At 30.5% G+C, this 71,213-nt stretch overlaps 7 protein-coding genes and 1 non-coding gene across 14 annotated transcripts; 7 read left to right on the top strand and 1 right to left on the bottom strand.

Moving 5' to 3' along the window:
• Nucleotides 1-4,724: 4,724 nt before the first annotated feature.
• On the top strand, nucleotides 4,725-7,937 carry LOC109807529 (thioredoxin domain-containing protein PLP3B). Of its 2 annotated transcripts, none has more exons than XM_020370071.3 (9): nucleotides 4,725-4,870; nucleotides 5,024-5,109; nucleotides 6,097-6,171; nucleotides 6,264-6,311; nucleotides 6,420-6,562; nucleotides 6,669-6,741; nucleotides 6,890-6,951; nucleotides 7,263-7,360; nucleotides 7,537-7,937. In XM_020370071.3, exons 2-9 carry the CDS (start codon nucleotides 5,026-5,028, stop codon nucleotides 7,644-7,646), a joined length of 693 nt encoding a protein of 230 aa, XP_020225660.1. In that variant the 5' UTR covers nucleotides 4,725-4,870; nucleotides 5,024-5,025; the 3' UTR covers nucleotides 7,647-7,937. The 2 variants fall into 2 exon arrangements, with proteins under 2 accessions (XP_020225660.1, XP_020225659.1); XM_020370070.3 differs by having other exon boundaries at nucleotides 4,750-4,943.
• An 8,663-nt stretch (nucleotides 7,938-16,600) lies between these two features.
• On the top strand, nucleotides 16,601-22,236 carry SFH12 (SEC14-like 12). Its single transcript, XM_020372158.3, has 15 exons — nucleotides 16,601-16,710; nucleotides 16,901-17,022; nucleotides 17,549-17,762; nucleotides 18,162-18,261; nucleotides 18,406-18,672; nucleotides 18,771-18,848; nucleotides 18,955-19,056; nucleotides 19,176-19,225; nucleotides 19,412-19,505; nucleotides 19,618-19,692; nucleotides 19,840-19,899; nucleotides 20,156-20,261; nucleotides 20,750-21,144; nucleotides 21,783-21,857; nucleotides 21,987-22,236. Exons 2-15 carry the CDS (start codon nucleotides 16,995-16,997, stop codon nucleotides 21,996-21,998), a joined length of 1,656 nt encoding a protein of 551 aa, XP_020227747.1. The 5' UTR covers nucleotides 16,601-16,710; nucleotides 16,901-16,994; the 3' UTR covers nucleotides 21,999-22,236.
• Nucleotides 22,237-23,010: 774 nt separating this feature from the next.
• LOC109809287 (uncharacterized) lies at nucleotides 23,011-27,570 on the bottom strand. Of its 5 annotated transcripts, none has more exons than XM_020372547.3 (8): nucleotides 27,330-27,570; nucleotides 27,064-27,227; nucleotides 25,955-26,531; nucleotides 25,226-25,339; nucleotides 25,062-25,130; nucleotides 24,863-24,928; nucleotides 23,652-23,711; nucleotides 23,011-23,190 (listed from the first exon to the last, which is right to left on the bottom strand). In XM_020372547.3, exons 2-8 carry the CDS (start codon nucleotides 27,201-27,203, stop codon nucleotides 23,095-23,097), a joined length of 1,122 nt encoding a protein of 373 aa, XP_020228136.1. In that variant the 5' UTR covers nucleotides 27,204-27,227; nucleotides 27,330-27,570; the 3' UTR covers nucleotides 23,011-23,094. The 5 variants fall into 5 exon arrangements, with proteins under 5 accessions (XP_020228136.1, XP_020228133.1, XP_029129115.1 ...); XM_020372544.3 differs by having other exon boundaries at nucleotides 27,337-27,569; XM_029273282.2 differs by having other exon boundaries at nucleotides 27,064-27,189; nucleotides 27,337-27,567.
• Nucleotides 27,571-37,493: 9,923 nt separating this feature from the next.
• On the top strand, nucleotides 37,494-37,565 carry TRNAH-GUG (transfer RNA histidin (anticodon GUG)). The gene has a single exon. It is a non-coding gene; the product is annotated as a tRNA-His (tRNA).
• On the top strand, nucleotides 37,519-43,719 carry LOC109809281 (HECT-like ubiquitin-conjugating enzyme (E2)-binding protein). Of its 2 annotated transcripts, XM_020372537.3 has the most exons (5): nucleotides 37,525-38,066; nucleotides 38,162-38,243; nucleotides 39,014-40,111; nucleotides 42,604-42,861; nucleotides 43,243-43,719. In XM_020372537.3, exons 1-5 carry the CDS (start codon nucleotides 37,709-37,711, stop codon nucleotides 43,400-43,402), a joined length of 1,956 nt encoding a protein of 651 aa, XP_020228126.1. In that variant the 5' UTR covers nucleotides 37,525-37,708; the 3' UTR covers nucleotides 43,403-43,719. The 2 variants fall into 2 exon arrangements, with proteins under 2 accessions (XP_082931271.1, XP_020228126.1); XM_083075145.1 differs by lacking the exon at nucleotides 43,243-43,719 and having other exon boundaries at nucleotides 37,519-38,066; nucleotides 42,577-42,714.
• A 2,276-nt stretch (nucleotides 43,720-45,995) lies between these two features.
• Nucleotides 45,996-56,185, top strand: LOC109808165 (G-protein coupled receptor). The gene is made up of 17 exons (XM_020371037.3): nucleotides 45,996-46,355; nucleotides 46,449-46,540; nucleotides 46,846-46,884; nucleotides 46,994-47,050; nucleotides 47,931-48,005; nucleotides 48,682-48,747; nucleotides 49,299-49,341; nucleotides 49,693-49,738; nucleotides 50,393-50,486; nucleotides 53,386-53,438; nucleotides 53,572-53,656; nucleotides 53,753-53,855; nucleotides 53,936-54,028; nucleotides 54,218-54,284; nucleotides 54,485-54,551; nucleotides 54,660-54,713; nucleotides 55,798-56,185. The coding sequence occupies exons 1-17, from the start codon at nucleotides 46,328-46,330 to the stop codon at nucleotides 55,933-55,935; spliced, it is 1,200 nt and encodes a 399-aa protein (XP_020226626.1). The 5' UTR covers nucleotides 45,996-46,327; the 3' UTR covers nucleotides 55,936-56,185.
• A 6,562-nt stretch (nucleotides 56,186-62,747) lies between these two features.
• On the top strand, nucleotides 62,748-64,981 carry LOC109809434 (peroxidase 72). The gene is made up of 4 exons (XM_020372748.3): nucleotides 62,748-63,066; nucleotides 63,263-63,454; nucleotides 63,789-63,954; nucleotides 64,359-64,981. The coding sequence occupies exons 1-4, from the start codon at nucleotides 62,842-62,844 to the stop codon at nucleotides 64,769-64,771; spliced, it is 996 nt and encodes a 331-aa protein (XP_020228337.1). The 5' UTR covers nucleotides 62,748-62,841; the 3' UTR covers nucleotides 64,772-64,981.
• A 1,303-nt stretch (nucleotides 64,982-66,284) lies between these two features.
• On the top strand, nucleotides 66,285-69,208 carry LOC109808366 (Ribosomal protein L12 family protein). The gene is made up of 2 exons (XM_020371349.3): nucleotides 66,285-67,103; nucleotides 68,907-69,208. Exon 1 carries the CDS (start codon nucleotides 66,500-66,502, stop codon nucleotides 67,097-67,099), a length of 600 nt encoding a protein of 199 aa, XP_020226938.1. The 5' UTR covers nucleotides 66,285-66,499; the 3' UTR covers nucleotides 67,100-67,103; nucleotides 68,907-69,208.
• Nucleotides 69,209-71,213: the final 2,005 nt, after the last annotated feature.

Raw genomic sequence — 71,213 nt, forward strand, 5'->3', positions numbered from 1 at the left:
TGGATTATGGATCCTAAGAGGAGTCCTTTTATCTAGCCTAAGAAAGAAAAATAAATTATCAAAATTAGACTCCCTAAAAGTAGAAATAGGATCCTCTTCTAAGCATAACCTAGAATGAAATCCTAAAAATGTAATGCCACTATGGTTAATACAATGAAAAGAGTGATTCTTAAAAACTACAACATCTTGCCTAAAGTACCCTAAATGGTAACCTAGGCTTGTCCTATAATATAAAGAAAAGATTACTAGAAAATGCCCTAAACAATTTTGGATTTGATTGCTTTTTAGATACTCATAATCATATAAACTACATTTGTCTTGTAGGGAAGGAATCAAATCAAGTTCAAAAGGGTAAGAACTTCCCATAAAAGTAAACATAGAATATAGATTATTACAAGTTGTATCCACCAAATAATGTAAACAAAAAATTGGGTGTTTTATTAAAACCACATACATACTTTCTCCCTTGTGCACCTCCAAGGAAGTAGTATAAGGAGTAAAACTAGAAATAGTCCACTCCTTCTTGACTATATCTTGAAGTTGAGATTCATTTTTCTTTAAAATATTTTGTTCTAGAATCTCTACTTCATGACTAGTGATAGCATAAGGATAAGAGTTAAGGTCTTTATGTAAAAAGAGAGTATTGTGCAAATGGTTTTCAGTGATATAACAACTTTCTTCACTCACAAGTCCTTTAGAGGAGATATTTTCCTCCTTACTCTTCCCTAAGATACATGCCTTTTTTATTTCTTTTTCCCTTGTTTTTCTCAATTTTATTTTTGCTAAAAAAATTTCTTCCTTTTGTTTAAGAATGTGAATTTCTTCTTCTAAATTTGCAAGTCATGCTTTTCTTTCAAGTTTTTCTTTTTCTCTTGTTAACACTTTTTGCTTTGTCCAAAGTGTTAGTGATTTAAACTCTTGAGTAGGGTGTAAAAAACTTTTTGGAGAGCTTGAGTCATTACCACTTGAGGAATGTTTTCTCATGATTAAACAAAAAGAATTTTATATGCTATGCAAAAGAAACAAAATACTTTTTGGTCTTTTCTAGGAAAAAAAATAACACTTGGAAGTCTAAGTGTACAAGTTGCACTATCAAGGGAGATGAGCTACTAAGAGCCACTTAATAACCCTTTTCAAGTGGAAATCACTAAACTCCCTTGTGGTATTTTCAATTCCCACAAAAATTTTCACAAAGATTTTTATGTTGTATGCTTTTCACAATTATTTTTGAAGCTATCTAAACGTGAACAAGTAAATCTACACAATACTAGTTGAATCAAGACAGCAAAGTAAACAAATTAAAGATCAAACAACTTAAAGGAATCAAGTTTAAGCAACTAGTCGTTTTGCCCTACGTGGAAGCTTGAAACATATGAAATTTCCAAGCCACTTCCACTAGTACTACACGTGAGTGAGCTACCAAGGGTTAGATATACCTGACCATCTTCTTAATACTCCCTCCAAGCTTTACAAATTGATTAAAAATACAAGAGAAATTGCAAAAATTTAAACTACACTAGGAAACAAATTGTGGCGGCTTTAGTGACCAATTAGTGACGGATTTGCTGTCCAATTTTTCTAACACTTGTTTAAGTGTTTCAATTCGCCACTAACCCTTGATTTGAGTTGCTCCTGGACCCTGCACAATGAACAAAACAAAATGATGAATGTAGGCTGCTCACAAGGTTAAAGAAGAGATCACTCTTGTGAAGGTAGTTTAGGAAAGTTTTGGTCACTAAATTAGGTCAAATTTGAAAGTCAATTGTGTCCAAATCTTTCCTACTTTTTGTTGAGTCAATGTTTGATCCTTAAGCAAGGATTTGAGGCCACTTCCAGCACAGAATTTTTAAGCAAAGAAAACAAGACAAGCAACAAAAGCACAATTTATAAAGCTTATACCAAAAATTGAAGAGTAAGGTGTTTATGACAAGACTCAAAGATAGCCAAAATAAAAGCTGAAAAAATAAGACTCCAAAGAAAGCTAGCACTCAGTTAGGAAGGCTCCTAGATAGGCACTAGAGTAGATTAACAAAACAAAAAAAAATTGAAGGAATTTGAACAAGTACAAACAAAATAGTAGTCCAAAGAAATTGGTGGAATCAAGTGTATTTTCTTGTTTTGTTCTTCTTGGCTTTTGCTCTTATAAATGCTTTATATATATATATATATATATATATATATATATATATATATTATTCTTTTCTTTTTCTGAATTCAAATTTATATTCCAGAGAAGACACTTGCCTTTTGTTTTCAAATTTTTCACAATTCCAATGTATAGAAATCGAGACTACTAGATTGACAAATTTCAACTGAAAATGGATGAACTAGTGCACTAGTTTTTAGATTTTTGATTGGATTCTTTTGTTCCTTTTTTTTATAACTATTTTGAAACATAATGCTCTGTATTTTTCTCTGTTTTCCAGCCACTAAACTTTTAAAATTTGAATCCAAAAGAAATAGTGCACTAGAAGTAGGATGATTCACTTAAAATTTCAAGTAACACATAGTTGTTTCAAGAATTTTTTATAGAAAGTGATTTGAAAACTTAAGTACACAATAGAAACCTAACACTAAGAAATTTGCTAGAACTAATAGCAAATTATGAACTCAATTAGGTAAAACAAAAAGCACATATAGGTAGGCACAAAGATTATAACAAAACCGAGACCAAATAGACAAACAACACAAAAGAAAAACTAGGTTAAACAATGCTATTCAAAGAATTTGCAACATATACGAACTACACAAAACTTGCTAAGACAAAACAAGAATTCAAAAACAAAATCTAATGCAATGGATGAAGTCCAATCACGGACACATGCTAGGAAATGAGAGACTCAAACAAATACAAAAATAAGCACAAGCAAATAGGTCCTAAACATATTGATTGTGAAAGAAAATCAAAATACAATCAATCAATGGATATATGGATAGAAATTTTTTTCAAAAACAAATAGATCCGAAAAGAAACTCAAACAAGACACACAAGAACACAAAGACAAACAGACCAAAAATTAAGGACACTTATCTCCTTGAAGAACCTTGCTCTTGATACAAAAAATGATGGCAAAAAATAGGAGAGGTGATAGGTGTTCTTCTCCTCGGATTCACCAAAGCTTGGACCTCTTCAAAGGAGCTTGAAACCAATGGATGAACACTTGAAATGGAGGAGATTCTCGGATTAGAATATCCTAGACTAAGGAAGGAAGTACCCTAGCTTAAGGCTCAAAGGATTGCTCACTTCAAAAGGTAGGAACTAGGTAAGTTTCCTAGGGTTCTTGAAGGCAATATCTCGGTGACTTTTGGAAGAAACTTGGCAAAGAAATGCTCTCAAATTTCTGAAGTTCAAAAGTGAGTATAATGAGGGAAAGAATTACTTAAGTAAGCACTTCGGATATGCACACTTTGGGCGCCTAAATCAAAGCCTACATGTGGCGCCCAAAATTTGAATTCAAACTTGAAATTTGAATTCAAATTTTGGCTCCCATGTGCTTGGCCAAAATTTTAGGTACTAAGGTGCATCTAGGTTGAATTTGGAGTGTCATTTAGGGTTAATTTGAGTGGCACATGTTCATCCACCCATGGTGTTAAACATGTGACTCAAATGTAACTTAAATGACTTCCAAATTAAACCTAGTTTAGTTTAATTTGCCTATTTAAGTAATCCTTGTATAATCCTATTCTAATGACCTAAATACAATGGTCATTCAAATACAATGGAAAGGTAAAATTACAAGAATGAAAATGAGCCCAATATTGGGTACCAAAAGCCCAAAGGCCCATGAAGCCCAAAACTAGGCCTAACAAGCCTAAAGCCCAGAATGTTATTCTATGTGGTCCAAAATACAAGACCAAAATATATGGAAACTATACTAATAAAAACATAAGAAGAATGGACATAAAAAGATAGGCCCATGAGAAGTTCAACTTGGCCTTCCAAGCCCATCGGGCCTATTGGGTCTTCACTGACCCAAACCTCCATGCCTAGCCCACTTCTCTTGGATCTTTTAGGTTGTCACGTCTTGCCTTCCTAAGCATGATTTCATCACTTGTCGAGCCAAAAAAATAATAATATTATCTTTTTTATATAATAATTCTAATTTTTATAAAATAAATGTAGTAGTTAAATAAAATTCATTTGATTGTTATAGTTAATTTTAATTAATATAGGGTGAGATAAATATTTTATTAACTATAAATAATTTGTTTAATAAATTAAAAATAATTGTCTTATGACGAACGTTGTAAAGTGCTAATACCTTCCTTACACGTAATCAATTTCGGAACTCAAAAATCTTATTTTTATAGACTATTTTCTATTTTGTAATTTTTTCTAATATTTTTTTCCTTAAAAATAAACATTAGTGATGACTTTATTATTTTAAATTTTATTTTCATCGTCCGATTACGATTTCAATTGCGACAAAGGTGATAAATACTTCTCGCATAGTCGCATATATATTTTAATTTCAATTTTGTTCTTAAACTATTTCTTTATAAATTATAAATCACTCACAACTTTGAAATAATTATCCAACTGTACTTTTTTGTTTTAATGTTTTTTTTTTAAATTGAGAGAGACACGCCTTTCAGATAACTACTGTTTTTTATTTTACTTTTTCTTTTAATTCCGCTAGTAGAAAATAAAATTTATTATTTATATTAGAAAATAATTTTCCTTTGATTTTTTTTTTCTTTATGATTTTGTTCTTAAAGGGTCTAATTAGAAAATTAGGGCCACGAATCCATGACTATGAATCGTTGCTAACGGGCCCAACCCACACCCGTCTCCTTTCTCCTTCCTTCGTGGACGACGCAGATAGCTTTGTAGCTTCCATCAACAAAAGAAACAAACACATACATAGCAGTAAAGCTTCAATTTTTGAAAAACTTTCTCTCTTCCCATTTTTAGCACCCACAACTGCACACAGATCTTAACGGTGCGGCCATCATTTAGTTTGCGTCTTAATCGTTATTACTTTAAATTTCTGATCTTGGTTTTGATTTTTGTTGACAATAGAGATGGATCCAAACGCGGTGAAGTCCACTCTGTCCAATCTCGCGTTTGGAAACGTAATGGCTGCAGCTGCTCGCGATTACCAGAAGGTAATTTAACGATTCTTCACTTCTCAATGCAATTTTCTTTGCGGTTTATTCGGTGGTTTCGCTTTGCACCAACGTTTGTGTGAGATCCTAGGTCCAAAGATAAAGATGTCATTTTTTTAGGTCTTAGCACAATCTATTCTCACTATTGTTGTTTTATGATATCATGAATGGAGTAAAGCTTTTCATTTGGTTCTGTTGTTCAATCTTTTCCTTTGCGATTCACCTTTTTCATGATTTGATAGTTACAAAGATGGTTGTAACTATTACGGTATTACCCTAGTTTGCTTACTGTTACCAGAAGGTTATGACATTGTAATGTTCTTTTATACTTGAATATGGGTATGCACTTGCACTTGTTTTCATTTGGAGCAAATAAAATGGGGTGTTTTTGGTGCCTTCGAATGTGGTAGATGCTTCAGGTAGGCAAGAAGGCTCGGACAAGCAACAACAACATCCGGTGAGAAGCAAAATTTGTTAATACATGCAAAGACACTCTGACCCCAAGTCAGTGAGTGTAAGAGGTGTGCAAAAAATGAGCCTAGTTAGTTAGCTACTTGTAGGCATGAAATGCATTATATAACAATAGTTAAACATTTATCATTGGCCAAAGGCCATAGGCCACGTGGCAAGCCCAAAATGCATTATATAACAATAGTTAAACCTTTTTACTGCTCTCTTTTTTTCTTCTATGAACTCCTTCCCTTAATTATCTTTTTTTTTCTTTTCTTATCAAATGTTCTTAATATAGCACTCTGTTTAAGAAGCTTAAAATAGATTATGAATAGTTGAATTTTGTATGTCCTGGGTGATAGGTTTTGAAGTGCTACTTTCTCAAAAGTATTATGTGGTATGTTTTTAAACTAATTTTCTGTTTTCTCAAATGCTAACATTATGCTATAATTTTCTCTGAAGAGTGTTGTTATGTATAATTCTTATGCCAGAAGCTGCATATTGATTGTAATGTAACACATGCTATGATCCCTTCAGGAATTGCTTGCTCAAGAGAAGGCACAACCATCAAGTTCAGTAAATGAGGAGGTTGACCTTGATGAGTTGATGGATGTATGGTTTGCAAACTTTTCAACCTCATCATATAAAAATATGTGTTGATCCCTTCATTCTAATTTAACTACTCTACACGATGTTGATGTCAGGATCCTGAGTTGGAAAAATTGCATGCAGATAGAATTGCAGCTCTTAAGGTGACAATCTCCATAAGTACCGAGATGCAAAGGAAATACAAATTTTTGTTTTTACTTTTTTTATTTATAAATTGCCTTGCCATTCACAACCAGATTTGTCTTTAATAGAAAGAAGCTGAGAAACGGGAGACATGGAAGAAGAAAGGTCATGGAGAATACAGGGAGATAAGCGAGGGGGATTTCTTAGGTGAAGTCACTGGAAGTGAAAAAGTGATTTGTCACTTCTACCATAAGGAGTTCTATAGATGCAAGTATGTTATTGCCTTAAATATTATTCCTCGTGACTTGTAATCTTTCTGTCTCTTAATTTTGACATGCACATTGTTGCATTGCCTGTTGTATAACAAATGTTTCCAGGATAATGGATAAGCATTTAAAGTCTCTCACACCAAAGCATATTGATACAAAGTTCATCAAGCTTGATGCAGAGGTCAGCATAAACCATTCTATAGAGATGATTTTGGAGTTTGCTTTGGGATTGAGTTAATGTAACTGTAACATTGGACATATTATCTTAATGCAACTGTTAGTCTTGGTAAAGAAATTGAATGAAGTTCGCTATTGAAAATGGAATGCAGAATGCACCATTCTTTGTTACAAAACTGGCTATCAAGACTTTGCCTTGTGTCATACTGTTCAGGTGAGGCTTAAATCTGTACCTTTTGGAACTTTGTCAATTTAGTGCATTCATTACTGAATAGTGTTGATCTTTCTGTTAGGTCTCAAAAAAATGAGAATGAAGTTTAGAATCCTTAAACAATCTTGATCCTCAATACCCCACCCACAAAAAATAAATAAAGGACACAGGTGCTAATATATATTTGGTGGCAGAAGCTATCCTGGAAGAAATAAAATAATGTTACTGAATCAAACTGATAGAGTATATATAATAAATGCAGATAAAATTGATTTGTTATAGCTGTATATTGGCTAAGGTGTTTCTTTCTTCAGACAAGGAGTTGCAGTAGATAGATTGGTAGGATTTCAAGATCTGGGAGGGAAAGATGATTTTAGCACAAGAATACTGGAGGCTCTACTGATAAAGAAAGGTAATGCGATATATATATATATATATATATGTATAAATAAATATATATATATATATATATGTATAAATAAATATATATATATATATATGTATAAATAAATATATATATATATATATGTATAAATAAATATTTTTTTTACTTAGTGACTGGAAGGTTTTTTAACTGTCATTTGACAGGCATAATTGCGGAGAAGAAAGATGAGGATGAAGATAATGAATATCCTGACAGTACACGTAAAGTCGTTAGATCCTCCACAATTGCTGGTTCTGATTCTGATTCTGATTAGAATAAATCAGCTGGTGGCATCATAAAAGAAGAGTTCGCAGTTTATCTTCATATCCTTTTGGATTTCGGGCTTGTATAATTATTGTTACACTTTTGGTTTGTTTGCTTTTGGGAAGGGGTTGAATCCATAGCAATCATACGGATACTGTACCGCTCTACCACCATTGTATGAACCTGTTCAAGTAGGAAGTTGCCAACGTTTCTCCCATCCAAGAGTGACAAAAGTTTGTAACTCAATTTGTAACAGAAGAAATTGATATAGGTTTTCTAAAATGTATTCAATTATTTTCCATTGCGAGTGCATTAGAAGCCACTGGGATTGGGCCAGGACTTGAAGTATGCATGAAATCATAGTTCCAAACATCATTACTACCATTATACCAAAAACAAAAATGTGAATGCATTATCATTATGACAAGTTCTACTATGGTGCATCATTGTTTCATGTGATCTATTTGTGCACCATAAATAATGATCCTTAGATTTATCTAGCTTTTATTATTATGATGCACCCTCCCACTTAGTAACAACACTGTCTTCCTTTTTCTAGTAGCCTTTTTCACTAACCACCATGTATTGTACTCAAAGGTGATTTTCGGTAACTGTTTCATTTTGGGACTGATAAGAATAAGCCTCCCTCATCTAGTGCTCCTCCACCGTCCCTTCTGCCATCAACAATCTTCTATTGGGTCTTATAATCTACCCCACCATCACTCTCTCAAATGACTCCTCCTTTTTTTGTTGTCGCCACCTCTCTCTCTCTCCTTGTCACTGTTGTGAAGCTCTCTTACAATATCTTTCCACTTGCGCACCAAAACTCCTATTACATGATCTTAACAAATTGAAAATCATCAATGATAAAGAATTGAGTGATGATCAAATTTTAACAAATGAGAATTGATGACCTGGTTCCCAATCTTCCTCCAAGATTGTGAATACTCAAATATTGCAAGGGTGAAGTGAAATAGGGGGAGAGATGGATAGTGTCAAGTATGGTGGAGTGAATGCCACGCTTCTCCAAGAAGAGGGTGCAAGATGTTGCTATCGACGACAACGAGAGGGGTGTTGGAGAAAGGAGCAATGAAAGTGACTTGCTCATGGCTAAAGGATTTCTTCATAATGGGTCTTGTATGATGACTTACGGCTGTGGGTTTTGAAGGAACATCGTTACGACTCAAATTGTTTCGAGCAATCATAGGTAATGGTTGGTGAAGGTTGCTAAGAAAGTGGAGTGACAATGTTATGGTGAGAGAGGGTGCATAATAAGAGTTATAGGTTGGATCAATCTACCAGTCACTATTTGTAGTACACATGACCACATGATGAAGTGGTGCACCTTAGAACTCATTTATCATTATATCACTTGTTACTTCAAAATATATGTTTACATCGATGTTTTTAAAATTAGATTCTTAATCAAATCAGTGACAACATTGGTTTAAAGTTTAATGGTTAAATCAATATTAATTAATAATATATTTTTTAACATTCCAATATCATATATTAATTAATTAATAATACAATATTATAATATCATTGAATCACAACTAAAATTATTGAATAAGAAAAATAATTTGAGCCAATGTTTTAAATAGAAATTAAAAAAGTAAATCATAATAATCATAAAAACTATACTATTTTATTCAAACATAATAATTAAGTTGAAAGAAACATCACCAATTCTCATTTTGGAAGATTTTATCATGGAGCATTACTAATTTGTCATGTGGAAGCAATGTTTTAAAAATTGGATTAGTTACCAAATTAGTTAGAATACTAGATCAATTGATTAGATGTTGGATCGATAAATTACTAATCGAATTGCATGACTCGATCTCTATTAAATTTTTAAAAAAAGAATATTCATGTCAAATATATTTTATACTTATAAAATTCAATAAAATTTATATCATGTCTTAAAAATCTGCTAAAAAATTACACAACACATTTTATATATATAATATAATTAAATTATGATTTTAAATTAAAAATATACTATAAAAATAATTTAAGTGAATTATATATCAAAAAACAAGTTAGTTCGTTGGTTACTAGGCCTCAAACATGCAAATCCATATGAATCGGTAAATTGACGTGTGATTAATATGTTTGATAAGCATGTACATAAAATCTTGTTAGGTGTGGTGATCTTGCATGTTGTCCACTTGTCCTTAACATTAATATTTATTTTTGAACTCTTGTGAATTTTTGTCTAGGATCCAATATTTTATTAAAACAAAATATAGTGAAATAATTAAATTAAATAATCAAATATTGAAGGAAACAATGTATAGAAATATTATTTAAGTAATGAGGATAAAAAAGTTTCTTTAGATAGCATTTGAAAAAGAAAATGTCATAATCTAATAAAATTAATTCACTTACAAAATATCTCATTTAATTAACTAAACAAACAAACTTCATATTGAAATTAATTTCAGTCTTAGATATTAAATAGATTATGTTAGAAAAAGAATATTCACTTTGTGAGTGTTTAATTTTCTTCACAAAGATTAATTATTTTTGACACCGAATATCTCATACTAATTAAAAAAAATTGCTTATTTCAACAAATTAAACTATAATTTTTGTAAGACCAATGCCAAATGCGTGATATCACATGATGTTTTGAGCGTTCAAATAAGGAGATTTTCAATACTTGCTCACGCTAAAAGTTCTACTAATTAAGCAAATTAATCCCGATCGAAATGTTTTCATGGCTTTGGTTTGTTATTATTACAATGACTCACTTGTATTTAAATTTTATAAGTAGAGAATAAGTCTTGATAACTAATATCTTAATAACACTTTAGATACTAATTAAGTAATCAAAAATAATTTGTTTTATCATTAGAAATATGCATAGAAAATCATAAAAGTTGTGATATTACGCTTCTCAATAAAAAATATTAAAAATAAGGAGAATGATTTTAATTAAAAAAAAATATTAATGTCAATAATGAAGTTTGAGAGTGGATACATTGTTGAAGTTGTTTTTGTTGAAAGCAAACTTAAAATTAATTCAAATACAATTAAATTATTATTCAATTAATAGAGAGCTTTCCATTCAAGATTCAATTAATAGTAATATTTATAATATTTCACCCTAACGTTGTTTATTCTTTGGTGTACGCTTATCAATTTAATGTATAATTTACTTTATTACATGACAAATATGACAATTTACCGATATATATTTATGATGAATAAAATATTTAATAATGTGATTATATATTTATTAAATATTAATAACTTTTAGAAATCACATAGAAGATAATTTTTTTAATAAAAACTGTCAATTTATATACATGTATTTTTTAATCATAAATTATATAGACGAATTTATATATATCAACTTACTAATATATTTACAAGCAATTTTTATATATGCATAACTAACTTATTACTATATTACTATAGTATAAACTATGTATTAGTAACAATAAAAATATTTCACTTTTAATATATAGTTCAAACATTTCTATAAAATTAAAGCTTAAATATGTCCTATTATTTATTATAGATTTTTTTATAAACTTAATCTAATATTTTTAAAATTATAATTTGACCTATTAACTTATTTAAAAAAATTATTTCATATTAATCACGTTGAATAGGTCAATAAACTTAATAAATAAGTCAATAAATCTATTTTAAATTACGCATGCAAATATTTTTTGCATGATAAAAAATAATTTAATATATTACCATTAAAATTTAAATTTTAAAATAAAAATAAAAAAAATAAATAATCTAAGAAGGACAACTCATGTATACCCTATATATACTAATGTACACTCAGCCACATGTTATGACGAAAGAAGATAATCTTATAAAAATAATATTTTAAATATTTATATGTTATTTGAAATATTTTAAATAATCAATTATGAAGATGAAGGAAATGAGCAAGTGAAGATGTGATTACTAGAATTTCTACTTTAGATTTATGAGATTTTATACAAAAAGAGTATGTAAAATATCTAAGTGTAAAATGTCAAAAATATTGATAATTTAATTTTATGTATCACAAATTTATTTATTTAATTATATTGTTAAAAATAAAATATATATTATATTTTATTATTATATATCATATATATATAAATAGGTTGCTTATGTCTAACATACTTTTTTCTTTTATAAGCCTAAGTCCGGTTGTTTTAAATAAATAAACTTTATTAAAAATATGATTTTTTTATTATTAAAAAGGTTAGTAAAATATAGACTTTAAATAGGTTTTAGGCCATAAACTTTTGTTTAAGACTTAACATATTATCATTCTTAGGTGTTAACTAACCTTAGTTATTGTGATTCTTATAAATAACTAATAAATAGAGTAAATATAAATTAGTCCCTAAAATTCTATGTTGCTCGCAATTTAGACACCAATTCTAATGAAACTAAAAAAAATCCTGAAAATGTAATACGCCGCTCATTTAAGTCCTTCCATTGAATAAGTTCCATTTTTTTAAAACAAAAATGTTTATGTGATACAATAATGTGATGTAACATATATATGGTACATATATAGAATGACACATGTGACGTGTCACGTGGTGTGCCATGTGACATATATGTTCCACGTAGCATATGATTATATAACACAATATCATTTTAATCTCTAAAACTGTAACACTGTTTAACTTTAATACCTGAAAGTATAACTTAATGTCTGTCGTAACTCGAAAAATTATGATATTACGATTAATGGTTTGAACTACCTTTTTAAAAAAATCTCATCAATTAGGGAATGTTCGAAAATCAGACTAATTCTTAATTAATGATTTTAAAAAATAGTTCATGGAGTCGCCACCAATATTTTGCTCAAAAGATTGAAAAAAGAAGATTTTCGAAAGTCCAATAATGACCTTAATAACCAAAATTGGGTTTAGGGGCCGGTTATGTGTAGGGAAGGTACTAAGCACCTCTACAGCTCCCTAAATCGGTACCCTATGATGAAGCTAGGATGTCTACATGGTTATTTCTTTTTATTTGAAACAATACTTGTGAAAATAAAGAAGTATAGAAAAAAGAAGAGTATTGAATGAAATAACTCTTGATTGAGCTTTATTGGATCTTCAAATAAGGAGATCTATTAGATACTTTTTGGCTACTTTTCACACTACAATATGCCTCACAAAATCTCAAGAAATATAGGAGGGAGGAGAGAGAAATTTCGAGCTAATAAGACTTCCTAGACGAATTTTTTGGGCCTCGGAAGCAGTGCTCGAGTCTACTATTTATAAACGTCAAAACTGACCAGAACAACCTATTTTGGATCAGTTCGTTATGAGTTAAATTTGAATCTGGAACGATTCGTTCTGTGTTAGAACGATCTGTTCTAGATTTGAACTTGACTCATAGCAACCTATGCTGGAATGGCCCGTTCTGGCTCGTTCTCAGCTAGGGTTTTCATGCCTTTTAGTCGGCCCGTTTAAGCTTTAGAACGGTCCGTTCCGGGCTACTAAATCAAACATGTTGGGCTTTAGGCCTTCTAATGTCATATCATGTCATTTCCATGCTTCGGGAGCTCCTTTCCTTCATAATAGAAGTTCATTTTTTTGTTTATAGGTCTGAACGAAATTAGGTGTCTACAATGTCACTTTAGTCGCTAAAAATTTTAACTTGATATAACTTTAGTCTTCAAATATTTTCATAATTTTATTTTAATCAACTAATTATGACTTGAATTAATATTTTTATAATAAAATAGATAATTAAATTAATATTGTAAATATGATGATAAATATTTTCAAATCATATTAAGAATTTGGTATTTAATATTGTATTAACCCTTATACATAAAATACAAACAATTATCTTGTGTGACTTTTCTAGGATTTTAGAGATTCTTTTACTTTCATATCTAATTTAACTTTTTGTTTATCATAAATATTTATAAATTAAATATTAATACTTTAAAAATAAATTACCATTAACTAAACATAATCTTGTTGTAGAGAAAAGTCGGACACCAAAAATGGGGGTTGAATAATACCTATATAAAAACTTTCAATTTTTTTGAGAAATAAATTAGTAACATTAACAATAAAGTGTAGAAAAATAGATGGATGAAACACACGGTAATTTTTATACTAGTTCGTCTCAACTATTGAGACTACGTCCATTTTTGTGGCGTGTTAGTGAAAAGAAGGTTTTGCATCAAATTTTATTGACTTTCTCTGTGATTTTAGGGATTTGCTTGTCCTTGTTTGTTTGTGCACAACATGGCTTCATTTAATAGATTTGTAAGTTTCAACAAGCTTTCTTTGTTTGATCTATTAAGAAATTGGTTAGTCACGCACCAAGTAGTCATTACTTATTATAAATGATACGTATTTAAGACTTTATGAGGTAAGGTTATATGCTATCTAATGATACCTCGTTTGTTTAAAGGTTTGTGTCTTATGCTTCGTCTAATTTGTATTTTGTAAAAAATATTTTTCCTTTAAAAAAATATTATGTTTGTTATCATTAAAACTTGAAAGTTTGAGGGATCTAAGATCATCTTTTAACCAAATAATCTCTCCCTTTTTGATGATGACAAACACGATTTTGAAACTAAGACTTTTCTTGTCTTGGAAAATATTTTCGTTGATTAAGACCAAATGATTTTTGCAAAGATAACTTAATCAGAGAATTTTTTTTAATGGGATTTTCTTTAAGACGTGGAAGCATTATAAATGTATTAAATTAGTACAAGAACACATCTATCACACGTTATGTATAAGATCATACAAGCTTTTAGTTTTACGTATACATTCATTTAAGACATGTATATTGACAAATTCTTTTGATCTTGTTGAACATTTCATAGAATTATTGATGATTAAGTAGGTATGTATATTAACATGCTTATTCATTTTAGAATCTATCAAAATGAACATATCGACTTATTCGCATTAGGGCATACATTGCACATTAGAGTCTCAAATGTCTATTAGAGCATGTGTTATCTATCATGTATATCAAGGCCTATGTTGCATATCAGAGCCTAATGTGTTTATGAAATCATATGTTTAGAGTATGTCGTTTATTTTCATGAAAAAGCCTATTTTTCAAAGTATTACTAATTTATGATATTCATACTAGAGCATATGTAAGTATGAGATAAAATGCATAATTAATTATCTAAAAGGCATTATATTTGTATAGAGCAAAAATTTAGCAATACCAACAATTATATACCATTAATCAAAGCATAATTAATCAGAACATATCCAATTATTAGAGCATATCATACAAAAAAAATGTATAAAAAAAAAAAAGCTAAATTGTTCAAAAACTAATCTCTACTTCCCCTTTTAGCACTAGCAAAAAGACTGTGCAAAAGTGGATCTCCCCTTAAGACTAGTCTCCCACCTCATCAGAGCTCAACTCAATGTTTAGAGGCTAAGTAACTTGTGAAATTTTCTTTCATAAAGTGTTTGCTTCTAGTAAGCAAAATGGAGAGCTTTGAAGGGACCAACAAGAAGATTATCTCGATCAGCTTCTATTGTAAGGGGAGAACTCTAGGGTGGAGCAGATGGACCCTGTTGTTTAGGAGAGGGTAGACGAACAATTTTTCTATACAGAAAAACAATTTTACCAGGTAAAAATATATGAAAAGTACTAGTTTTTTTTTAATATTTTAAATATGTTATATCTCTTATTCTAATTGTCAATTTCCCCCCTCTTTAATTATCCATTTTATTTTCTAAAATACATAAATAAAAATAGTTTCTAGTTTCTCCATATTTATATTTTATTTTCATATTTAATTCTCTCATAAAAATTGTTTCTTATTTTCCTATTATGAAAAATATCTATCACTTTGATTTCCCAAAAAATTAAATTTTTTATGTCTTTGATATTTTATTTATTTTTATTATAATAACATATATATATATATATGTATATGTATATGTATATGTATATATATTGGAAATTTTTTATTTGTTATAAAATAAATTGAATAAAAAAAATAACAATTTGACAATTGAATAATGAATATATTTATCATTGTATTTAAAATATTAACTTAATTATTTATTTTATTATGTAAACATTCAAGTCATAATTACTTGAATAAAATAAAATTATGATAACGTTTAGAGATTAAAGTGACATCAAGTTAAAATTTTAAGAATTAAAGTGATATTAAGTTACAATTTCAAGAAATAAAGTAATATAGTGTTATAGATTTAGAGATTAAAATAATATTATATTTTATAGTCATATGTCGCGTGAAACATAGGCATCATGTGCTACATTTATGTGACATGTGTCACTTCACATATATATCATATGTATGCCATATACATATATGACACTATCATATACTACTTAGACACTTTTGTTTAAAAAATTAGAACTTATTTAAGAAAACAACTTAAATGAGTGAAAAATTACATTTTTAATAACTTTATTTGAGTTTTATTAGAAGCATGTACTAAATTGAGAATGGACATACAATTTCACAAACTAAATTAAGAGCGACATCCAATTTTAGGAACTAATTTCAGCATTTACTCAAATGCCATAAATAACTATAAGAATTAAATCAACTTACTATTTTACTTTTTAATTTTAATTTTACATTCCAATAACAACATACTTGCTGATAAATGAGCATTTGATTTGGATTGATATTGTTTGTTATTTATGGATGGTGTGTTTCCGTAAACAACAATCAAGAATTATTCGCATGTGGCAAGGCAAAAAGGGATGAGAGACATGATCATGGGAGAGAAATGGATGCAACATGAGTGGAACAGCCTCACATTTCGCCTAAACACCTGCTTCTATCTCTGTCTTTTCTCTGTCTTTTCTCTATTGATATCTCTCTTCTCCAAAATAGAAAACCGTGACTTGGTCAATGGCCCCATTGTGGAAGGCTCATTGTCTCTGAAACTAGAACCTATTTTCAGGCTTATCCTCTCTTCTTATAACTTCTTTATTTCCTTTCTCCCTGTCCCCTTCGCTATCAACAGGTCATTTTTTTTTCTTTCTTCATTTCTTTTTTGTCGAACTTTGTAAATCCCATTGGATACTCGTTCCTCTCTTCCATCTTCCGGTGTTCAGTTCAGTTTCTTATTCTACTTCATTAGTTTTCACACTAATTAAAACCTCACACTCATGCGTTACGCTACGTTCATGACACGAGGCTCATGTGTTTGCATGGCATGCACGTTGGTGCAAATGTTAATTGCATGCATTATTATATGTTTGATGGATTAATTATTACTGATTGGTGGGGTCGCATGCATGCAGGACATTCGGGTGTGCTGTGTTTTTTTCTGCTTTCGTATGATGAGTGATTGATTACCCTGAATACCCAGCAGAAGCTATCAACAAAAGCCACACCATGTCTGGACCCCTGTCTCCAAAGACATGTCAGTTTCATCTCCCTAACAGTTTTCTTTCTTTCGAGGGTTCATCTTAAATTGTCCATTACATCTTTGGTTCAGACTATTTCTGGACAAAACACACATCACATTCCATAAAGGGCACATAGATTCTTTTACTATTCTCGATTCAAGGGCTAGAATTTTATCTTAGTGCATGCATGTTAATTTGGAACTACGTTCTCCAACTATAAAAATCACGTCAAATGGGACTTTGATGTAAAAGCTACGACTAGCTGCTTCAACTTCAATGTGAAAACTACGTATATACATGATCTGATATCAAACACATTATTAGTAACCGGCACAATAAAGATTTAGTTTGAATGTACGAGGTAAAACTCGAATTCTGATCAGAAATGAAAAAACTTACAAAACTAAATGTAAGTTGTCTTGTGATAAAAATGAACGATTATTTCTTCAGCTGAGAAAGCTAAATCACACAAGCATTAGTACTTTTGTTTGGCTACGATGATATGAATAAATAATTGTGATTGATGGTTGCATATTGCAGCTCTAGAAAAGAGTGATCGGGTTGGTTCCTTGAAGCAGAGGCTGAGGAACTCCCTGACAAAGAGCAGGAGACGCAGCAGCAGCAAGGTCATGTCGGTTGAAATCGAGGATATCCGCGATGCCGAGGAGTCCAAAGCTGTTGATGAGTTCCGTCAGGCTCTTGTCTTGGAAGAGCTTCTCCCTGAGAAGCACGATGATTATCATATGTTGCTCAGGTCACCTCACTTTTCTTGCTTAATTTGCCTCCTATCAATGAGTCACAAAAGTTTGATACAATTTGTTAACACTCAACAAGGTTGGTCATAATGGTGGAAACTATTCATCTTTGTAAGAGTGAATAGGAATGCTATCCTAATTATAAAATTTGCATCCATGGCTCCATTCCTACAAATAATGGTCATAGTCAGAGTAATTATATAGTTTGGCCCCCTTATGTCATTTTGATCCTTGAAAGTTTTTGGCATTACAAGTTGGTCCCTATTGTTAACTTCAGGAACCAATTTTACAGGCAAAACAATGAAAGTAAAAATTTTAGGGACCAAATTATGTATTCACTCAATTGTTTGAGTAAGAACTTGACACTTTTTCTGCATTAATTGCGTTTTGTTGAACAGGTTCCTGAGGGCCAGGAAATTTGACCTTGAGAAATCAAAGCAAATGTGGTCTGACATGATTAATTGGAGGAAGGAATTCGGTGCTGACACCATCGTCGAGGTATTTCTTTTTGAACAACGTTATTTGTGAGACTTCAGGGGATGTATTAATAGTGTTATATACTAAACCAATTAACCTTTTTTCCACTTATTTTATAATTTATCTCCTCCTTTTTTTTTACTGATTTAGTGGCTTCTATATTAGGATTTTGAATTCAAGGAACTCGATGAAGTGTTGCAATATTATCCTCAAGGACATCACGGAGTTGATAAAGATGGAAGACCAGTGTACATCGAGAGGTTGGGCCAAGTAGATGCCACCAAGTTGATGCAAGTCACAACCATGGATCGCTACATCAAGTACCATGTCAAGGAGTTTGAGAGAACATTCGATGTGAAATTCGCAGCTTGCTCCATTGCTGCAAAGAAACACATCGATCAAAGCACAACCATCCTTGATGTGCAAGGAGTGGTAAGTATTAGAAAGGAGCCAATCCATTAATGAAATTGAAATAGTAACTTAACAGCAACATGACAATTAAACTTGCAATGTTGATCTTAATGTCACAGGGGCTTAAGAACTTCAACAAGCATGCCAGGGAGCTCATCATGGCCCTTCAGAAGATTGATGGTGACAACTACCCTGAAGTATGTTTTTCTTTTATTTTGGTCAAGATTTTCATAAAAGTTTAGTTCCAAATAATATTGTAGCTTACTGGGTTGTAATATCATGAAATTTGTGGCTTCACTGCAGACCTTGAACCGCATGTTCATCATCAATGCAGGTTCTGGATTCAGAATGTTGTGGAGCACTGTTAAATCTTTCCTTGACCCAAAGACCACATCAAAGATCCATGTGAGAGAACTAAGACCTTGTGTTAAATATCTTCCTATCTTTTTGTCAAGAAAATGGGATTTTATCTTGTTTTTGTTACAAAAATGGGATTTTATCTAATTGAGCTTATAATTTATCAGGTTCTTGGCAACAAGTATCAAAGCAAATTGCTTGAAATAATAGATGAGAGGTGAGTTCATGATAACAGATACATACTTTTACATTACATCATAGTACCTGATTTTCCTTGTGCCACAAGTAATATCAATCCTTTTCCTGCTCCGAAATTTTCATATTCTATGTATGCAAAACCTTTTTATCAACATTGACTTAAGGCTATTAACAATCTTCGTGTCTGTTGATTTTGCTTTGCCAGTGAGTTGCCAGAGTTTTTGGGAGGCAGTTGCAACTGTGCTGAAGGCTGCTTGCGCTCTGATAAGGGCCCTTGGAAGGATGCAGAAATAATGAAGGTGTGATTACAATTTGTTTTTTTCTTTATCATTTTATGTTTTAATTAACAATTTTTGTTCCATATGGATTTGCAAGTTTATGTATTTTATGTATATCTATATGGACTCGCAGATGGTTCAAAACGGTGCACACAAATGCTCAAGGAAATGTGAGGTTCCTGACATGGAAGAGAAGACAACTTCTGAGGTGAGATAGCTCATATGACTTTCATTTTCCATTTCTATTTTGAATTGTATATATTTTTCTGTATACAAAACCATTTGATGATTTTTTTTAACCCTATGTTTCTTCTGTTATGAATTAATCATCAAACTAATCAATAAGCATGTTTAGGAACCAGAGACTCCCAAGGAGGCAACTCTCACCGCCCAATTGTCTGCTGTCATTGCTGAGGTATGTCATTAGCATCTTTCATATTATCCATGCTTAATATCTCAAAAATATAGTTAGAGGTTAATATATATGAAAAATTACACCAAAAATTTAATGTATATATATCAATGACATATTTTCGTCCTAACCATATTTTGTAGTACATTTTGGTAGCTTCAATGTGGACATTTTATGCAGAAGATTGCATATTTTAGAAGTCTCATGCACCATTTGTTTTGATATTAAAAAATTACTAAATGTTCGAAAAATATAACAGGCACCTGCTGCTAAGGCATACAACTACGAGGACTTTGTCCCCGCTGCTGAAAAAACTGCTTGGAATAAAAAGGTCGAAGACAATCAGAAATTTGCAGTGTCCAAAGGTAGAATTGCACCTTTGTTTATCTATTCTATAACGCATATTTCTAAATGACTGAAACTTTTTAAAGTCATCTGTGAGGTGCTTTAGATAAGTCTCGCCAACTTATTTGTCTATTAAAAAACAAGTTAAAATAAGAAGCATACATATACTACAACAGCAGTAGAAGTTCTATCACAACATGTGATATCGGCTACATGAATCATTCGTGGGTGATCCCTGTTTGAGATTTTGACAAGTTTTACGTTAACTGTTGAAGGACTAATACAACTCTCTTTTTTACGTACCCGAACTTGGATAAAGCTGTGAGACCATCTACCAAAAAGCTTCATATAACAAATATGCTAATATAATAAAAGTATTTGTGTATTCCTCACATGCATTTAAGTGAATTACTATAGCATTTAAGTTTTTCAATCATTCAAAAGAAACTTATAATATTTTATCATATAAAGACTAGTTAGTGACATGATTGTTTTGTGGTATTGATAGCTGGTGGATCAGACGTTTACGCCATGGTTGATTCGTTCAAGATTCACGAGAAAGTGAACTCCCAAATTTTCACTGGCGTGATGGCCTTTGTGATGGGAATATTGACCATGGTGAGGATGACGAGGAACATGCCAAAGAAGCTGACAGATGCGAACTTCTACTCCAACTTGGGTGGCGAATACAAGGGGCAGATCTCAAACTCTGACCAAATGACCAACCCCGCAATCTCTGCCCAGGAGTTCATGACTGTGATGAAACGCATGGCTGAGTTGGAAGAGAAGATGATCAACATGAACAACGTCACCATCTGCATGCCACCTGAGAAGGAGGAAATGCTCAATGCTGCCATCTCCCGTGCTGATACTTTGGAGAATGAACTCTTGGCAACCAAGAAGGTAAACAAATATATACCCTTTTTTTTTTATCAGTAAAGTAAAATCAGAATAAGTTTCACTTTAATAATATGCAAAAAATATATATATTACTGAAAAGTCTGCATTTAAATGGGCATGCATATTACTGAAAACTCTAATCATGAAGAACGGTACGAATAGGTACCTATGCTAATGTACTTCAGTTTTATCTTTATAAAAACTAAATCATGAAACATATATTCCTCGTTTAATGATCATGCACTAATGTTAACACATCAGAAATAACTATTAATATAGGTAAGAATAAATAAATTTACCATATACAGTGGTTTATCTCACCAGATGAAAATATAAAAGTAGTGCCTAGACTATTTTTTTTCAAACATATAATAGTAGCTTATGTTTTATCTGAAAATGTAACAAATTCTCTCATATTCTCTTTACCGCATATCCTCTTCTATCAGGAAAAATTCATGAAGATTTTCAATAAATAAGTGTTCATTAGTTCTTCAAAATAATTGAATCAAGCATGCATTGAGCTATAAGCATAATCTTAATTAGGGACGTGATTATTGCATTATTTTTCTCACCATTTTATATTGATGCACAAGTTTTTATAAAATATTTACATCATAAAATTAATGGCTCGGTCTGGTTAGGCTTTGGAGGATTCACTTTCTAAGCAAGAGGAGCTCTCGGCTTACATTGAGAAAAAGAAGAAGAAGAAGAAGTTGGTACGTACACTACAACTATATACATATCATTTTTTTGTGTGTTTAGTATTTTCTTTTATATGTAACAAGTTATTTGTTTATAGAACTTTTAGGGTTTAGGGTTTATTAATATTTCGTTTTATATTGCAGTTCATTTGGTAAGCGATCAATTTAACTGGGGTTGAATTCTACGTTCGACTTTCCGAAGATTTCCCAAATGCCATTTTATCACATTAAATGTTCAAAAAGCTACTAGATGTACCAAAAATATCATCGTATAGTAATCAAGGATTGGACTTGTTCTCGATGTATATAAAAATCTATGCACAATGTATGGAAAAGCCAGTCCTATTTTTGGACGTACATTACTGAAATGAATATATACTCTAATATGAAAATAGAGAGTACGTCTCACTATATATATGAAAATCGAAACCCTCGCAAAGAACACTAAATTTTTTTTTTTGGATATGTGAGTAAATAAAATTTTATTTTACAAGTAAAATAATAAGAAAAACATAATACCAAAATATCATTTTAAAATATAAGTAAATTTCCTTTGTTGAATAGCATAATAAAAAATATTCATTTTATGTCAAATTTGAAATATGCATGATCAGAGAAATAATATCAAAGGCACGCATATTATCTTTACTCATGTAACAAAACAAAAAAAAAGGCACGTATATTATCTGTCAAAATAAATAGTATATAATTAGTCTTTTTATTTGCACGAAATTTTAACCAACCTATTCTACTTTAATCACTTGGATTTTATTTTTTTTTCTCTGAAGTCGACTAACTGCAAAAACACTCGTGATTTAAACCTACCACTTAATGTAAATTATCCTTTTATGAATCATTAGAGTGGAATTCGGGACTAAAGAGATGTACATAATTTATGCACTTTACTCAATCAACTCATTAAATGCTATTTCACTTATTTACAAAAATGTAGTGATCGATCGACTTGAATTTGAATGTAACTAATTTACAAATATCACAATCATTTTAATATTTGTTTATAGCACAAAATAAGATGAATTGAATCTATTTTTTGTTTTTTAACATATAGTGAGTACAATGGTGAAAAATTAACTTTTTGTATTTTTTCCCCATTTTCACTCCTCTATACATTTTACATTACATCTAGGCAATAGGCATTGCTCCAAACTAAAACAAGCACACCATAGAACTTTTTGATTCAACTTTTTGGGTTATCTCAGGTATCTAATATAACAACTATATATGAAAATGGCTAAACACAGCGATGAACAAATGATGCGTAAGAAAGGGGAACAAGACACAAGCCTCTGCTTCTAAGGTCTGGCTTTAATTCTCTGCTATTTGAATCCTGTAGCCAGAAAACAAAAAATAATGAACATCACATATTTGAATGCCTATGTTGGGTTTCTAATTGGCTAATATATTTCGAAGTCATAATTATAATTTTCTTTACTTTCTATTTTTTTTTTTTTTACTGAAGTCTGTTTAAAACTTCACATGTCAATGTACTATAGAGCAATGCATGAATCAGAATCCAAAAAAGATTAAAAGAAGAGGAAAATTAAGAAACATGTCACGAGCATAAATTATTACGTATAATTTCAAATAATTATCAATTATAGCTAAAAAAATTTAAAGCATATATCACTTAAAAAGAACTAAATCCTCTAATTAAGGAATATAATTTCTGAAGTATACTCTTCACCTATAGGAGTATTCTGGAAATATCAAACAAAACTATAGCTGATCAAAAAAAAAAAAAAAAATCAAACAAAACTATAGTATATATATCATATATGCATGTCTTACCAGCTGCACCATTCTAGAGGGCTTGGTTTGCACGGATTTCATGTAAGGAATGCTCAAAGTCTGCAGATAATTGAAAGAGCATATAAGTCTGAAAGAAATATACAGATCTACGTATAATTTGTTTTCTTTCTTAAATCTTCCTATATTCTATGCCTTTAGCCAGCCCTGCGTTCCTACACTCAAAATAGTGCAGCTATGTATCACATATTCACATTGATTATGGTAAACTATAAAAACTATTACTAGGGTCAGGATATTTTACACAAATAGTACTATCTTCATTTTATAATAATTGTCATCTTAGATTATTTTTTACATATTAAAAAACCTAATAAATAAATAAAATAATAATTTTACAAATTTAATTTTATGATTAACATTTTTGTACTAGAAACAATATAATGCAATAACTTCTTTCTACGTAATATTATTAGAATTATTATAAATGAAAAAGAGATAATTAATAGGTTAATGAAAAATTAACATGACACTTATCATCCTATTTACAATATTAATTTAATTATCTATTTTATTGTAAAAATATTTAAATCGCAATTATTTGATTAAAATAAGATTATGATAATGTTTGGAGACTAAAGTGATATTAAGTCAAAGTTTTACAAAATAAAGAGATATTGAGTTATAATTTCATAGGCTAAATAAGTAACACAATATTACAATTTCATGGATTAAAATGATAGTGTGTTTTATAATCATATGTCATGTTTAACATTTAAAATGATATTGTATTTTATAATCATATGTCACATGATACATTCACGTAATGACATGTGTTACTTCACATATATGTACTACATGCATGTTACATGACAATATTGTGCCAAGTAGACACTTTTATTTAAAAAATTGGAATTTATTTAACAAAAAGACTTAAATGAATGACATATTATATTTTTAAGAACCTTGAGTTTCATTAGAATTAGAGACTAAATTGAGAAACACATACAATTTCAGGTACTAATTTGACCATTTATTTTTAAATCTATATGTAGTCAACTTTAAATTAAAACATTTTGAGAATATAACAAAATAAAAAAGTTTCTATATAGTTTCTCACTCAACACATCTACTCATTTGGAATTTATTTTAGAATTGTTTTCTCAGAAAGATTTTAAATTTTTATTTTGTTTAATTAACTAAGAATGCATGACTGACATTATTTATGATTATTTAAATATCTAAATATCCACCTGGACTTGTTGATGAAGGAAGTGGATGTAACCAATGGCTTCACTCAAGACAGAGGCTGTGCTGGTCTGCGAATTAAAATATCAAAATATAAAGTGTCAAAATTAGAAGAAAAAAAGCAACAATAAAGTTATTTTAGGAAGTCATAAATGGCCTAAAACTATTGACATTATTTATGATTATTTAATAGGTATGATGTACCTTCCCGAAAGGTGCCACCAATCTCTGGAGAGTTTGAATTCTATCCCCCAATTTTTCCTTTCTGACCTGCTTTGAACTCAGTCCACATCAGTTTTATTTTAACATGAAAGAAAGAGACCCAAAACATCAATTTAAATGCCACTTTATTATAAAATATATATTACCTTTAGGGGCGGACAAGATGGCCTTGACTTCTTAGCTTTTGCTTCAGATTCTTTTGGTAGAGAACAATTGCCGGGCCTTTTCGTCATTGCAACTTCTCTTGTAAATGATGAAATCTATAATTTAATAGAAAAGGTTAATTATCCACTAAAATAGGATCACCTATGAGAATTCATTTTTTTTATCAGAGAATGTAAAAATGAAACTCCTGTTCCAAATATTATTCTAAATTACTAATTAGTTTTCGCATTTGTTGTGGCAAGAAAAAAAAATCATTTTCCAATAATCAATAAAGTTTTACGCTACTTTGATAAAATCATACTGAAAATGCTACATGGTGTCTAAAGAGATCGACTAAACTAAAGCAATACTACTAATGCATAAGTTTGTAAAAATCTATTGTCAAACACTTGAAAAGGGGGGTGTAATTGCATTTTCGATCTTAATTAACCTAAATTGAATTATAGAAAGTAGCTATGATATTTAGAGAAATCTAAAGATTTTAGTGGAAATACTTTTGGATTCAATAGCCGAATGAATTTTGACACACCAAAGAAAAATGAGTTATACAATAACAGTACTAAAAACGTTATGAGAAATTTAAAAAAAAAAAAAAAAAAAAAAAAAAAAAAAGGTCTGTACAACTTAATTTTAAAGTCATAAAAAGTTTTATTCATTATTAACTTGTATGTATTACTTGCATAAGAGAAGTAGAGAAATATAGTACTCACTTTATTTGAGCTGTTTGATGAACTATTTTCGCGGCCATGCATGTCACCATAGCTCAAAGACATGCTCTCGTTAAGACCAAAAGTATTATAGCAAGGTTGAAGAGCATGATTACTTGTATGCAGATCTAACATTTTAGGATTTAATCCCAAAGAACATGAAACTAAGGAAGAGGTCATATCTAGGGTTGGTAAATTCCAATTCAAGGAAACATCGCCAAAGTTATTGTATCTCTTGCTTAGGGTCCCTCCATCTATAGGCTTGTCATCATGATATGCATTATTCTCCGCAAGAAAAAACTCTTCACCGGTTACACGAAGACTAGATAAGAAACTAGGAGAATATCGTGGTTCATGAATAGGGACTAGTGATGATTCCTCCATAGTGTTGATCATTTCACCTTTGATTCTTGCTGGAACGAGATCACTATCTGGCTGTTGAGTGAGGCTTTTTCCATGGTGAAAACTAAAGGCTTGCCTTGTTGAAATTCTTAGTGATGAATCAGTTGTGGCGTGCTTGTGTTGTAGCTCTCTTGAATTTGTAAAGTTTTCGGTTGGAAATCCACTGTTACAACCATTGCTGCAAACAAACTCACACATATAAGCTAATGGGTGATATCGCTGTTTCAAAGATGAAACAACTAAAATCAAAGAAAATCAGCAGAATAATCATGAAATTTGATGAATTAATAATCAGGAATATTCAACAACAGTGGAATAATCTTGAAAATGAGGATACCACTGCAGCTAGCAGACTTTAAAAATCAAAAGATTTGTAGTGGAAAAGTCCTGTACAAATTAGTGCATGCTTTCTACTGTATATATCCCTATCTTTTCCCAAAAGATCACATCATATGTTTAATATGCTATATAAGTAGTTAAATTTTGTTGAATAACATTCACAGGCCCCAAGAAAACAGTGACATACATAAAAAGATGTCCACTTTATTTAAAGAGGGTTCAAAGAACTCAAATATCATATCATCTGATTCAAAGATTTCATTAGTTTCACCTGAGACGATGATTATTAATTAGTTATTATAATTATATTGGGGTATTTAAGTTATAGATCAAGAGTTGAGTTCTACTTAAAGGGGTGCTAAGGAACTTACAACATGTTGCTTGGGATCCATGATTGACTAGTGATATCAGTGGAAGGTTTAGAATCATGTGGTGGGGTTGATGAAGTTATTAAACACTGAGCAGATTCTTCTTGGAGCTGATGCTGAAGATGAAAACTGGCAAAATCCATAGTTATCTTAAAACTTGAAGATCCCTAAACAAAAGTAATCAAGCTAATTAGCTAGCTACCCTATCAAGCTTGATACACCTTTCACTTTTTACAATGTAATAAGATGCGATATATATGTTGATATACTTGATACCATGCACAAGTTGCAAGCCCTTTTCCTCCTTGTTGCTCTCTTCCCTTTTTAGGTCTTTTGGAGTTCACTATGCTCACTCAAAAGATCACTCTAGTTATAAGGGGAATTCCCAAAGCAAGTGCATAGAGCTTCGAAAAAAGGCCCTGAAAGAAGGTTATGGTGCTAGACAGCAAGGTTATTATATATACCGGTTCTCGGATCAACAAGTTGACTGTGTTTATATGCTTTTGGGGTAGACATAGATATGACACCTTCGGGGAATATGCATGAATATATGTAAATTCTTCATAAAGTTGGGGTAGTGGTATGGACCCTTTTTCCTCGGTAAAAGGTTAGTGGACCTTTTGTTATGCATACAATAATATAGCATTTCAAAACAATAGGACTATTTAATTTTGGTTAAGATCGAATGTGAGTCATACGGCAAAGTGTGATGAGTTAATTATTTGAGCCATCTCTTTGTTGGGGAAGTTGTGTTTGCATTGTCAAACCGGTGGTTTTAGCCACCATCATTATTGAGAGGGAATAGGGAAATTTTAGTTGTATTAATTGTCAAACGTTTTTTCAGCCACCATCATTATTGATTGCTATTTAATTGTTAAGGGATATGCTGATCCTTCAAAGTTACATATCGATTAATTAGGTTTGATCTAAGGTGGAGAGAAAAAGTTGCTCCCTCTTATGTACATAATTTTTTTTTTTAATGTTTTAAACTTTCTCTTTTGTTCTATTTCTTTTTTGTTTTTTACATATTTTAAATAGTATTAATTAACTTTTTCACATATGTTTCTATTTAACTATTGTTATTCTTACTCTATAATTAATTTATCTTGTTAAAGATATTGAACGATAATATTTTTGGCTTGATATATTAGTATTAAATATATTTTGTGCAAAATTTGCAAACTTAAAAAATTATGGACATGATAGAGTATTCAATTTGAGTTGAGTTAGATGAATTTCTAGCATATGGTTATTCATGGATTAGATCAGATCATTTTAGACAATTGCTTCCTATACACACAATTTTATGTGTTCCGAAATGGGTGTTTTAAGACATGATGAGTGCAGAAAATAAAAAGTAAGTTGGATGAAAGAGAAAGAAAAAAAAAACACTATACTCTCGATTTTAAAAAGAAAAATCATCCTATATAATCACTTCAATTTTATTAATTCACCATTAAATTGATTATATTTAAAATTTAAGTTCAATCTGATTCGGTCTAAAGTAATTTGGATTAATTAGATCGATTTCCAATTTTAATCTCACTTTTTTTTAGAAAATATTAAATAAATGATAAGATATATAATATCTATAGATTAAATGTATTTTTAGTTCTTACAAAAAAGTGAATTTTGATTTTGATTTCAAAATAATTTTTATTCTTTTAAAATTTGAATTCAATATTTTTTAATTTTTTTTTTAAATGAGTTAACTTTAATTTTGATCTCTATAAAATATTTTTTTTATCCATTAAGATATGAATAATCGTTATTTTTATCTCAAACATTTATTTTAATATAAATAAATACTAATATTTTAGGGATCCAAACAAAAGTAGAAGTGTTATAACATGATATACATTAGGCACTAGTGAGCATTACTTGGGATGATAACTTCATCTTTCCTTAAACACACACCAATTAAGGAGTGTTACATGACAACAAAGATCAAAATCGATGATTTCGTATTTTTCATGAAAATAAAAAACAATGTTATAAAAATTAAAATCAAATCTCATTTATTTTATATAGAAGAAAAAAAATATATTTAATCCACAAATATAATAAAAATAATAGTTGAAAATATTAAATATTTCATTTAAATTCATCATATAACTAATAATAATATAACTTTTCAAATATATAGGCCAATTGTTTTAATCTTTTTTTTTTTAAGTGTTTCTAAAAAAACTTCTTTTTAAAGAAGCATATAAAATTGTTTCTTAAATAAAAGTTACAAAAATAATTTTAAAATAAAAAACAATTTAAACAAACATATTTAAAAATGAAAAGTAAAAAAAAAAAACTTTTTATTTAAAAATTATTTTTTGAGAAAAATAAATAAACAAATGGGTCTATATTATTAAAAAAATTACAATAAAACTTGATAATTATATATATGTAGCTCTAAAAAATTATCTAAATCATCTTTAATTAAATATATTTTTCATAAAATTTATGCATAATTCTACACAGACACAGACACACACTCAAACACACACACACACACACATATATATATATATATATGTGTGTGTGTGTGTGGGATGATTCATGTGAGAAACTTGCTTGTACGAAAATATGAGAATAATTAATAATAATCCTTACATTAAAAGACTACAATAAAATTATTATATATTGTCGCTATCATATAGTTCACTTTATCATTGTCATCATTATTATATTATTACAATTGTTGTCACCTCTACCTCTATTGCACTATTGCCACATCATCATCATCATCACTATAACCACTATCATCACTCAGTGACGGATCTAGAAATTTTAGGTAGTGGGAGCAATACTTACTCATATATTTGTAGTATTAAAAATTTTAAAGTATAAATATATATCATAATTATTTTTACAATTTTTATATCTACAATTATGATTAAGGATGGAAATAAATCGGGTAAGACTAGATTATATTATAATTTAATAGATTTGAACCTAACTTTCTTTAAAATTACATGTCTTTAATATGACTTATTTATCTGTCATAAACATTTTTTAAATGTTTGGTTAGAACTACAATCTTAAATACCTACTTTATAATAATTTAACACTAATAAAACCATAAAAATAAATATGTTAAATTTTATTAAAAAAAACAAGTTTAATTTATTTATGATATAAGATATTTTTAATATCTGATATAAATTTTTAGATGATAATTTATTTTAAAATATATTTTATAATACAAATTCAAAATAGAATATAAATCTTCCAATCTTTCCTATTTTGATTTTTTTAATCAACATATACAATCTTACAATCTTTATTATTTTGATCTTTTTAATCAACGTATACAATAAATAGAAAATACAAAAAGTAAACATGCATAGTACAAATTTTATTTTATCAAAAAATAATTTTTTTAACATATTACTTTATATAAGTGAACATTAATATATATATATATATATATATATATATATATATAATATAATTAAACTTTTTTTAAAAAACTAATTCATTATTAATGGATATTCTTTATCACATATATATGAGAACTAATCTCCTTCAAAAATTTAAAAAATATTAAATAAATGAACACCTCCTTCAAATTTATATTTTATACATATGATAATTTAAATATATATATATATATATATTATTAGAATATAAATTTTATTTTTTAAAATATATTATTTTTTTAATAAAAAAAATATGCATAAAATGGTAGTGGGGGCAAAGTGCCCCCACTATCTCCTATGTAGATCCGTCCCTGTCATCACCATTACACCACTGTCGTCATCGTCACCATCACCATTATCACTATTATTGTTACCATTGCTGACAATAGTGATGGTAGCAATAATGGTAATGGTGGTAGTATCAATAGGGATGCAGTAGTGGTGGTAGTAACAGTTGCAATAACAATGGTGATAATGATAAAGATAAAGCAACTACGTTACTTGTGATACATGATAACTTTATTTTTGATCCTTTAATCTAAAACGTTTATTTTAATTTAAGAGTTATTATTACTTATTATCATGTTCTCATACTAATAAATATTCTCTCTTAAGTCGCTCGTGTATATATATATATATAAGAGTTCAAATGAAACTAGTGTAACTTTTATCAATTATTACAATATTCGATAACTTTCAATTAAATATGAATTTTATAAAACTTACTGTTAGATTGAAAGTTTCTTACTTTTAAATCATATATACAAAATTTTATATCAATTCAAGATTATTTGATACATCATTCTAATAAAATAAAATTGACGAAATATATACATTTCAAAATATACTAAAATATGAACACTTTGATTACCTTCAAATTATTGTTCAATTTTAACAAAATTTGATATAAACATACAAGATGATATGAAGTTATAATTCAATGATTAGAGGGACAACATTCACATTTAATATAAAGCTATTAAACAGTATAATAGTTAATAAAATTTTACCAATATCATTTGAACCCTCTTATATATACTTAACTCATATTCTACATCAAATTTCAACGATCTAATCATTGAATTAAAAGTTCTTAATATATAAATCAAGTTTACAAATTTTAAAAAAATTGGAAAAGTATTTGATACTCCATTTTAATAATTTAAATCAATGCATAAAATATTTTTAAGATTTATTTGTTAATTTGAATTAATGAAATAAATAATCAAATAATTTTTTATTAATATTTTAATAAAAAAATAAAGTAAATCTAGATAAATTTACTTTTAAAATAAGTAAATCTATATATATATATATATATATATATATATATATATATATATATATATATATATATATATATATATATATATATATATATATATATATATATATATATATATATATATATAAGTGTAAACATGAGTCAAAACTAATAATTTTGTTTATTTAGATTGGACCTAACCAATTGTTGACTCTCTTCAGCCCAATATGAACAAAATGTATATGCTTTGACTTTAATGTATAGAGGTCATAGTTAATATTTTAGAAGTAGAATTTTGTTTTTTTTTTTAAAAAAAAGAAAAAAAGAGAGAGGATATTTAATAAGCTTATGCAAAAACAATATTGTTATGTTTGCGTTAACATAAGTTTATATAAGTCTTATAATTATTAGTTAATAAGCTTCATTCTTTTATGAATTATGTGGTATTGAGTAAACGAGGGACAATTTGAAAGATGCCTCAAGTTTGACCGACGAATATGCACCCACTTTAATTTCAAGAACCTATAATTTAACATAATTAACTGCAGCAGTTAAATAAAACATAATTAACTGCAGCAGTTAAATAAAACATAATTAACTCAAGTCAAAATAATAAGAAAGATAAGTCTTGAACACCTAAACAATTAAGATTAGCTTAATAGTGAAGTTAAACATAATTTTAAGTTTGAATCTTATATAATTATTATAATTTTTATTTTTAAAAAAATTAAACACCTTTTATCTTTTTATTCTTTTATTTCATATACACCTTTTATCTTTTATTATAGCCCAATCCATAATTTATGCCACAGTACCTCACGTGTATTTTGACTTCGCTTTTGAATGAGGAATTGATGAAAAGCAAGCAAGTAGCAACGTACTTGATACATTGCTTATATATATCATCACTATGTTTTTCTTGTGTTAAGGTGTCATAAAGAAGGTTACTCACGTTGTCCAGAAATTTTATACTAGATCGGAGAAGGCTGTTATATTCCCTTTTTACAGTCACATTCTATGTATTTGCACCAAGTACCCAATATTAATTGTTGTGGATAAGACAAAAATGGTCAGTGATTGGATCAAAATTATAATAATTTTATGGTAGTGCTGATATTTAATTAATATTGGGGGCAATATTCATAGCCACAGAAGTATGGAAAAAAGGTGCCTATCAATATGTTATACATTTTCAATATTATGAGGACTCCAGAGAAAGATTAATTTAAAATAACATTTTCTTTAGTGCAGATAGATTCAATAGAATATTGTGGGTACGATATGAAGATGCCATTATTACCATGCTGTACGGTCACATTTACATATATTTTAATTCTAGGAGTACCCTAATCTCTGTCTATGCCACTTCATTTGTCGGCATCAAATGGAATCCACGCTGGATGCTTAATACATTGATATGATGAAAATTATAAATTAACAAGTAATTAATTATTAGCCCGAGCAATGCAAGGCTTTTTTTTAAGTGATAATAATGGGTATATAATTATAATTTGTTAATATGTTTTTATATCATATTAATATCTTTCACTAGGCTACTTTCTCTCGTTACGCTCTTTCCTTTTGTCTTGTTATGGTGGTTCTTGGATAAGTAAATTTTGATCATTGTTATATATTTGTTACAAAAAAAAACATAAATTAATTAATATTATTGATATCACATCCTATCAGGGCACAATTCAAAAGACACTACAAGGTTTGAGTTTTATTACTAACACTACCATTCTAATGATTTTCATATACAATGACATTAAATCAAACTATAACACAATAGAAAAAGAGTGAGATACATCTCATTCATGTCCCAATGTTAAAAAAGATCAGGCAACCACAATCAAAACATAAGCATACATTTATAAACAATATATATGTACTTCATTCACACTAAATATTATATAATAGAATCTACAAGGATTACAAGTACACTCACTAACACACACACAAGATAATCACATAGAAGATGCAATGACTCAACCTAATTCTAAATGTACCTAGCTCTAGTCAAAAACACATGTCACCCAAAGGCTCATCATAGGATAACTTGGGAGGTCAAGTAGATGATAGACGCTCAACCAAGGTGTCTGGCACCCAACACTCTAAACTAAGGGGAAGATACATCAGGGTGTCTCAAAATAGAGATGTTGCACAAGTTACACCCCATACACACAACGACAAAACTGGAGCTCTTAAATCCCTACTATCCTTAAGGTCATGAATCCTCAAGTCAAACAAAAGGGACCTTCATTGACACTATATTCCATATTGATACCCCATAACAAGACATTTTATGCATACGATGCATATCACACACAATGCTCAATGCAAAACTCAATATGACATCATCACTAATCACACATTTCACAAGTTTCAGATTATCCTAGCTAGGCAAGCATGCCCATACATTAAATGACTAAGTCATCAGTTTAGACTTCGCAATGCATGGTAGTTTCAAGGTTCACAAGATACACAAAATCAATTAATTGATACCTCAACTTATTCACCAAGATCAACATCAATTAAGCATTCTAATCAATTACTAAATTGCTCTCATAATACTATTAGTATCACATATCAATTCTTTAAGTATAACTATCATTGAATCACCTTAAGTCCCATACTACTCTTTTCATGTTCAAATGGTAGGGCCCTACAATACTCATCTCATGCTCGACACCATCACTCAAGAGAGCACCTTGTTTCTCTCTAGAGGTGTCTCGCCCAACTTGGTGTCATTACCCCCTAAGAGCTCATGAGACTCTCACACCCAATAAGGTTAACACTACACCCAACGACAAAGCCACAAAGAGCAACTTATTCTTTTTAGAACTTCCATGCCCAGTGCAGTTTTATTGGCGCCTAACATAGTTGAGATAGAAAAGTCTCCTTCAATCTTAATTAGGGATCAGGGCACCTAATGTTGTGATCCCCAAGCCCAACGTGACGACAGTTTGTGACCACCTATAGAATGTGCAAAAATCATAGTAGTTCCTAACCATCAACCGTAACTAATTTTAAGTGTGTGTTTGGATATGCATTGATATAATTGATTTTGAATCAACGTAAATTTGCAAATTTGATTTTGAGTAAATGTGAGTTAAAAGCAATTTGATTTTCGTTTGGATGACAAGGGATATAGACTTGACTTTCATATTGAATTCTTCAAGAAACTTGTTATCAAAATTAATTTTGATTGTGTAATGATAAATTTAGATAGATAAAACTCCAAAATTGATTTCTTTAATGGAGAATCTATTAATAGTTGCTTCCAAGTGTATGTAAATTTTCACATCTTGAAATCAATTTTATTAATAGTCAAACATGCAACAAACATGATTCTAGTTATTTTGGATGTAATGGAATCGATTTCATATATGTTTAACGTGGAACCAAACATACCCTAATTGGTCAAAACATGAATTGAAACCTAAATCTACTCATTTATATCATTAATTACTCAAATTTCTCATCAATAACACAAGCCTTAAACATCAAATCCAATCTTTATTTGCTCCATCAATTTGGGGGTTTCTATAGGAAACTAAGGATTCTCAAAAGATTCAAAATTCAAGCAAATACAAGATCGACCATACATTACATAGAACATTCATATCATCAAGAATGAAAATTCAATCTAGACAAAAAATTATCTCCTTAAATGCAAGCAATTAAATGTCTCAAGGTTTCTTACAAAGCAATAGAGTACAAACATAGGGATTGGGGGCAATATATCTCACTACCAACAATTACCTCACACCCATAAACGAGATAACTCACTCCTCCCTTACCTCAATAAATGTTTGACGATGTTAGGGAATCTCTAGGATTCTTTCCTATAGCTTCAAGGTTCTCCTTGTGGGTTTATAAGGTTTAGGGGAAAAAAGAGAAGAAACATAAACGTAAAATGTAAAATCAACCTAATGACTTAACCCCTTCAAAATAACCCCCTTACAACCATACAACTCTTAGGTTAAAGGAATTAACCCAAGATTAACTCTTCTTCCTTTTCTTTTCTTTTTTTAAAATAAAACAAATATAACCCTCAAAGTAATACTTATATTATGTAATTAATATTTTTGCAAACCCTTCTTAATTTCATAAAACACATTTAATTGTTAATAATCATATTTTATTCTATTTATAAACTTGGGAGGTTACAACTCTCCCCCTCCTTAAAAGAAATTTTGTCCCCAAAATTTTACCTATAGCAAGCAAGAAAGGCTAGGACTCACAAATTTCACTCTCCATTTCCCAAGTAGCATTTTCCTCGTAGATTCCTCCTCAAACAATTTTAACTAAAAGAATTTCTTTCTCTCTTAACTGTTTCACCCTCTTGTCATCAATTTTCAAACGTAAAACTTCATAAGTGAGATTGTCTTTTAGATGAATGTTGTCAAACTCAAGGACATAGGAGCGATCATGGATATATTTATGAGTTGAGACAAATGGAAGATACTATGCAAGTTTGAAAGAGACCAAGTCAAAACTATTTGGTAAGCTACATTGCCGATTCTTTTCAAAATTTGGTAAGGGCTCATATATGAATCAAATAGTAAACTTACGGGACTTCAATTCCCTACCAACACCAATCTAAGGAATTACTTTTAAGAATACATGATTTCCTCTTTAAACTCAAGCTCTTTCCTCTTCTTATGATGGTAACTCTTTTGCCAACTCTAGGGTAGTTCTCATCCTCTCTTGGATTTTAACCTTACTTTTCTTGTGGTCTGATGGATTACTTTTGGTCCTAACATATGCTCTTTTTGGGTTCTATCCAATTAAAATGTGTCTTACAATTCCTACCATACAAGGTTTCATAAGGTGTTATTCCAATGTAGGAATGATGACTATTTGTAAGTAAAATTTATCAAAGGTAAGAAACTATCTTAACTACTCTCATGTTCTAAAACACAAACTTAAAGGAGTTTCTTTAAGGATTGGATGATTCTCTCAATTTGACCACTAGTTTAAAGATGGTAGGCTGAACTCAACCTTAGCTTTGTTTCTAAAGCCTCATACAATCTCTTCCAAAATTAAGAGATAAATTTAAAACCTCAATTGAAAACTATACTAGAAAAGACACCATATAACTTTACTATCACACCGATGTACAACACAATTAATTTCTCTAAATAATGCCTAATATTAATTGGAATAAAATGATAAGGCTGAACTTTGGCCGTGTATGTTTTAGTTATCTTGGTATTTATTATATGAAGCAGTGTGAAAATGTCTCCTTAAACAAAACTTACCAGAATTGTCACCTCTAATAGATTTCTCTGAAAAAAAAACTTCAAAGAACATGATTTATATTTTTCATTTGTGTTGAGGTTTTATCTGCCACCAGAAGCTTCTCGATAAATTCCTTTTGGAGCCTAATTAATGTGTTTTAATTATTGGACCAATGTATACAGCTTATTAGTTAGATTGAGCCCAAATTTTTTAAGAGTCCAGAACTCATCTATACTAAAGTTTATATAGTGTAAAATGAACTTAAAGATCATGAGTAATTACTTATTAAAGATCATGACAAACAAAATTCAATATTAATTTCACAGCACGAATCCAATATACCAAAAGTATAATCAGAACCCATTAAAAAAATTCACACTTTACAAAAGAATTAAGAGGTTGTTTTGTATTATTACTTAGGATATCACAGACCAAGGTTAGGAAGTTAGTTATAACTCCAGCAATACTAATAGATATAAAGGTTATATAAGCAATTAGTGTCAAGGGTGGCTGTAGTTTAGTGGTGAGAATTCCACGTTGTGGCCGTGGAGACCTGGGCTCGAATCCCAGCAGCCACAGTTCTAACCTTTTATCCGAACTTCATGTTTTTTTTCTTCAAAATTTTGTTTAACTAACTTTTTTATTCACGACCAATGGCGCTTATATTTGGCTTGGAGGAGCAGAGAGCGAGAGCGAGAGCGAAGGTGGGTATGGTAGCAGAATGGGCAGCGACAGCGAACATGGATGGCGTTATACATGGGAAGCGCAGTCGCACATCTCAACGCTGCGTTTAATGGTCTTCCCCAACGACAAAACCCTCAACCCCTCCCTCCAATGCCACGACCTCACCGTGAACCTTCACTCCTCCCACGCTTTCCTCACCCTCACCGCCTCCTCCCTCTCCCTTAGGGTTCCGCTCCCCGTCGTCCTCCTCGACGGCGACTCTCCGCTCACATTCCGCCCACTCTCCGATCACATCGAGGTGAAGCTCCTCCTCCTCCTTCCCGTCGACCACCCCATCCTCTCCACTCTCGACCCTTCGCCGTCTCCGCCAACGGACCCTCTCGTTTCACAATCCGGTAACCTCAAAATGCCGCTTCTAATTATTCGTTTTTTTTTTTTAAATATGTTTGTTCCGAAATGCGTTTATTTTCCATCTCTTCTTTTGTTGCAGATGTGGAAAAATTGTCTTCTGCAGGAGAAGTTGACTTTTACTGCAGAACTTGCGCCTTCAAGTTGACCAAAGTTCCTCTCAGGTACCATGTCAATGTTTGCTTCAGTTAATTTTGGAAAAGTACTTAAAAAAAAAAAAAAAAAAAAGCTTAGGAAAAAGTTAGTAATGTTGGGAGTTCTTATTTGTCTTACACATGGTTTGTTGGTATATGAGGTTAAAATTAGGGTTTGTTTGGTAAACTTAAGCACTTCTAGGAGAAGAATAAAGGAAGAAAAAAAATGAAATAAGTTTGTCCATAAAATAAAATTAGTTTATGTATAAACTAAATCATGAAAGCTCTCTTCTATTAGCTTCTCTAAAATCTTATGTTTAACTTAGAGCTTGTTTTGATAAACTTCTATAGAAATACTTCTAAGAAAGAAAAATAGGGGAAAAAAATGAAATGAGCTTCTCAATAAGCTAAAATTAGCTTGTGAATAAGTTAATTTGTAGATATTCTATCTTATTAGCTTCTCCAAAATCTTACTTTTTAACTTATGTATAAGCTGGTTTTTTAGCTTATAGAGAAGCTCATTTCAATTTTTCTTCTTATTTTTTTTTTCCTTCTAGAAGTGTTTTTGAAGAAACTTATCCAAACAGATCCTTATGCATAAGCTAGTTTTAGTTTATGGAAAAGTTTATTTCAATTTTTCTACGTATTTTTTCTAGTAATGCTTCTGGAATCCAAACAAACCCTTAAAAAAAGAAATGTGATAATATACTGCCAGTAATAGGGTCCTGGGGCTATTTTTTTTCTTTTTTTTTTCTTTTCATGTTATATTGTTGAGGCTTTTGTTTGTATTGCTTGTTTAGGACTTTTGTTGAAATGCCTTCGGTGAATTGGAGAGAGGTGGCTGATAACTGGTTTGGGGCTTGTTGTTGTTCGTTTGGAGGGATAAGTGAGAAGATGGTGATGAGGTATGTGAGTTCATATATGTGCGCGCCGGGGATGTGTCTATTGAGTTCTACTTCTGTCACACTTTGCAAGGATGATCTTGTGGAATGTGATTTTCTTGAAGGGTGTGGAGAGCGAGAGTGGAGTTGTGTAACGGAAAACCCTGGAGATGATAGTGGTGGTAAAGGCATGAGAAACTGTGAATTGGATGGTGAGAGAACTTCAACTTGGAGTGATGATGGGGGTGTTGACAATGGGTGTGAAGAGCAAGAGTGTAGTTCTATAGTAGAAAACCCCAGAGATGATGGTGCTGGCATAGGCATGAGAAACTGTGAATTGAGTGATGAAGGAACTTCAACTTGCATCGATGATGGTGGTGTTGGCAAAGGGTGTGGAGAGCAAGGGTGTAGTTCTATTTCTATAGCAGAAAACCCCAGAGATGATGGTGTTGGCAAAGGCATGAGAAACTGTGAATTGAATGGTGAAAGAGATTTAACTTGCAGTGATGATAGTGGAGTGACTCTTGCTTTTGATGAGAGTTCTAGGTTTGCACATCCTGAGAATGATAAGGCTTCTGTGAATTCCAGATGTGAGTTTGTTAAGAATGAACCTGATCATAGTGATTTCTCTGACTCACGTCCAGATTCAGATGATGCCAAAGATGTGAACCAAGCTTCTAGTTGTTGTGCTCATATGACAAGCAATCTTGGGAATGGTGACAGGGAACATCATTTATGTGGAACTGATGGAAAAGAAGGGATGTCAACTGAGACCGTGGAAATTTTGGGAAATCAAAAATCCTTCCTCAACGGTTTTCTTGAAGATATTTTCATGGCTAGATTATCAAACCTTTCAAAGGATATTGATTGGCGTGAATTTAGATGTCCTCAATGCACGTGTTTCCTTGGAGCCTACCCATGTTTTGACGGCCATACACTTGTAGATGGGGGAATACGATTGTTCAAATGTTATATTTCGACCAGTGTGCCAGTTGGAGGATCAGGGGACATGTTCAGGTTAGCAAAGAATGACTAGATTCACTCTCTTTGTCTTAGACTTGTTTATCAGAAAGAAAAAAGGTGACTCGGTTTTGTGCCCTTATAACTCGGTTGCAGGTGAGCTGACTATGGGAAATAGATACAATAAAACATGTATGCTTCTAGGATTTAAGTAAAATTAATGCCAATGTGAATAATTTGATTCATCCTATCAGCTAATTTTGGAATAATAAATGAATTAGTAAAATTGATAGATAATAATTGTGCAGTAGAAATATAATATTGGGGAAGAAAAAGTATTTAGTTTTTCTGTCATATTCTTGGTGGGAAAGAAGCGGCAGTGACTGGTTAACATGAGTTCTTTTATGCATGTGCGCTAACAATGTTTTCAAGGAAGTAAGTTTCAATATAATTTTTGTTCTTGTAATGTATTGTTTTTTCACTTTTATCTCTAACCTTTTATAATGTTTCAAAAATAGTCCTTATTGTCAACTACCATTAAAAAAATCCTATGTGGCAAATGGAATACATATTATATTCGTGGCAAATGGATTACATATAATATTCGTTATATTTCATTTCATCATTGCTATGCAAGTAAATTGATTTTAAATTTTTTTAGATAAAATTTCAAAATGCACTTCACCGCACCCAAACCCTCAACCTCACCCTCATGATTGTGCTTCCCCTCTTCAGTCAAAATCTGACAATACAAACCCTAAATTTCTCAATCTAAACCCCAATCCCCCCAATGAGGATCAACTTCTCCCAATCTACAATCTCGATAACAATATTGAGTTCGTCCTCAATGACTACTGCCTCTATGAGGTCATTGTTGGTCGTCTCCTCACTATGGAGGAGTTTGACCTCATGTTCAACTACTTTCCCATCGTGTAAGAGCTCATGTGTTGCAAGAGCGTCACTACTTTGTTGGCACCACTACCAAAGCCGCCTCCTTCAACTCTAAGAAGAACTATGTCGGTTGGTTCAAGATAATCAAGACCGTCGTTACATATTGCAACTGTCACAACAACGAGTAGGACACCTCATCGGAGAAGGGAGGTTGATTTTCTAGCTCTATCACCAATGATAGCTAGGATTTGACGTTTCATAGTTCAAAGAAAGTGTGCATGAAGAGTATGATAAAGTGACAATAATGAAGTGCATTTTGAAATTTTGTCTAAAATAATTTTAAAATTAATTTATGTATGTGACAATAATGAAATAAAATATAATGAATATAATATGTATTTTGTTTGTCATATAGAATTTTTTTTAACTAAAGTTAATGGCTGAAACTATTTTTGAAACATTATAAAAGGTTAGGAATGAAACAACAACGAAAAAATTTACAGGGACTAAAAGTGGAAAAACGATAAATTACATGCACGAAAATTATATTTAAGCCTTTAATATGTATAGGTTGGAATTAGGTACAATATTATGGTTCTTTCATAATAGTGTGTGCAAAGGTTTTACCAACAAATGCCATGTATTTATAAACGAAAGAGTTAATAGTGAAGACTGAAGACATGGTCCTGACAACTCAAGGTAAAAAGAAATCTGTCTGGCATGCCGTTTCTTCTTGATCCTCTGAACATGACTGTATCCATGTTGTGCTCTCTAGGCTATTCCTATTACTTTCTTTTTCCAGTTAATAGGCCTTACAGTGGTTTATATATATAATTTAAGCCAGGGAAGGGTTATATTGTAAAGCTCATTAGTAACATACGGATATATCCTGAAAAAGGTTGTTAATCATTAATTATATTATAGGCCAAAGGCCAAAAAGAAATCTGTCTGGCATGCCGTTTTTTCTTGATCCTGTGAACGTGACTGTATCCATGTTGTGCACTCTAGGCTATTGCTATTACTTTCTTTTTCCAGTTAATAGGCCTTACAGCGGTTATATATATATATATAATTTAAGCTAGGGAAGGATTATAGTTTGAAGCTCATTAGTAACATACGGATATATCCTAAAAAGGTTGTATATCAGTAATTATATTATAGGCCAAAGGCAAAAAGAAATCTGTCTGGCATGCCGTCTTTTCTCGAACATGACTGTATCCATGTTGTGCACTCTAGGCTATTGCTGTTTCCAGTTAATAGGCCTTACAGCGGTTATATATATATATATATATATATATATAATTTAAGCTGGGGAAGGATTATAGTTTGAAGCTCATTAGTAACATACGGATATATCCTGAAAAGGTTGTATATCATTAATTATATTATAGGCCAAAGGCAAAAAAAAATCTGTCTGGCATGCCGTTTTTTCTTGATCCGGTGAACATGACTGTATCCATGTTGTGCACTCTAGGCTATTGCTATTACTTTCTTTTTCCAGTTGCAGCGGTTTTTTATTTATTTATTTATATATATATATATATATATATATATATATATATATATAATTTAAGACGGGGAAGGATTATATTCTGAAGCTCATTTATAACATACGGATATATCCTGAATAGGTTTTAATGCATTATATTTGTCAACAGCAAGTATACAATGGGCAAAATGTTTGCAAATCAGTTGATGGAGTGTGCAAATGATGAATCATCATTTAGGTTTGTCATTAGAGATCTGAGAACCCAATCCCCAGTCCTGCAAATCATTCTCTTGAATCCAGATACTTGGTCCTGTTCTGGTAATTGTTCTAGTGCAGAGGACAAAGACCCAGTTACTAAGTTAAAGTTACAGCCCATCATCAAAGTGCTTTTTTCTGACTGCCACAATGCAACAGAATCTCAATTAAGGTCAGTCATAGAATTATCTCTTTTATCATGATAAATCAATGAAAAATATAATATGTAAAATTTTTTTTTTCCATTTTCTTTTTTGTTTGAGCTTTAGGATTAGGAGCATATATACTCTTTGCTTTTGTTTCATTTGATGTTTTCCATGTTCAATTTACTAGAGCACTGCCTTTTTCCTTCCGTTTATTATCCTCTTGAAATAAGCTCAAAAAGGAGACACTATATATATATATATATATATAAAGAAAAATCTTTCTTTTGATTAGAAACGGGTAGGAATAATGATTTTTTTACCCGTAAACTTTGAATAATCAATGACTTCATGCATGATATATATCTATTGTATAACTTGCTTCCCACGAATCTGATCAATTTCTGCAGGATGATAGAGGAATGGACAACAAAGAGTTCGGCTGAAAACATTTTCATGTTGACTCGTCAAACACAAGAATTGGTGGGGCTGTTCTTATCAGCAAAAGATTTTTATCCACCTTCATGTGGTTCCCTTCAAGGTTTAATTTTGTCATCTGTGCAGCGGTAGTAATCTTCTCATTAACTCATTTGGCAGCCAAAGTTTAATAGGGCTGAGGAATGAATAAATGAATGAATGATTAGTTTTATATTGTATGAAGGAAAACCATAGATTATAGCTATAATTTACTCTACAGAATGGGAGCCAAAATGATATTGGTAGACTTTTTGGATACATAAATGGCGTCAAAGTGTCTTATTAAACTAGTTAATGATGCTTAGTCTAGTGGTAGGAGTTGTAATAGTATGTACAGAGTCTTTGAATCATGTTATTGGAATTCCTTAAAAAAAAACTTCATTAATGCTGGCTAAATTATGTTAAAATTATTTGGGCTGTGTATGTCTTATATTAATGTGGCTAAACCATTTTTAGACGGCATGGAGCTGTTCACCAATAGACTCAAATTATACTGAGAGCATGAGGCTGTTGTAGTTTTCGACCTAAGGAATGCATAATGTCTTGATCTATATAATTATATAAACCTGTCAACAATCTCATGTTGACATTTTCTGCACATTGAATATCCTTTTTAATAATGGGAAGCTCCTTGTAAATTAAGAACTTCGATCTCTCTATAAAATGATTCCTCTGGTTCCTGAACGAGGCAGAGGCAAATAGAGATATCTGAACATATTGTAAAATCCAAGTTTGCAATCGAAGATTAAAGTTTCAATTTTGTATGTTATTATCTATTTAATCCTCTTTAAAATCATGCATTTTGATTCTATATGTTGATTAATATTTCTAGAGAATATTAAAAAATTATCTAAATAAACTATTGCAATTTCCATATTTGATAAAATATATCATCTATAATGTTTTGAAATTTACTTGATGTATGTTTCGAAATTCACTGTATGTATTTATTTATTTATTTTTTTATAATCTTTGTGGCATTATGGACATGTTGAAAATAGACTATATATAATCAAAAGAAAGCATGATTTTAAAGAGATTTATTTGTATAGATGAAAACTTTAGAGTTGAAAACTTTATTCAACTCTAAAATTTGATTGCAAACATGTATTTTACGATGTTTGGATCTCTCTATTTTCCTGTGTCTTGATCAGGAACCAGAGCATTCCCTTTATAGAGAATTCTTAATTTACAAGTAAGGATATCTTGGATACCCAATTATTGAGGGCAAATAAGTAAAAAAAATTGGGATACATGCATTGACTATAACCATGCCAAACTATTTTAAAATGTATTTAAAGAAATGAATTTACATGTTAGAACAATATTAAGATCTACATTAGGGGTTAGGATAGGTCACTCAATTTTTGAATATATAATTCGGATGTTTTTATAAAATTAAACCCTAAACCTATTATTTATCATTAGATCCGTAAACATAATTTTTACAAAATCAACAAATTTATTCTTAAATATATCATTGCGAGTTATTTTTTGATTTGTGTGATAAAAAAATAATTTATTTAATATCATTAAAATTTAGATTTTAAAAGAAATATATATAATGTTACAAAGAGAAAAAAAATGAATCATTTCTTGAGGAATAATTTGTACAAATCCATATATATTGACGTATACTCATATATAGGTTGTATACTTATGCATAAGTTGTAAGCTTGTATGGTAAAAAGTAATCTTATTCTTATAATCTTTTTTTTTTTTATAAATATTTTCAATATCTCATTTAACATATGCTAAATAATTATTTTCTATTTTAACAAACTAAAATAGTTATGATGAGAAACTAAAAAAATACTCAAGGTGATCTAAAAAATGTTAGGATTTCTATTTGCGATTTCTTAATTTTGTATAAATAGATATGTTAAAAGGTTAAGTAAAATGATAAAAAATATTAACAATTTATTTTTTATTTTATAACTTTATTTATATTATTAAAAAATAATAAAATGATATTTATTTTCTTTCATAAATTACAGGAAAGATAAAAATTGTCCTAAAATGAAATCATTATTTTGTCTTCTTATTAAGAAAATTTTATGATTATAAAACATTATATTGTATATAAAATATATATACTTTTTTTTTACCTTAATATATGCTTTTAGATATAATTATGTAAAGCATAAAATTTTTAATATATTTTAACCAAAATTATAGATAAAATAAATATAAATAAAACTAAATTATATATATTATTAAGAAAATAATAGAGATATAAGTAAAAAATGATAAATATTTATAATTTTATAATATTACAATATAATTAATATATATTTCATCAATGAATAATTATAAAAATAATTATATAAATAATATAAAATTATTTATAAAAATAGATAAATTAATTTAATAAATAAATTATTTTTAATTTTAAGATAGAATATACATAAAAGCATAAAATGTCTCAACTTCATTAATTATCATTAATAATATATATATATATATATATATATATATAAATTTTTATTATATTATATAATAAATAAATTGATGACTCTAATAAACTTTTATTTTTATTTTTATTTTTATTTATAAATTTAACTTCAACTTTTCAATAAATTTTTTTAAAAAGTTTAATTTAATTGTTTTACCAAATAGGCCGTACTTTAAAAATCACATGTCATCATATGCCTATGATTCGATTCTCATCACTAATCTAGATTTACTCCTGTAAACTTAAACCCATCTACACGGATTACATGATCCATCGGGTCGAATGATTTGAATACCTTCGAATTTGGGTAAATGTGCTGCACCCACAACAACGGAACCTTCGCTGATCCTTTTTGGTGTTTGTATCAAGGTCACTCACGAAAATTCCCCCAAACCACATTTTATTGAGTTGCCTGAGTCTCAAGACGCCAAATAAACGACATTAACACAAGCAAGCCATTGCTCAGTCTTCGAGCCATTGCTCGTCACTTCGCATTTCTCCCACACTTCGTGCTAGTGGCCACCGTTAGATGTAGATTTTCACTCGCATCAGGTTCCTAAAAAATGCGTTGTTTCACCGTTTTATGCCTAGGCAAGTCCTTGAATCGTTATTCTTTGGTTTACCGAAACAATTGATCGTTAAAATGCTGTGAATTTTGTTTCTTATTTTCTTGGCGTGTTTCAGGTGTGCTTTTGCAGATGCCATGGGTGGCTTCAATTTCGATGCCGACTTCCAACTGCTACGCTTTCAACAATTCTAGTCGGATCGTTGATTTCGTATCCTTTTTATGCACTTTTATTGAGGATTGCATTTGGATATTCGTAATAGCAAATGGGTAATTCATGGGTTGTTCCGGTGCTCTAGGATCGAATAAATAATGCTTGGCCAGTGTAAGCCAAATTAGTCCTAATTGTGAGCTTTGAGATATTGAGTGTATCATGTAGATGGACAAAATAATTCATGGATTTAGGTTTTAGTATAGATGAATTGTTAAAGGTTATTAATTAATGATACTGGCACAGTTAATTATGTTTTGGTCTTGTTATCTATTAGCATGTTTTTTACTTAACCGGTTAATTAGAGTAGCTGGACTGGTTACCTTTTTGAGTATGAAGTGAAGGTAATAATCTCAGACAGTTATTATGTCCATTATATATGAATTACCTTGTTCATGTGTTCAATTTTTGGCTTATGCATGCTGCTAAGTTATTCACTTTGTGTGGATGCAGCAAGGTACTGACTTGGCCGTACGGTTTTGCAAAGATGTGGAGAGTAGAACGCAAACGGTAGTTCATGTCACCATGCTTTCAAGTTCTTTGTTCATTATTATGTGCTCTGGTTCTTCCCCTTCCCCTCTTTTGGGCTTGTTTTATCTAACTAAGAACATGTTCATTTTGTTTTTTTTTTTTACATTTTTTGATCCTCTTGATATATTTGGTATCAAACACTTGAGGCATTATCTCTATAGGAGAATGTGAATCATAAATCATATTTAACTTGGTCTGGATTATTATAAATCTTAAAAGAGATTGCTACAGCAATCCATTATTTGATTCATTCATCATATGCTGTATGGTTAACTTACAAGTTGATTATATGTTTTACTTCAATTTATTTATTGTTCCGTCTCTTATGAACTGAGGACTGAAATTGAATAGACTAATTTTACTTAATTCTTTTTGGGTTTCTGCACATGGTTTTATGAGGAGAGTTTCTCATAGATTGGGGAGGGATGAGGACACTCTAGGCTGATGTACTTTTTGTTTCTATGTCCTTCTCCACCTGCAATTTTAAAAAATAGTTGTAGGTAGATTGTATGATATTTATTCGTGTCTTTCATTATTTATTAAAAGGTTGATGTGCCGATTGTTCCTTGAAAGTTTTTTTCACAGCTATCTGAATGTATAATGACTTCAAAACTTTAGGTTAACCTGCAGAAATTGTGGATCTTATATCTGACCTAGATTGATCTAAATCTGAGTTTCAATCAGGTCATAGATGTCATGTATGTGGTGAATTGTTATTTCTGGGACCTTTGTTTTTCTTTTTTTCTTATCTTATCTTTTTGTTTTTTTTACAAACTTTATCTATTAAGGCATGCTCATTTTATTTGATGTAAATGTAATATATTATTCACTTCATTACCTGATGTGAAAAACTATCCAGGGATATGTTGATTTTGGCCGATTTGATAAGTTCAACTACTTTGTTTCTGGTACCGGCCAATCTGACTTTATACAAGTAAGTTCTTTCTGTCTGTTCTATATTTTGGGTGTACAAAATAAAAACCATGAGTAAGGATACTTCTTGGGCATCAGTTCTCCATGGGAGAAAACAAGAGATATGGTGAAATCTGTGTTTTACACAGCAATGGGGTATGTGTGTGTGTATATAAATATTATCGTTATCCTAATTACTATAAATAAACAATTTCTTGAACTCAGGTTACCCCTAGTTACATTATTTCCAACATTTTTCTTCTACTTCCACTTTCTATTTGAGCTTTTGCCAGTAAGAATACCTATTAGTGTCAAACCCATCTGCAAGATGTTAAATGTGTGGGGATAATATTAAGATTGAAAGCAGAAATGGTTCTAGAAGCATGCAGGTCTTTTTCTGGTCACTTAGCAGTGTTTTAATTCTAAGGAAAAAAATTCAACTTGTAAGAGTAGTTAATATTCAAAAAATGGAACTTCAAAAGTTGCAATCTCCTTTGTGGTCAATGTGAGACCACACGGATCTCTGGTAGAGAATTGCAAGTACTAAGCTAAGTGCATAGGTAGAGTCTCATGAGTATGACACTTGGACTATAAATATAGTTTCAAACTTTATTTTTTACATTTTGCTCCTAGATCTCATCCTTTCTCCTTTTTAATACCTCATTCCCTGCTTTCTAAGCCATTTTCACTTTGTGTAGGAGTTTTATAATGGTGATCTTATGAGTTGCGAACAAAGTTATGACAAAATGGGACGAACAGCTCAGGTTAGTGCAACTTTGAAATTTCCATTTTTTTTTAAATCAATTAGATCCACGACTTTAGAACATGGAGAGGGCTTATCTTATGAAAAAAGGGGACATGACCAAGCACAAGCTCCTAGGTAGGAATTGTGTGGTTGTGATAAAATTTAGCACTTTGTTGATTATCAAGCATAGAGACACAATTAAGCAATAATTGAAAAAAACCAACCCTAAATGAGCTAGTGTATTAAGAAGTGGTAATGTAAACATTTAAGGAGAGGGAAAAAAAGGAAGTGCATTAAAACAAGGATAAAAATGGAAGAAAAAATTACATGCTTATAAGCTATCTGCTAGTGAAATAAGCTTGTTTACCAAATACCTTAACTTGGTAAAAAAAAGGCTTATAATTTAGTCAAATAAGTTAGAAGCTAGCTTATTTGACATGCGAAATGTACTTATTGGTTTTGGTCTCTTGCATAATTTTTGGACTGTAAGAAATATGGGCTTCTTTATCATGATGTTTGCGTCATTATGTGGTGCATTGACCTTTCACATTTTACATTCACGTCTTTCAGGTAAATATCATATGTGGGAGTTGTTTGAATGGACAATGTAAAGGTAAGACCATATTTTGAGATATTAGTTTGTGCTACTTGAAATGTGAGCTTGAATAATGCTCCTTCCCTGATTCATTTCCACTCTCAATTTCCTTTTGTTTTGTGGACTATCTTTATGGTTTGTTTTGAAGTACAAGTTATTGAAGTGTTCAGGATAAAAAAAATTCTGAAAATACTAGTAAAAATACTTTTGAGGTAGATAACTACAAATCATTGAGTGATCTGTGCTAAGTAGAATTTCTCCACGATGTTGGTCATAAATTGTCTTAGTGCCATATTGAAAAGACACCTGCTATTTTAAATCCTGTTTCACGTAGCATATCACATGCTATTTTATTTTTTCTCATTGCAGGTCTTCCTGGATGCATATGTAATGTTACATTTGAATCAAACTGCAGGTCTTTGTTACTTTATCCTTTTCTGAGCTATTTTTTTCATTGTAAAATACAAATGCCAAAAACTTTCATTTGTGTTTCTTACTAATTTAGCCTTTGCCTATGTGCTTTTCTTTAAGTTGGAACTTTGAAGGCAATAATACTGTAGATTTGAAGGCTCCTCTTGTTACTCCCTCCCATCTAAACTTAACTTTTAGGTTTAAATGAGAAATTAACCCAATTGGGTTTTGGATGCTTGTTTTTTTTTTTTTTTTTTCATTTGATGTCAATCCCTATTTTGCCACATTTTTTTATTGATCTTTACCATTAAGGTATTAGTCCATGTTTTTTCTTCTTTATTTAGGCTTTAGTGTGCAACATTAAGGTATCAGTTCTTGTTTTTTCTTCTTTATTTAGGCTCTATTGTGCAATCAATACAACTTCAGTTCTTTGAATGTGAAAAGGGAAAAATAGTGTGAATAGAAATATTTTTACTAAACTAGTTGCTTCAGAACAGATTTAGTCAATGTCATGATGATTTTCTAGTGCTTGTTTCTTAAAGTATTCCAGAAATGTTGTATGCTTTTTACATTACTGTTCTTGATTTCCCATGTTAGCTGTTGAAGTATTAAGTATGGTTTGAAAATGTAAACAATTATCAATGTTGATATTTTCCAGAGTTTTAATTGAGCTTGCAATTTCATGTGATAAACCGGGTCCTCAAGTATTTCAAGGCTTCACTGTCGGTTTTCATCCAAGATCATGGGAACTTGTGAGCAGCTTCTACCACTTACACTTATATGTATTTGTTTGCTTGAAGAAAATATGCATAACACCTGGAATTAAATTAGAGGATCCTCCTTTCCATCCTCACTAGATTATTGGAACATCAATTTACTCCTAAAAAAACAGTGACATCAAAAGTGGTTTTCAAATGATAAATTTTGGTCATTGAGGAATTGTTTTATAGACAAATTGGAACATATAGAACATAACATATGGGGTGTTGTATATTGAAAATAGAACAGGACAGAACATGGAAATTAAAAAGTGAGACAATTTGATTCTATTAAAAAGGGTAGAACCGAGAAGAAAAGAACAAACCCATTCTGGTATTCATTTTTTATCATCAAGTATTCTGTTTCTCTCTTTCTTGGTCGTATGCTGGTCCCGCTTTCTCTATCACATTCTGGCATGCCACCCATCATTTACCATCACGTTCTGTCTGGGTGCATTATTTTCCAATTACTTTTTTTGATATTCAGCTTATTTGTTTAATTGCTTTTCAGTTTATTTTTACCTTTGGTGGTCAGTGGTACTATAACTCATTTCCCAATTATTGTCTTCTGAATTTACTTTTTGTTTCTTATTCTCCTATTTGCTGTCATCTCCATTTTCCAGTATAGTTTACTAATTTGTTTTCATGTTTCACATTTTCCTATGTATTGCTTCAATTATTAAGATAACCAGCAATATTGCTATTAGTATTTTAAAATACATGATACAATACAATTCTCACTACTGCCAATGCGGATCAATGAATGAACTCAAATCGCACCATGAATAACTTGAATTGTGAACAAAGCGTCTGAATCATGTACTTCACATGAATTGTGCAATTATTGTGCAACTAAGGGTCATAGCATCCCCTTCAATAAACCCTAAAAAAGACCCTTTTTCACAAAACAAAAAATAGTGAAAAAAAAGAGAAGGGAATGAGCTGATTCTTTTTCTTCAATCAGACCCTGGTTGACTCATTCTTCCTTTACTCTCTTTTTGCTATTTCTTCTTGTCCTCTGCTCTTTTCCTCTCCTAGTCTGCCCCATTGTGCTTTGTGCATGTCCCAGTCACTTTTCACACTATTTAATTGTGCTGATTTCAACATGCTAATACACACATTTTTTACTTTTGATATTTCTTTATGTTAAAAGCTCCTTGTATCTTATGTTTTATTGTTGATCAAGAATCTTGCAATTCATGATATGGTTTGAGTCACAATTTGGAAAATAAGCCTTCTAATTCACAATTTGAATCTTGACTTTACTACCTTGACCAACAACATTTGGTGACATCTTGGTTGATTAATAATATGATTTTGTCATTATATTTTATTTTTTTTAATTCAAAATTTTTCTGTCAATTTTATATTTTATTAAATGTTTAATATTTTGCAATTATCATATAATAATTAGTAATAATCATCAAATGATATTGGAAAAAAGATACTATTTTCATTTTTTCATGCTCAACCAAAGGACTGGTATGGTGTTCTGTTCTCTTTAGTAAGTGTCAAATGCAAAATTGAACATATGGTTCTGTTCAATTTAGAACTTATCATACACAATAGGCAGGACATTATTGACTTTTCTCCAATTTTGAAGTTATCAAACACAATATACGGGACATTTTTGTCTTTTGCTAGGTTATCAAATTGAGATTCAAATCGTGAATTATTGAGCTAATTTTTCAATGTGAATCATAATTTGTATGAATCCATAAGGTTTAGTTTAGAGACACTGAAAAATTACTTCTAATATATGGTATAATGCTATAATTGATATACAGTATTCAATGTAAAATTTTTAGACAAAAATAAATTAAACAACTTAATCAGAAGTCTTATAAACAAAAACTATTAGTTATATTTGAGTTTGTGAAGTCTTTGTTTTAGAAGAATGTAAACAAAGCAATTAAAAAGCTAAAATAGCTAATAGAGTAAATGCATTGTTTGAGTGACAAATGAAGTAGTGGAGTAATCAAATAGGATAAATTTAGAAGTGTTTTTTCAATTCCTTTTCATTTAACAATTTAAGTAATAGGACTTTCCAATTTTTTCATGAGAATTGGTGAAAGAAAAGTAAAAAAAAAAAAATGAATCATTGAATTGTGTGATTTGTATCAGTGATACAAAATTGCACAAAATCATTCATATATCACAAGATATAAAGTCATTTAAGATTTGCCTGATGATATGAATCAGTAGGTAGTCAAATCATAAGATTCTGACAAGTCTTGGTCTTTTTGTTCTATTCTGTTACATTCTATACTGTTTGTGAGTCAAACGCTACTTGAATAATTTCAATTTGGTCCCAGTAAGCAGTAGCTTTTAGACTTTGTTTTTGGTAGGAAAATTTAGACCATTTCGATATTAAAAATCATTCAAGGACCAAATTAATGTAATACTGATAGGCCCGAGAATGAAACCCAAAAACAGACCCTACAAGTCTATTATAGGAGGAAGAATAAAAGAGTGAATTAGTTAGTTAGGAATCTGTTATGAATGTATTTCAAAAATAAGGTGTAAGGGGTCAGTTACAGTTGCTGATTTTTTTTACTATAAATAACTCTCTAATTGGAGAGGTAGGGAGGAAGGTTATGTTTTAGGTGACTGGGATTTCCGGTGTGAAAGGAGAGGGCTCCTTTGAGTGCATTGTGTACAATTGTTAATGGTTTACTGATTCTGGCTAATACAGAGGCACTATTTTCTCTCTTTTCTGTTCTGTTTTTCTTGGTGTTCCTTTCTGTCAAAGAAAGGATCCTAACAAATGCCAAAAGGAAGCATAGGTTTATTATACTAAATTTAGTATTATAAACTTACCATTTAGTATTATAATACTAATTTTCTATTAAATTGAATTATAATGCTAAATTCACTTTTTATGAAATTGTAGGTTTATAATGGCATGACTCAAATTGGTTTTGAGAAACCCTACAATGAGTTTAGGTCAGGATTGGTGCTGCTGTCGCTTCTTTTAGTTAATCATTGACATTTTATTCTTCTGTTATCAGCTGTAGTGTTTCACTTACCCAAGCTTTCCTTCAATTATTACCAATATGTTGTGTTATTCTTTTTACAGCTTTCCAACAGGGCAAACTCAGGTAGTCCTGTTTATGACCGCAGTTGCTTCTCTTTCTTCCCTTGTTCAAAACCCTAGTTTAAAGGTACATATTTTATTGGTTTAGTTTCTGGGGAATTGTTTTAATTAGGCTTTCCTCAAGCTACTGGGGACATGACCATTGTTGACTGCTGCTAATTAGGTTCTTCCAGATAATGGCTTGGAAGTTAAATTGTCTGGATCTGCTGCCAAAGGGAAGCCTCCTACAACTTTGTCACCCTCAATGTTGGTTGTTGATTGGAGATGTATGATCCCACTTATTTAGGAGCATCATTGTCTTGCTGGGTTATCATTGTTAAACTTTAATGTTTCAAATCGTTTCTAGGTGAGGTGGCCCGTGATACCCCATATGAAGTTAATATCACAATCCCAGTTGAGGGTTATGAGCCAATTCATTTTGTGCTTACAAAATCATGTGGTGAGTGATACTAACTCACCTAGAAAATTTAAATTCTACTACTATTCCTCTTGTTCCCAATATGCATTTAATTAATAGGAAGACTGAACAAGTATGGGGATTATGCCATTGGTCTTATAATTTTCTTTTTTTCTTTTAACTATCATTTCTGTTGAACGAATGGCTAATTCTGTTTATTTATTGTTGCAGACTATAAACAGGCTATAGGGGGAGGTCGCACAAGAGGATGGGCAATATTTGGAGTGCTATCTTGCATGTATAGAAACTTTCTTATATTTAATTTATATTCTTTTTATGCCAACTAAAAGAATAAAACCTAGAATTAGGGGCTGAATACTAAATGTAGTTCATAAAATAAGACTTACATGATTTCATCTTGTCATCATATACACATCTCAGTGTTTTGCTATTATTTTTCAATGCATATTCAATATATGGGAACATGTTACTGGGCAGATTTTTTGTTTCTTCGACACTCTTTTGTTGTGGAGGGTTCATTTACAAGATGAAAGTGGAACGCCAGGTCAGGATTTTTTTCTTTCACTTGCAAGCAGAAGATAGTTGCTATGTCTGTTCTGTCATAGCTTATATCACATACATCTTAAATATCTGTTATGTTAACCTTCTGCAGCGTGGAATTGATGCATTGCCTGGCATGACAATCCTATCTGCCTGCTTAGAGACAGTGAGTTTCGACCTCCTTACTAATATTTATTGGAACTTATGAATGATAATGGTTTTATTCTGAACTTTATAGTATATTAGGTCTATGTTAATAATCAACAAGTTAGTCTTTTTAGTTCCGACTTTGACATCACTCTAATAAACTTCTAAACCATGGATTTGAGAAATCTTAAGCATATGTTAAGCCTGAGTTTATTATAATTTTTATATTTATATTTATCCCAAGGGAAAAGAGGTGGGAGAGAAATTTGGATGAGAAAAATTCTTGTGCAGTGAAATAAGAATATATGATAAGTGGAGAGTGAATATTGGTTTATATTCTTAAATTAATTTTAATTTTTATATTTTTATTTATTGGTCTAAAAAAAACATGTGAGAAGACAAATGAATAGAATAAGAACTTTTTTGCATCTTTATGGACAAAATAAGAATAAGAATAAAGAGAATGCTAACAAGTGTTCTTAGGGGAATTACTCAAGCAATCAAAGAAAATAGTTTTTATGGAAAATTGTTATCCAGAAGCCCCCAGTGATTTCCTATGCAACCTTACTATAAGTTCTAATAAAAAATTCTATTCATAAATTTCTTAACTAGTGCCCATAAGATAGTCGTTAGCAAGACCCTACCTAAGAATAATACTCCCCTGTTCTCTTCATTAACGGAAGATTTGGCGTTAGAAGTTGTTTATTTAAATATGCAGAAGTGCAATATTGCATAATAATGCTAAAAACACAAGCTTCGACATGTTATTTCCAACACATTTTATCATTGGGTAAATTTCTTGCGTATCTCGCTATAAACTTGGATTTACTTGTTTTAGTTCGACTTACATAAAATTCACCCAATATTAGAGAATGTGTTGTTAAGAGTGTACTGTTAGCTTGGCTTGCTATTGATATAATTTTAAAAGCATCATAGGTTTGTTATTGTTACTTAAATTTTGTACTTTTTTCAAACTAGTAAAATCCAATGAAATATCATGGGAGTTTACACAGCAAAATCAATACTGAAGTTTGTAAGTTTGTTTGGTAGGATTGCTTACTTCATTGGCTTATCTAACAGTTGTTGAATGTTTCATGGAATAGGTTAGTGGAGCTGGGCAAGGCTACTCAAGGCCAGAAGACATCAATAGTGCCGTTGCCAGTGAAACCTCTTGGGAACGTCCTCCTGGTCCTTCTCAAGGTGCATGGAGACCAACAGAAAGAAATTATGGCTCCATTTGAATGTGTACCACCACTCATTTTGCTTTGTTTACTGACAGTTCCCCACCATGTTATCTAATTTTTGGATCAACTCAATTTATGTATTTCTTTGTATACATAAATTCTCAGCTAGAAGTAAAGGGAGGTAATTATAGCATGAATCTAGACGCTGAATTCCATTTAATGGATTGTATTGAAATTGAATTTTGATAGAGTTAAATCATTGTTTGATCCATTTTTATAACATTTAATGACTGTTTGGTTTGCTTTATTTTTACAGGTGTAATTGTAATTTTTATCAATTTCTTGAAAAAAAATAATAAAAAGAACGATTATTTCTCAAACACTAATTTATGCTAAACGTCCTTAGTGGGATGATGTTTGCTTGTGATAATGTTTTTTTTGTTGATGTGTTAATAATGTTGTTCAAACTAATAGAAATGTGTTGTGTCAAATTAGTAGCAATTCTGATACTATAGAAAACAAAATTGACTGAATGTAATTGATGGTATCAGTGGGAAACCTTAATGTTTCCTTGGCTATGATGAGCTTTATAAATTTAAGTTTCTAGGATAAATACTTTATGGATTTTAAGTAAAGAAATCTATCTCATCCAAATGTGCTTTGATTATAAAACTTTGGATGGCTTTCAAGGCGGTAGAGGTTCTGACTCTTGCAACAAGCATGCCCTCAGATTTTGATACGAATTTATGGTCTTTCAAATCCTACTTACATTTTTCATGCAATGATCCTATCAAGTGTAATGTACACATCCTATAGAGTAGAGCTTCACACATCACACAAAAAATCAAGTTCATATCTTACTTTTTCAGATGAAACAGTACCCCTGCTTACTGTTGCACGAGTTATAACCCTCAAAGTGAGTGAGTCAACCCTCATAGCCGGTCATGAAGAGTGGTCCACGATAGATCATAACTTATTAGTATTTTTTATTTAATTGTTAATGTTTTGTATAATAACATTATATTATATTTATTTTGAAATATTTATGATAAAAAATTACTCTAATTTAAGTTTTATATTTATTTTATTCTATGATTTAGTTATATATTTTTTTGACAGCTAGCTAATAGCTATATACTTCATTCTCTCCTTTCTATAAGACACTTCTAATCTAATTAATAGATTAATGTAAATAGTTATATTAGTTGATTTTATTGGATTTGTAAAATAAAATCATGATATCATTTTTACTCTTTTAACGTATCATTAATTTTTCACGAGATGAAAATATTATTCCATATCAAAGTTTATGCATCAATATAATAAAATTGATAAATGATATTCAAAGAATTTAAGTGGTAAGGAAAAAATATTTATTTCTCAAATTTTCTTCTCATTATCCAACAACATATTTTTACAATATTTAATAGAAAAAAGATGAAAAATAAAATTTTCATATAAAAAATTTAAAATACTTTATATAAAGGATCACAATTTCTTTGTAAATTGTGTCTTATAAATAGAATTAGAAGTAATATAATTTTGAGATTTATATTTTTAATCAAATTAAATTGTCCCATTATTATTCTATATATTGTTGAGTTTTAATTTGTTCATTTTTGATATTTAAATAAATAACCTATCAAGATAGAGTTATTTAAAGATAGATAAATTCTACCCCATCCCCTTACACACACCACAACAAATTATTAGGAAAGAAAAATAAACTCCATAAAAATAATGGTGTGTAAGTTAGACTATATCTCTATTTTATTTGTTGTTGTATCTATTGTTTCATCATAGTAATATTGTTTGATACAAGTGATAATAATTTGTGTTCTTTAATCAAAATATTTTGGATTCAAATTTGGTCTTTAATAGAGATTAGTCACCACTTTTATCGATGGACACATATCATATCAAATCATTTTTGATATTTTAGTTTTGAATACTTTTATTAAGTTATTTCTATCAGAAAATTTATTAAATTTAACAAAAATCTATGTGAAATAACTTTTTCTCTTATCAAAATAGGGGATTTATAGAAGGAAAACAATTTCCTAACATTTGCCGTTAAAAGAAAAACTTTCATTTATTAATTAACCGTCTAACATAATAAATTAATTCGAGTTGATAGTTTTATAACTTACCAAACAAGTTGAGTTAGCTTGCTAATAACTCAAGTCACAATTTTAGATCAATTTGATTTGACAACTCTAGCTCAACTCAAGTTATTATATGATAAAAGACAAAGAACAGTCGACATAGTTCGAACTAACACAGCTTATAATCCAAGGCTACCATTATCTTCAATGGTCATAGCATATACTATGTATTAGGCAACATTTAAATTTGTAGTAAGTAAAGCTATGCATATAATGCTAAGCCAAAAGAAGACAAACCCAGGTTGAAGATTAGCTTGTTATTCTGGAAAAATAGTTGGTATCCAACCATACCTATTCCGTTCAGTACATTGCATCACAAATCATCTATTATTCTCTTAACACATAAAATCAAATATATATAAATAAAAAAAATTGAACAATTGTTGAAAGTTTTGAAGTCAAAAGTCAAAATTGAGCGGGGCAGCTGAGAACTATATATTTGAGGGGTGACATTGTCAAAAAGTTATTATGTCTGTATATAACTGGGTAATTAAACTTTGGTTGTACAAACGAATGTGAAAATCAACTAAAGGAAATATTTAGAAAATTCATTTGGGAGATTCATCGTTAATTAATCCAACCAAGGAATAGAATAATTTTTTATTTGACGTTTTCTATTTTCATTTTCTAATTTTATTTTATTTTTGTTTGAAAAAGTTGTATAGAAAACAATGAAATTGTTTCTTGTTTCACTTTGGTACACGAACTATGCCTCTTCATGACTTATGTGTACCCTTCTCACGTTGCGTAGTCATTTCGGCAGAAAAAAACATAACATGAAAAAAACTATATATGACAAAGAGTAGATTTTGTACCCACATCATCCTTTCCAACTAACGGTGAATTATACACATAAATGTGATTAATGTTACTTTTATAAGTAACTACTTTTATAAGTAACTAAGACTAAATAAATATTCCTTAAAAAAGAGTAAATAAATATAATTATATGTAGTTAATAGTTAACATTAACTTTTTGTGAAATAAAATTAACTATTCTAAATTTCATAACATTATCAGTTAATTGTGAGATAAAATTAATTATTATTATGCATTTTATAATCTCGTCATATAATTAATCACATATAAATAATTATATACTATCATATTCATTTATTTTTAATTACTTATACAATAAAGTTAATAACATTTATTCATTATAGTTAATTACGTACAATGATCAATAACTTCATAATACTATTAACTTTTTAAGTCAATAATTAGATATTTTAATAATTTATCACATTTTTAACCATGTATTCATTGTTATATATAGTTATATTAATTTAGTTTTAATAACTTATAAGATATAATAATAATAATAATATGTATTTATCCATTTATATATACATATTATAAAGAAGATACAATTCGGTAACCATATTTTTTTTATTTCTATTTTAATTTAGGAACTTTTTAAAATTACTCATTCTTTTTAATAAATAAAAAAAAACAGTCTCCTGCCCATTTATATGTTACCTATTTTAAATCTTAATGTTTTTTTTACAATCATCTTCTCATACAATCCTTCAAAAATAAATATAGAAAAATATGAAATGTCTCTTTCTCCTATTAATTATATATTTTTTGTAATCATTTTTTAATTTTCAAGTTAATATAAACATTTTTACCTATTATTTATATATTTTTTTTGTCATTCTACTCTAGAACCAAAATGAAACCGCTCATATAAATAATAATTAATTTTTGTTTTTTAATGCAATAAAAAAAACAACAAAATAATCATCCATTTATTTTATTTTATTTAGTAAAGACATAAAATACGTATAATAAATGGGATAAGTATCTCATCTTTTGAGGTACCTCCAACGTAGCGAGGAGATTATAGTCACTGCTGTCGGCAGTGGATACTCCAGGAACGAATCTAAAAAAATGGGATAAGTAAATAATCATTCACTTATCCTAAGGAAGTCAACGGAGCAGGTGAGTCAACTTTAACTTTGTATGTACTCTCTTTAACAAGAAGCAAATGGTAACCTGCAGATTGACCAAAATGGCATTTGAATTTGTCGTATTTATCTATGGGACTCACCTAGCTGCTCGTCAACCATCCAAACTTTAATTAAGTTGTTGATTAGAAGGCAATTACTCTTCCACCCTAAGATTGTACTATAATATAAGTACTTCCTAATTGATAAAAAAATAAATATAAAAAGATCACTAAGTTTCGCATTAATTAGTTGTACAATAAAATATAATATTGGTTAATACAAGTGATAGAGATTTATGTCTCTTAATTAAAATGTTTAGATTCAAATCTTGATTTAGAAACATGAAATGAACTATGTTAAAAAAAAATATTCATTTCATGTTTTCATAAAAAGAAAGTAAAACAACAAGATGGAGTATATTGAATAAAAAGGGAGAGAATTAAATCCAGGTTTCTTTTACACCAAAATTAAATGCAATCTTAGCCTTTATACTTTTGTGCAATTTTAACTTTTATATGTTTAATGGAGTAATTTTAGCTTTTGAATTTTTTCTTATATTAAAATTATATCTCATTGTTAAGATAACATCTAAATTGTACCTGAATTTTAATAAAAGTTAGAAGTGTAAATAGGTATGAGTAATTTATTAATATAAATTGATGCAAACCAATCCAATGAGTTCGGATTAAATTTTTTGGTATTCAGATTAGAATTAACCTAACTCGATCAAAATCTGGTACTGTACGAGTCGAATAATGGTTTTTGTATTTTAACTCATTATCGATCCGACTCAACCCGGTCATATATAATAATAATAATAATAATCATAATAATAATATTTGAATGATCATTTGCTTGACAATATTCACTGTCACTCTTACTTAATAATAAATATTGTGTTTTGGGCCGATAACATTATAATAATATAATATATTCATTTTAAATTTTATTTTGTATTAATTAATGTTAGTTTTTTGAGTTGATAATAATGTAATAAATTAATAAATTTATTTTAGAATTTAATTTGTATCATTGTTTGTTTTATAGGTTGATAACATAAAATTTGCAATAATGTATCAAATGATTTATATCTATTTTCAAATATTTAAATTTTACAAACTCCAAGTATGTGGTTTAGCGGTAGGGGTTGATCTACACTTAAACAAGGTTAGGAGTTCGAATCCTGCCTTGTATATGCAGCCGCGTTAAATCTTGGGGTCAACTATCCCACCCTTTGAGGTGCCTCCAACGTAATATCTTGTAAATAATTAAATAAAATTATGTTGATTTGATTAATTCAACCCAACCCGTCTTTGATTGAATTGGATTGGATTGAATTTTTAAAAAAAGTTACACAAATCTAACTCAATCCAATCCGTTAAATTTTGATCAGATCAGGTAACATGGTTATCCAAATCCGAACCAATCCAACTTTAATCAAAGTTGCTACATTTAATATAATATTTATTGTTTTTTTATCGACCTGTTACTTTGATAAAGTAAAACATTTCACATCTTTCATTTTTAGTACCGAATTTTGTGCTTCAAAAAGCATTTTTTTTGTTCAGAATAGGTAAACACGCTTATGAGGTATATTTCCGAGACTTTGATGATAAAGTTCCTAGCTTATTAGACTTAAAAGCCTCTCTTTTGTTCCCAAAACATGTCTAAGACTTTACCAAAAAAACATGTATAAGACTATCCAATATATATTCAGCAACACTACTACATATTTAAAATAAACTTTGTGCTTTAGTTACATTTGTAAGACAACTGATTTCTTCAATCTTATAAAAACGTGCACTGTTTCTGAGAGCTTTATCTTCTTCCTGTTTTTTTTTCATCATTAGACTTATTTGTTTGTTTAATCAAAACATGAGAAGATCCTAATTCATCCTTAACAATTAGGTTGTTAATTAAGTAAAACATGATCAATATAAACATTTTTTATTATTATTTAGATATGAGACTAAGAAAGGATCCAATTTTAAGTTTTATCATATGATAAAATTCCGGACTGAAATTACTGAATTAAAGTAAGAAAACCAAAATTATAGTGTGTAAAAATAAAGGAACCTTAACTGTATTTAAGGAAAAGAAATTGTTACGGTTCTCGAAACAACAGTTAGGTATACTCGTATGTGACTTTAACTCCAAGAATACGACAACGTTGCTGAAGGAACAGGGTCCAAATATTGGCCTTCTCTATTTCAAACATGTTTGCTTCAAACTATTTTCTTACACAACTAAAGTTAAGTGATTATTAAGCATGCCAACTACAATGAAAAATATCTTAGGTATTCTTTACAATACTGCATCAACCCAATAAAAACGTGATATGTAGCAGCACATAATGAAGCTTTCGCGCCTTCTCCCCCTTCCTAAGTTTCCACACATACCTTACATATATATATATATTTTTTTCATTTTAATCTTTTTATGTATTTGGATATGCCCCTAGAACTATAATTTTCAAAGGGTCTAACTACACCCTAATAACCTGCCACATGACACAAATGTGCATGCATACCCTCAAATTGAAGTTATAATATTGTAAATTTTGACAACATTTGAATTGTTCAGACTAGTTCAAATTTGTTTTATAAAAAAGCTACTAACTCCATTCTTTCCGTCCTCATTGATGAGGATTTGAAAATTGGTTAGCTACCAACTCCAACTTTTTTCGTTCCTTCCTCTCACCCCTTCTTTGTAATAATTTTCCGCCATGTTGCTCTCTATAAATACCATTTCCTACCACAGTACTCATGCAACCAAGTTTTAGAACTTCTCTTCAACCATTCTTCTATATGTCTCGTAATTTGAAGTGATCATTGAAATAAACAACAATGGCCAATTCCATGAGTTTTCTCCTACTTCTTTCTTTACTAGCCTTTGCTCCTTTGTGCCTTTGTCATAATAACGTAGAGGGTTACCTCTACCCTCAGTTTTATGACTATTCATGCCCTCAAGCTCAGAATATTGTCAAGTCCATCCTTGCCAAGTATGTTGTAGAGCAACCCCGATTGGCAGCTTCAATTCTCAGGCTTCATTTCCATGATTGTTTTGTCAAGGTCTCTCCCTATGATTTATTGCACAAAAACATTACATTATTAGCATCAGTATCATAGTTATGTGATATTAGTACTTGGTCTTTTTGGTAAACATTTGGTTATGTTATTATGTGATGTCAGTACTTAGTCTTATTATTGGTAAACATGTATAGTTAAGCTATATCAAATGCTGAATTCTAAGATGATGATGTTGCAGGGTTGTGATGCTTCATTGTTGTTAGATAGCAATGGAGGCATCATCAGTGAGAAGGGGTCAAATCCCAACCGTAATTCAGCTAGAGGATTTGAAGTCATTGATGAAATTAAAGCTGCACTTGAGAGAGAATGCCCTTCTACAGTGTCTTGTGCTGATATCTTGACTCTTGCTGCAAGAGATTCTGTTGTTCTTGTAAGTACATATATATTTTTTTATCGAAAAGAATGGAACTCGGTACCAAGGAGTTATTTGTTATAACTCACGCACACTACTTAAGTAAGCAAGCTAAATCTCCTTGATTTATGCTTGCAATAGTAAAGTTACAACTAGTATTATTTTTCTGTTTTCTATACAAACTTTAGGAAACAGAAAATAAAATTGAAACTAAGTGATATTTTTGTATTTAAAAGTGAAAACAGAAATAAGAATAAACAACATTTTCTCAAATTAAATGGTCTCTTAACTTTTCACTATCAAGACTTTGCCATTTTTATCAAGCCTGATTCACTGTCCCTTTTATTTATAGACTGGTGGACCAAGCTGGGAAGTACCTTTAGGCAGAAGGGACTCTCGAGATGCAAGCATAAGTGGCTCCAACAACAACATTCCAGCTCCAAACAACACATTCCAAACCATCCTAACCAAATTCAAGCTTCAGGGCCTTGACCTTGTTGATCTTGTTGCTCTATCAGGTATACTCCTTAAACCAGTCAGTTTCTAGTCTTTTGTGCTCAGATTGAATTATTGGTAAATTTTGATTGGCATAATCATCCAATTAGGCTAATGCAAATATGTTATCCATAAAACCAACCTCAAGGATAAGACTTTGTTGTTGTTTAATGATATATATATTAACACTAGAATAAGAAAGGTTGTCCAGTGATAATGTAAAACAGTTTCATACTAACATTCAATCAGGGATCACTGATCACAAATAAAAGTTATACCAACGATGATTTTTTATTGGTCGACAAAATTTATTATATTGATAATGCATAACTATTAAATACTTAATAATTCCCATGTGACATGCACCAACCCAAATCAAAAGTTATCTCAATTTCTTTCTCTAACAATTTTTGTGCAATCGCTATAGGTGGCCATACCATAGGAAATGCCAGGTGCACCACCTTCAGGCAAAGACTCTATAACCAAAGTGGCAATGGGGAGCCAGATTCCACTCTTAACCAATACTATGCTGCATATTTGAGAACTAGATGTCCAACATCAGGGGGTGACCAGAATCTGTTCTTCCTAGACTATGCCACCCCATATAAATTCGACAACAGCTACTTCAAGAACCTCTTAGCTTACAAGGGTCTCTTAAATTCTGACCAAGTCCTCTTCACAATGAACCAAGAATCAGCAGAGTTAGTGAAGTTGTATGCTGAAAGAAACGACATCTTCTTTGAACAATTTGCCAAGTCCATGGTCAAGATGGGAAACATATCTCCTTTGAGGGGTCCAAGGGGAGAGATCAGAGAGAATTGTCGCAAGATTAATGCTTGAAGAAGCAATATCATTGCCTACATTAAGTTACTTGACAACATTATTTTTTTTGTTTCTTTTGTTTGTGCTGAAAGTAATAAAAGCAGAGTTCGCCATTGGCGGTGTGTGCTCTGGAGGCGTTTTATTTAGGCTTTAGATAACATAATTGTGTGTGTTTCAAGAAATTTGTGTATTTCAATATATTTCTAAACAAGTGATTATTTGTCAGTACTTCCTGTTTGAGAAACGAGAAGCAACCCGTGTAACTTCTTCCTATTGAAAAATAGGTTGAATTAATTTTTGGTTTAATGTAATATTCATTATAAAAAAAATCCTTAGCAAGAACGCTTCGAAATAATAATTTTTTGGAACACTATTTCCAATCAACATTGTTTCGGAAAAACAATAATCCGGATTAAGTGCATATCTAATAGTCTGACATAGCAATTTCAGAAAGATTATAACACATCTATAATATTTTTTTTAGACTATGCTATAATGTTTGATTAAAGGGAACGGTTTTTATAAACTTCTTATTATTTGGTTTAAAATGGAAGGAATTTTAATATATTTTAATTATTTAATTTTTATAGAAATGTTTAAATTATTTGTGTTTTAAAAATTAAAAAATTTAAAGTTATAAAAATATAAAAGACTTAATTTTTAAATTCTTTCTTTTTTCCTTCGGAACAAAAAAAAAAGTAATTATCTTTTCATTAAAGTTCTTTTCATAATTTTAAAAATCGGATCGATTATCAAAATGATTAGAGTTCTAGGTCGGTAGATCAAAGGTTGAACTGATAGATTACTAATTTTGAACCACATAACCCAATTTTTTTATTATTTTAAAAAAAATATTGATATTATATATATTTTATACTTATGAATTTCAATAAATTTATATGGTATTTTAAATTTTAATTTTTATATTATTTAAAATTATCTTTATTTATATTTTGTATAAAGAAATACATAAAAAACTTACATATTAAACTATATATTAATATAAATTAAAATATAAATAATATGTATATATATATATATAAATATAATATATTTGTAATTAATATTATAAAATAATATATATATATATATAATATTAATATATATATTATATTAATAAATATATAATTTAAAATTAATAATATACTATAAAAAATATTTAAATTACACATATTACAAATCAATGCATTGAAAGACTCTTTATGTTTCCATATGCGGGATTTTATTCTCATGTTGTTCTCATGTTTCTCATTTCAACCAGTCCGATGGGAGCTGATTTTTAAAACACTGGTTCTTCCCTTCCTTTCGTATCAAACAAAATTTTTAATTCTTCTAATTCTCTCCTTTGGATAAGAGAAACAGTAACGTCGGTGTGGGGTGTTACAACTTACAAGAATAAGAAAAATATATAGGCGTATGAAGCAACTGGATGAGTGCAGGGAGCAATTGCCCAAACACGCATGCCATGACCCAAATAAAACAGGCCCGGCCCAAACCCAAACCCGTGGGAGCATCTTCAATCATAGTGTGTTTCCCTGTAAACGGAGGGGCATAACCGTAAAAAAAAACAGCAGCATCGTCTTCGTGTAGGGTTTAGGGCGAAGACCCAGACCGTGACACCTCACACCACACTCATCACAGTCACTGAAACCGTCACGCTCCAACCGCTTCTTCCACTTCACATTCAAATTCAATGCGATGTTGAGAAAGAAAACTCAGCACTAGCTTCGTCAACCACCATCAGCAATGAGGTACTATTCGCGCTTCACGCACCTATCATCGCATCTCCTCAAAACCCTAACCCCTCGCTTCGCTCCCGCGCGGATCCCAATCGCGCCCCACGCGCGCGACTGCAGCAGCAGCGCGTCGCAGTCGCAGTCGCAGTCGCAGTCGCAGTCGCAGTCGCAGTCGCAGTCGCAGGGTTCGGAGAAGGTGTCGGCGATCGTGGACGAGGTGATGGGGCTGACGCTGCTGGAAGTGATGGACCTCGTTGAGGTCATGCGCGAGAAGCGCGGCGTCAACGAGCTTCCGCTCGCCATGCTCATGGTGCCGGGAATGGGGTTGCGCGGCGTGCCGAGGGGCGCGCCGAAGGCCGGCGGCGGCGGCGGAGAGGAGGTGAAGGCGGCGGAGAAGACGGCGTTTGATGTGAGGCTGGAGGGCTTCGACGCGGCGGCGAAGATCAAGGTGATTAAGGAGGTGAGGACGTTCACGAGCTTGGGGCTGAAGGAGGCGAAGGATTTGGTGGAGAAGGTGCCCGCGGTTTTGAAGAAAGGGGTCACCAAGGAAGAGGCTGAGAGTATTATTGCCAAGATGAAGGAGGTTGGCGCTAAGGTTTCCATGGAATAATAAGGTACAACGTGTGTTGTGTTGCTCATTGTTGGTGCTTGGGGGATTGGATTAGCTTTGTTCTATTGTTTTGATCCATGGGAATCGAACTTGTATACCAACTTACCAAGGGGGTTTACAGCACTCTTAACACACTGTTCAACTAAGTGAACTAAACCCCTTGATTAGCTTTGTTCTAATAAGATGATGTGTTTTCTTTAGGATTATTTGATTGTGTTTTTTGTTTTTGTGTTTCATATGTTGCTTGCATGGTTTTGAATTGCGGTCTGCAGCTATTGTTTTGGAAGATTTCATTGGGAGACCGTAATTGAGGTCCCGTTAGCTGCATTTGCCGTGATTTTGGTCCCGTTAGTTGTGGTAGTTGAGATTAGTTAGTTAGTTTTGTTGGTTATTAGTTACTAGTTCAATAAGCTCTCAAGAGAGTATGAATCCCATTTGTTTGTATCTTTTTTATTCAAGCACTACATTAAGTTCTATGATTTTTGGTCTCACCAAGTTATGATAATTGCAACGTAACTGCTAGTGTAATTTAAAACCTTGTTGCCTGCAAATTTGTTAGCTGTGTTTAATGGAGGTGCTTTCTTCTTGGACTTGTGCTTCAACAGGGATTCCATGATTTAACAAGGAATTAGAAAGTTTTTGGCTGGTTGTTTGTTTTTTTTTTCTTTTTTCCCCGTAGCTGATAACCTGTGTAAAAATGACTATATGAGAAGATACATGAAGTAGATTTTACTTGAAATTGGGAATTTGACGTGATCATGTGCAAAACTAATGCAAAACCAAACAGGCTATAATACATGTGTGAGACTTATATAGAGCATGAGAAGGGAGATCTTACTTGACTCGTATATGTTAACAGGCCACCATTAATTTAAGTTTAGGCTACTCAAGTTCTATAACATACCAGCATTCATTGACTGAGCTTTAGGATACTTGCTTTTGATGGTGTGTTCAGCTTTGTTACTTTATACCTTGACACTCCTGTGTTTGACCTAAGCTTTAAAACTTCTTTTTTTTTTTTTTGGCACTGTTGATTTCCATGATAGTTTCACCCTTATTTTTCTTTATTTTTGCTTTCTTGGTTAGGGGTCGGAATATTGTTATCATATAACCTAACCAATAACATCCTGTAACTTACATGCCCACTCCCACTTTTATGATTTGAACTAAGAAAAATATTCCAATAAATATTAAATTATAACCAAACATTTTTTAACTTATCCGAGAATAGCATTCTTGGGATGTGATTATATACTTTGACACTGGCACATCCTGAATAGATTTAATTAATTTGGAAGTAACTTGAAATGCTGTGCTCCTCTTTCTGGCTGAGATTTGATGTTATGGGTTATGCAAATGGTTCTTTGTAGAGGAGGAAAGGGAAAAAAAAATTGCAAGCATTGCTCCTAATAACACCCAAATTCTGAAGATCCTAGGTTCGGTGGGATCTAATTATCCCTCCTTTAGGCATTACTGTTTGCAAGCAAATGCTAACCATCAACTGTTTTCTTATGCATAATCATTTTTAATGTGAAATGGATTCTTGCAATGGTGTGGATTTTACTTAAAAAGATAAGAATAAGGTTGGACTTATATGAAATTATTAATTTACAACTATTATTGCATAGCAATGAATTCTATATAGAAAACTGTGACAGCATAAAGTGAGATGTCAAATTGAATCAATATGCATGTCCTGCTAATGGGGAATTGTGTTGTACTAAGTATATTTTATGTAAATGCTACCATAAGAGATTTTTCGCAATCTCAATTTCTAATTAGTATTTTAATATTTGGACTTGCCTAGGAAAGGGCAGGATGACAAAACATGGCGTAGAGTTTTTTTCTGCTTTGATCAAGTGTAGCAGCGTATTCCTCACACTCAAGTTATCGACAGGTGATGGAAGTCGATGAATGCCTTGTCATAATGCAAAGTTATACTTTCTTGTATTTGAAAACTTTGCTGAGCACTATGCTCCTACCTCACCCTGCCTTGTTTATTTTTATTTCTCCCTTACATAAGGCGTTTTTGCCTTGAATTTTCTTGATCATTTCTTAACAAATATTGTAGAATTGGTTTATGACAGTGGAATCATTTTTGAACTAACATATACATGTTACTTGCTGGTAAAGCTCTAGATCCAATTGGTTGTCCACTGAACTACTATGTCCATGCAATCATGTTTAATGGACAACTAGAATTGAACTACCAATCTTTATGTATATTAATTATGGTACTAAATAGTTAGGGAGACAAATAACGGTAAAATAAAATAGGTTAAAAACCTATTTTGGTCCCTTATAATAATTATTTGTTTCAATTTAGTTCCACTTTTATTTTTGGTCTCAATTTGGTCCCTCATAAGTTAATTGGTTTCAATTTGGCACTTCCGTCCAAATTATTTAAACAGAGTTAACTGTTGGCCACGTGGATGCCACGTAGAACCATACGTGGATACCACGTGGACGCCAAATTCTTTGAAAACACCTGGAACTAGAATTGCCCGTTCTGAAACTAGAACGGGCCGTTCTGGATTCACAACGGGCCGTTCTGGAATCCAGAACGGCCCGTTCCAAGACTGAGTATAGAATATTCTTTGTTAATTTTATTAAAAAATATAAAAATTTTGAAAAATATTTTTTTATGGTAAAAAATTTAAAATTATTTATTTTTATAAAATACAATTGTCTTATAAATAGACTAATAATTTTTTCTTTTTCTCTTTCTGTCTGAAGAAATATTTAAGTGTCACTTTATAATTTTTTGCAACTTATTTAAAATTAGAAGAATAAAATGATAAAAATTAATAGGATAAACATAATAAAATTATTAATTTATTTTTTTTAGTGTCCTCTAAATTTTTACATTCATTTAAAACAAAAATATTTTATATGTTAATTTGAATTAATTTAACGAAGTATCATATGATTTTTAATTTTTTATAAATTTGATCTATACATGAAATTTTTTTTAATTTAACAATTAAATTTTTTAAAATTTGATATAGAACATTAATTATTAAATACAATAAATCTATCAAGACTTAATCTTGAAGTAAGTAAGTTTTTTCTTCATTAAAAATGAAGATAATTTTACCATAAAATAAAAAATAATTAAACAATAACTGTTTTAGTGATACATTGCATTGTCCTTAATTTTACACTATATAGCCTAATTGTTTAGCAATTGAAGTTATCAATTTTCATTGATAATATTATCAAATTCAGTGTTTGAAATGCTTTGTATCTTGGGTCTTTTTCCTTCCATGATCAACAACCGTGAACAATAATCATTGATCATTTATGTTTAGCATTCTGAAACCAGAACGACCCGTTCTGAAACCAAAATGGGCCGTTCTGGTTACACTTTTAGTGTGGAAATTTTGCATCCAGAACGGGCCGTTCCGGGTGCAAAATTTACACACTAAAAGTGTAACCAGAATGGCCCGTTCTGGTTTCAGAACGGGCCGTTCTGATTCCAGGTGTTTTAAAAAAAATTGGCATCCACGTGACATCCACCTATGCATCTACGTGACATCCACCTATGCATCTACGTGACATCTACCTATGCATCTACGTGGCATCCACGTGGCCACACAGTTAACTCCGTTTAAATAATTTGGACGAAAGTCCCAAATTGAAACTAATTAATATATTAGGGACCAAATTGAAACGAATTAATTTATTAGGGACCAAATTGAGACAAAAAATAAAAGTGGGACTAAATTGAAACAAACAATTATTATAAGGGACCAAAATAGGTTTTTAGCCAATAAAATAATATATATATATATATATATATATATATATATATATATATATATATATATGGTAATTAATCCTAGAAGATACTTTACAATACAATGAAATATTTTAGAATATTTTAACAATTAAAAAATATATTTATCTCTAACATGATCACATCTTATTACTTAGCAAATTTTAAATTGTAATTTTTATGGGTGGAGTGTATTAACATTTTATAGAATGAAGGTTAATGGTATCACACAAAAGCACATTAACATCTGCACTATCCTCATGGCATCAAACTTAGGGCAAGGGAAATAAATTGCAGATTGAATTTAAGAATTAATGAAGCCAGTTTATCTGACTC

The sequence above is a fragment of the Cajanus cajan genome, chromosome 5 (genome assembly GCF_000230855.2).
Source record: "Cajanus cajan strain Asha chromosome 5, NIPB_CcT2T_4, whole genome shotgun sequence".
Classification (NCBI taxonomy): Eukaryota; Viridiplantae; Streptophyta; class Magnoliopsida; order Fabales; family Fabaceae; genus Cajanus; species Cajanus cajan.

What these genes read in the sequence shown, in the direction of transcription:
- SFH12 (XM_020372158.3), top strand. Translation starts at nt 16,995, where the DNA reads ATGTCTGGACCCCTGTCTCCAAAGACAT. An exon ending in ACCCCTGTCTCCAAAGACAT is followed by an intron (nt 17,023 to 17,548) that starts GTCAGTTTCATC and finishes TGCATATTGCAG; the next exon opens with CTCTAGAAAAGAGTGATCGG. An exon ending in GAAATTTGCAGTGTCCAAAG is followed by an intron (nt 20,262 to 20,749) that starts GTAGAATTGCAC and finishes TGGTATTGATAG; the next exon opens with CTGGTGGATCAGACGTTTAC.
- LOC109808366 (XM_020371349.3), top strand. Translation starts at nt 66,500, where the DNA reads ATGAGGTACTATTCGCGCTTCACGCACCTATCATCGCATCTCCTCAAA.
- LOC109809287 (XM_020372544.3), bottom strand. An exon ending in CATCTTGTCCGCCCCTAAAG is followed by an intron (nt 25,131 to 25,225) that starts GTAATATATATT and finishes CTGAGTTCAAAG; the next exon opens with CAGGTCAGAAAGGAAAAATT. An exon ending in TGGTGGCACCTTTCGGGAAG is followed by an intron (nt 24,929 to 25,061) that starts GTACATCATACC and finishes TTTAATTCGCAG; the next exon opens with ACCAGCACAGCCTCTGTCTT.
- LOC109808165 (XM_020371037.3), top strand. Translation starts at nt 46,328, where the DNA reads ATGCGTTGTTTCACCGTTTTATGCCTAG. An exon ending in ACATTTGAATCAAACTGCAG is followed by an intron (nt 49,739 to 50,392) that starts GTCTTTGTTACT and finishes GATATTTTCCAG; the next exon opens with AGTTTTAATTGAGCTTGCAA. An exon ending in TTCAAAACCCTAGTTTAAAG is followed by an intron (nt 53,657 to 53,752) that starts GTACATATTTTA and finishes GCTGCTAATTAG; the next exon opens with GTTCTTCCAGATAATGGCTT.
- LOC109809434 (XM_020372748.3), top strand. Translation starts at nt 62,842, where the DNA reads ATGGCCAATTCCATGAGTTTTCTCCTACTTCTTTCTTTACTAGCCTTT. An exon ending in CAAGAGATTCTGTTGTTCTT is followed by an intron (nt 63,455 to 63,788) that starts GTAAGTACATAT and finishes TTTTATTTATAG; the next exon opens with ACTGGTGGACCAAGCTGGGA. An exon ending in TGATCTTGTTGCTCTATCAG is followed by an intron (nt 63,955 to 64,358) that starts GTATACTCCTTA and finishes CAATCGCTATAG; the next exon opens with GTGGCCATACCATAGGAAAT.
- LOC109807529 (XM_020370071.3), top strand. Translation starts at nt 5,026, where the DNA reads ATGGATCCAAACGCGGTGAAGTCCACTCTGTCCAATCTCGCGTTTGGA. An exon ending in CTGCTCGCGATTACCAGAAG is followed by an intron (nt 5,110 to 6,096) that starts GTAATTTAACGA and finishes TGATCCCTTCAG; the next exon opens with GAATTGCTTGCTCAAGAGAA. An exon ending in CCTTGTGTCATACTGTTCAG is followed by an intron (nt 6,952 to 7,262) that starts GTGAGGCTTAAA and finishes TTCTTTCTTCAG; the next exon opens with ACAAGGAGTTGCAGTAGATA.
- LOC109809281 (XM_020372537.3), top strand. Translation starts at nt 37,709, where the DNA reads ATGGGCAGCGACAGCGAACATGGATGGCGTTATACATGGGAAGCGCAG. An exon ending in CCCTCTCGTTTCACAATCCG is followed by an intron (nt 38,067 to 38,161) that starts GTAACCTCAAAA and finishes CTTTTGTTGCAG; the next exon opens with ATGTGGAAAAATTGTCTTCT. An exon ending in GCAACAGAATCTCAATTAAG is followed by an intron (nt 42,862 to 43,242) that starts GTCAGTCATAGA and finishes CAATTTCTGCAG; the next exon opens with GATGATAGAGGAATGGACAA.